This window comes from Electrona antarctica (assembly GCF_951216825.1).
Source record: "Electrona antarctica genome assembly, chromosome: 14".
NCBI lineage: Eukaryota > Metazoa > Chordata > Actinopteri > Myctophiformes > Myctophidae > Electrona > Electrona antarctica.
Window position 1 is genome coordinate 23,882,117 of NC_136795.1, and position 72,089 is coordinate 23,954,205.

General features: G+C 41.2%; 6 protein-coding genes across 9 annotated transcripts; 3 read left to right on the forward strand and 3 right to left on the reverse strand.

Moving 5' to 3' along the window:
- Positions 1-5,960: 5,960 nt before the first annotated feature.
- Positions 5,961-13,833, forward strand: LOC306936364 (uncharacterized protein). 2 transcript variants are annotated; one of them, XM_079519856.1, is made up of 5 exons: positions 5,961-5,995; positions 7,243-7,275; positions 11,052-11,354; positions 12,286-12,555; positions 13,469-13,833. In XM_079519856.1, exons 1-5 carry the CDS (start codon positions 5,965-5,967, stop codon positions 13,786-13,788), a joined length of 957 nt encoding a protein of 318 aa, XP_079375982.1. In that variant the 5' UTR covers positions 5,961-5,964; the 3' UTR covers positions 13,789-13,833. The 2 variants fall into 2 exon arrangements, with proteins under 2 accessions (XP_079375982.1, XP_079375983.1); XM_079519857.1 differs by lacking the exon at positions 12,286-12,555.
- A 3,736-nt stretch (positions 13,834-17,569) lies between these two features.
- LOC306936686 (uncharacterized protein) lies at positions 17,570-33,244 on the forward strand. 3 transcript variants are annotated; one of them, XM_079520288.1, is made up of 22 exons: positions 17,570-18,047; positions 18,811-19,053; positions 19,424-19,546; positions 19,773-19,788; positions 19,891-19,991; positions 20,490-20,543; positions 22,476-22,491; positions 22,593-22,690; positions 22,837-22,890; positions 25,117-25,132; positions 25,234-25,331; positions 25,478-25,531; positions 25,921-25,936; positions 26,038-26,135; positions 26,282-26,335; positions 27,882-27,897; positions 27,999-28,096; positions 28,231-28,284; positions 29,754-29,769; positions 29,863-29,960; positions 30,111-30,155; positions 31,977-33,244. In XM_079520288.1, the coding sequence occupies exons 1-22, from the start codon at positions 17,885-17,887 to the stop codon at positions 32,015-32,017; spliced, it is 1,572 nt and encodes a 523-aa protein (XP_079376414.1). In that variant the 5' UTR covers positions 17,570-17,884; the 3' UTR covers positions 32,018-33,244. The 3 variants fall into 3 exon arrangements, with proteins under 3 accessions (XP_079376414.1, XP_079376415.1, XP_079376416.1); XM_079520289.1 differs by having other exon boundaries at positions 26,291-26,335; XM_079520290.1 differs by having other exon boundaries at positions 19,469-19,546.
- A 3,428-nt stretch (positions 33,245-36,672) lies between these two features.
- On the reverse strand, positions 36,673-38,301 carry LOC306937097 (E3 ubiquitin-protein ligase arih1-like; the record flags this gene model as incomplete). Its single annotated transcript, XM_079520765.1, has 1 exon — positions 36,673-38,301. One exon carries the CDS (start codon positions 38,299-38,301, stop codon positions 36,673-36,675), a length of 1,629 nt encoding a protein of 542 aa, XP_079376891.1.
- Positions 38,302-44,441: 6,140 nt separating this feature from the next.
- On the reverse strand, positions 44,442-46,049 carry LOC306937098 (E3 ubiquitin-protein ligase arih1-like; the record flags this gene model as incomplete). The annotated part of the gene is made up of 1 exon (XM_079520766.1): positions 44,442-46,049. The coding sequence occupies one exon, from the start codon at positions 46,047-46,049 to the stop codon at positions 44,442-44,444; it is 1,608 nt and encodes a 535-aa protein (XP_079376892.1).
- A 658-nt stretch (positions 46,050-46,707) lies between these two features.
- On the forward strand, positions 46,708-48,026 carry LOC306937099 (surfeit locus protein 1-like; the record flags this gene model as incomplete). Its single annotated transcript, XM_079520767.1, has 2 exons — positions 46,708-47,254; positions 47,641-48,026. The coding sequence occupies 2 exons, from the start codon at positions 46,708-46,710 to the stop codon at positions 48,024-48,026; spliced, it is 933 nt and encodes a 310-aa protein (XP_079376893.1).
- Positions 48,027-50,410: 2,384 nt separating this feature from the next.
- sgf29 (SAGA complex associated factor 29) lies at positions 50,411-65,434 on the reverse strand. Its single transcript, XM_079521713.1, has 10 exons — positions 65,294-65,434; positions 64,473-64,540; positions 63,610-63,685; positions 62,035-62,107; positions 60,153-60,217; positions 58,472-58,601; positions 57,749-57,895; positions 56,182-56,217; positions 55,197-55,359; positions 50,411-54,038 (listed from the first exon to the last, which is right to left on the reverse strand). Exons 2-10 carry the CDS (start codon positions 64,536-64,538, stop codon positions 53,922-53,924), a joined length of 873 nt encoding a protein of 290 aa, XP_079377839.1. The 5' UTR covers positions 64,539-64,540; positions 65,294-65,434; the 3' UTR covers positions 50,411-53,921.
- Positions 65,435-72,089: the final 6,655 nt, after the last annotated feature.

The window sequence follows — 72,089 nt, forward strand, 5'->3', positions numbered from 1 at the left end:
TGGTCAATTTGGTTCCATTTGTACCCTATTAGAGTTACAGACCTGTAAGGGTCATTTCACTCTTAAGCCCAAACCACACCAAAGTGTCGGGTCGGGGTAAAACCGTTTTTAAGGTCAACCACACCAATTCAACTCCTTGCAAGTTGCAACTCAATGAGTTGCATTGATGTTTTTTTCCTTAAAAACCGACCGTTTGGTCGGTCAAACCTACCCTTTGGTGTGGTTTGGGCTTAGAGTTACACACCTGTAGGTGTTCATTTGGACCCCGCCCTGGTGAGCCCTAAAAGCGTAATTTCAGTTTGTATTAATTAACCCTCTTGTGGCCAAGCCTAATTAACAGTGGATTGATTCTTCAGCCAGCATTTTTCAAATGTTTAATTTGTCTTTTTAATGCCAATAGAAAAATCCGCGATATACACACTATATCTCATTCTGACGGGGCAAGACCATAGTATTGGGACAATCAGTCCTGATGGTGGCGGTAACGTCACCATTTTGCCGATTCTGACCAAAAGGAGCGAGTGAACGATGACCACATCCGGTTAGGATCAAAATATCCGGCAGTAGCTTTGCTAGTGTGCCACAATGAAAGATGTCCGGAATGCTAAGCTATCATCGTAATTTTCATAACTAAGTCAAATTAAGCTCTAATCAAGCCCAAAACATCACATTTTACGCAGCGATGCATGCGCGATCACGCGCGTGCGCGATCGACCGTGCACACGCGGATTTTCGGCCGGTTTTAGGAAGATTACATCGGCCGTTAGCCAAATTAGCTAAAAAATGCTAAATTTTGCGACAATAAGCTCCCGATTATTGGGAATCAATCGATTACGTCAATTACGTCAGTGGCCATACTGCTGTGCTGCCTCTGGGCAGAGTCGCCATCCATCTGTCTGTCACTATACCCTGATCCATCTGTACTATACCCTGATCCATCCATCCATCCATCTTCAACCGCTTATCCGTAGTCGGGTCGCGGGGGCAACAGCTCCACCAGAGTGCTCCAGACTTCCCTCTCCAGAGCAACATTAGTGACCTCCTCCTGGGGGATTCCGAGACGTTCCAAGGCCAGTGAGTCGATGTGTTTCTTCCAACTGCGCCTCGGTCTGCCCCGGGGTCTCCTCCCAGTGGGACGTGCGTCGAGGACCTCCCTAGGGAGACGCCCGAGAGGCATCCTAACCAGATGCCCTAACTATACTATGAGTTATTGCCGTCAAGTAGGAGATATGGTCCCTGTGTGGAGCTACCATAGTTCAAGTAATCATTTGTCCCCGATCGCACTCCTCAATGGACTCCTTATGGAGGGCAGCAGATAGCATGTACCTTGCTGTCTGGCAGAAGGTTCTGAGGTGGTGCTAAGGTGTTGCTCTTGCTGCACTAGGTATGATGGTTGGGGTGATTTATTATGCTGGAGGGTGATGATGTATAGAAGATGACTGTTAGGGTGGTACTGTACGTGTCACTGTGTGCCTCATTATTATCATTATTCTGTACTGTACTGTACTGTACTGTACTGTACTGTACTGTACTGTACTGTACTGTACTGTACTGTACTGTACTGTACTGTACTGTATTGTACTGCTGGTCCGTGTCTCCAAGACAAATTTATCCTATAAGGGTAAAGTAACCTTGAACCTTGATTGAACCGGGTCTACTGACTCATACAGTCCATCCTGTAATTGTCTGGTCTTTTGACATTTCCTGTGACACTGTGAAAACACATACAAGCTAACGTACAGAATACACGCCCAAGCACTGTACTTTCCTAATCACTTACAACATTACTTAACCACTTCTGCTTTTTTTTTTTACTTATTTGGTCAAATGGCTGTTTGATTCAGTAATCTCTTTCACCGTAACATCTTGCCTCACACCCTGGCATTTCAACAGCAAAAAGGAACTTTACAGGGAAAGAGTGGAGAAGTGTGAAGAGGTCAGATGTCAAGTCTTAATATTTATCTTTACGCTTTTTTTTTTTTTTTAAGATATTCTTTGCGGCTTACGCCTTTTATTGATTTTTGAAGGGACAGACAGTAGGCTGACAGGAAACGGGAGAGAGATGGGGGAAGACATGCAGTAAAAGCCGTGTCGGGCTCGGGAGTCGAACCCGCGTCACACTGCGACTGGATTACCAGTCGGGTGCCCAGACGGTTACGCCACCGCCTGGGCACGTTCTATACTTACTATTGTTGATAATCAATTTGTTATTGTTGATATTGCTGCTACAATGTTGAGGAATCACAACCTAACCACAACCCAAACCCGAACCCCACAAATACTAGCTCTAACTCTAACCTTAAAGGGATAGTTCAGATTTGTTTAACTTAAGCTGTATGAAATACTTGCCATTAATATAGTGGTTGCAACTGTATTAATTGATTAGTCCCGTGGTGGGAGTTCTGCTCTGGTTTTGATGAAATATTAAGTAGTTCCGGTCATTTTGTGGGGGGCACAGGGGGCCACGCATTAAAAGTAAATTAATCCACAAAACTAACTTAATTTGTATTGTTGCCCTATTTCTAAAATATTAGTGCAACTTTCGTTCATTTTTTACCCCTCTATCACACGGAAGACGGAACTATTCTTTTTGTGTCCATATAAATAAACATGTATTATTATATCACCACGCCCAAAAAATTGTTCCATGCGATAGAGGGGTCAATGTTGAACGAAAGTTGTGCTAATATTTTAGAAATAGGTCAACAATACAAATTACGTTAGTTTTGTGAATTAATTTACTTTTACTGCGTGGCCCCAGTGCCCCCCACAAAATTACCAGAACTACTTAATATTGACCAAAACCAGAGCAGAACTCCCACCACGGGACTCGGGCAATCAATGAATACAGTTGCAACCACTATATTAATGGCAAGTAAAAAAATCTGAACTATCCCTTTAACCTGACAAACCCTAACTCTAACATCATATATGACTAACCCTAACTCATTCTGGCTCAGCCGCTCAGCCGAAGTGCTCATGTTTCCCCTTCTCCTTTATTTCACTTTTATTTTACCAGGAATAGTCCCATTGAGATTAAACATCCTGGCCAAAACAGCAGCACACAAGGTTTCACATATAATAACACAAAATCAACATCCAAAAAACAGAACAGATGAATGATGTTCAAATGCCAGCTCATGTGCAGACAGTGGTCCTTAATTATTTTATTTATATGACCATGCTGACCAGAGAACCCAGTTTGAGATGGCTTTGTAGCTCACACCAAGATGATGCTGCAAACATATTAAAATAGCCTAAGTAAGAGGTGCAGTTTGGCAAACACAGCCTTATAAATAAAATACCTCCTCCTGTAGTCCGGCAGACGCTGAGGTGTGGTGGGAAATTTGTTATAGGCCTATCGCTTTTATTATTATTTTATTTTTTGCCTAAAATATTGTTTATATAACATACATTCATGAATCCACCTGCTGACCGTCTGTCACTGTCAGCATTGAGCACATTTTTTATAGGGGGTTATTATGTGACTTAGGGCTTAGAAATGTTGTTTTCTATAACTTGTATTATTGAAATGTAATCCATAGGCCTAGTGTAAGACATAGTCACCTATCAGCTATGTAACATAAGAGGATTACATGGAATTAAATTTGATGAAACGGCCTGAGTTAGGCCAATTTACCTAACTTACTCCTGAATTAGACAATTATTTGGTTGGCCTTAAAGTCACAAAGCCCAAAAAATTGCCTATTTTGGCCTAAGTCACACTCTTTAGATATGCCATTTTGCTAAAAGGGGCGGGACATTCATCAGGACTGAGTGGGGTATGCAATTGTTGCGGGGTATTTTGTTTTTGTAATGATTTGGCGATTTAATTTACATATTTAAAAAAAAAATCCTTTACTGTCCAAAACGTATCAACATATCAAATATACGATGTCGTAAAGTATAAATGTCTGTCTGTCTGTCTGTCTGTCTGTCTGTCTGTCTGTCTGTCTGTCTGTCTGTCTGTCTGTCTGTCTGTCAGTCAGTGACCAAAGAGATTATCAACTTCTGGGTGTCAAAGGTGAAAGTGTCAAGATAAAGGTCAATATCAAGTACAAATGTGTAGATTAATGCATGTAAACAAATGATGTTGGTTGGTTGGTTGGTTGGTTGGTTGGTTGGTTGGTTGGTTGGTTGGTTGGTTGGCTGGTTGCATGGTTGGTTGGTTGGTTGGTTAGCACGTTATGTAATCAGTAGGACTGAGAACCAATGCGTTTCATAGCACCACCCCCTCAGCTCAGCATATGAGGTAGCTGGCCAGGCATAGGGGATAGGCGGTGTTTCACCCAGGTTGTTTCCTGTTCCAGTCAGGCTTTTGGGTGGCGTTTTATTTGTGCTCGTAGCATCGAGATAAGCTCTTGGTTTTATTAATATAGGGTTACCTGTCTCTAAGTTGATTAATGTAGACAACCTCCAGTTTATTTACGTTTTATTCTCTTTCCTTGTTAGAGTCTTTATTTTATTAATGAAAAGTGAGTCCTCATGATACGTTTGTATTACAGACAGTGTGTCGACTAAGCAAACACACTGACAAGAGCCTGCATGGCTAGTGTGTGTGTGTGTAGGCCTGCACACACAGAGTATAATGGTTTGGCTACGTCAGCGTTGTATTCAAAATCTGATTCTGAGTACAACCATGACAAGCACTTTAGCTATTATGGTAAATTGTGAAGCTAATTTAAGGTTTGTGTTCCATTACAGATTGGGCCTCATACTGTGAACCGCTGTTCTATTTATCTTTTTGTTTTGGATTTCTAAGTCTATGCTGCTATAGTTTTTATTCCTTTTTTTGTTGTTGTACTATAGCCCAATTGGCATTTTAAAAGGGTCCTCACTTTTGCTGCTTTAACCAAAGGGTTAACTAAGTAACCGCCAAAGACAGATACATAATGGTTATATTGCAGATCTGCACTCAAGGATTACTGTCCCTTTTTCAGTGTGGTGTTTTTGGCTTTTAGCCTTTAGTATTAATTTGTAGTGATCTATTGCAGTGTTAATGCCAACTATACTTGGCTCAGAGTTATATTGTACTTATTTGCAGTGGAGCAGGAATGTTTGTGAGCCATGTTAATTCCTAGCCTCCATTAGCCATTGCTGTGTGCATTATTAGCCAATCCTGTGTCAGTTGGTAGTTGATTGGTCCAAGCTGTGATCTATGTTTATGCTGATTGTATATTGATATTGAATGTTATTTCTGTCTCTATTTGTGTACTGTGATTGATGTTGATATTAGTATTATCTTCTGTTTTAGACCACACACATCCAATGTTATGCCCATGTATCTGTGTTACCATGATTTCAAGTCCTGTGTCCGTGTTCTGATCAACACCCCATGCTGCCCTCTATGTTACGATTGGTTCCCAAACCGTGACGGAAGAGGTCTTGAGGACGGTTTTAGTTGAAGTTGAGGGGGTATTGAATTCCAAGCCCCTAGGCTATGTGTCTACTGACCTTGCGGACATAGACCCTGTCACGCCCAACTATTTGCTCATGGGGCGGCCAGATCCTATACACTTCCTCAGGTTGTATCCCGAGTCTGAAGTGAACGCCTTGGATTCAAAGTCAGGTTTTGGCAGACCAATTTTGGACCTAGTGACCTACTTCCTACGACCCTATACTGGTGAAATTATCCAAACCACCCACCATACTCCACTACACTTACCCTTTCAATACACAATTGGGACTAGTGGTGTAGTTACTGTGACATTAAGAGTACTTGGTGACTCCTTATGGTTACAGTTAGTTAGCTAGTTAGTTAGTTAGTTAGTTAGTTAGTTAGTTAGTATTTATCTCTCTTACAAAAAAGGGAATTAAGGAACAGCTGAATTGAATGAAGTTATATGACGATAAGAAGTGTAACATCTTTCTCAACCCCTCTCTCTCTCTCTCTCTCTCTCTCTCTCTCTCTCTCTGTGCAAAGAGGAAACTAAGGTTGTTCAGAGTAGGTCATCTCAGGACAGGATGAGTCTCGCTCTGCCCTGCGTTCTCCTCTGTGAGTATGAAACTAATACTAATAAATATTATCAATACTAGCTCTGTTATATCATTATTATTATTATTACTACTACTATTATTATTTTATTTTATTTTATTTTATTGTTGTATTATTATTTCTTTATCTCTAATATTAGTAGTAGTTGTAATATTTTAATATTCAAATATAGAAATGTATCTAGGGAACGTAGAACTCAGGGAACATAATGACCATCTTATACATCAACATTTTGTTACAGTATGCTGCTGAGTTTGAATACAGTGAAAACCATGTTAATGGAATCAATGTTGTAGTTGGTTTGAGATCTTCACCAGTGTTTTCACCTTGCTGTTAAATGTATCATTTCAACAATAATGATGTAAAGCATGTAGGCCTTTTTGATGTTGCTGTATGTGAATGTCTATTCCTGTTTAATATTGTGTTCTGTATCTCGGCTACATTGAAAATGACTCAAATGAGTGCCTTCATGCCCCTCAACTGTCCTACACTGAGCTGAAAGTATGAACGCCTACAGTATTATCCATTGTTGATTTTTACAGAAAATGATTTAGTTTTAGTCATAGTCTTTGGACTAAAAAATCATTTAGTTTTAGTCACCTGAAATGTTGTAGTGTTAGTCTAGTTTTAGTCGACTAAATATCACAAGATTTTAGTCAACTAAATCTACTGTTGATTTAGTCGACTAAAATGTATTTTGGCAGTCCTTGATGGCGTCGTAAATTCGTAATGGCTACTTTTAGACTGCATGCTGAAAATAGCCGATCTACAAGCTCACAACTTGTCTCAGCGCCGTAAAGCGTCTCGGCTATTTTAAGCATGCAATCAAGCGTGAAATGTCTTCTACTTCTACTGGATCTCTTCCCCAGAATCTCCACTATACGAAATTGTCTTTGTCTTTGAAATTGTCTTAATTTGAGTCATCGTAGCTTCGTTTTTATTTAGTTTTCCTTAGTGGAAAAAAGGTAGTTGACGAACATTTTTCGTCATAGTTTTAGTCGACGAACAGCCAAGGGGCTGTGTGAGACTAGCCAGTGTGAGTATGTTGGCTTTCCGTATGGAAGAGAAGACCTGCAGGTTTGAGTCCCGGGCGTTACATAGAAACATTCTCTAGTATTGGCTCCGGTAGTATAACACCAGGGATCTGCAGCTGCGCTCAAAGGAGTACACTTTTTCTTTGATGATTGTTGTTCTTGAAAATGCAAATATTTATGTTATGTTGATATTGTCTCATCAATATTTTTCAGTGCTGGGTATCATCTCCTGTGGACACAGTCAAGGTGAAGATTAATATTTCTTTATTTTTTTATTCACCCATAATTTCAGTCATTAAACATATTTATCAGTTTATCAGTTTATTAGTATGTGTATTAAAGGCAGTGGTGTAAAGTAACTGTATTTCAAATATATATCATATATATATATATATATATCTACATCTCAAAAGCAAATATTGTACTCAATTATGTGAAAATGTTAGTCAGCCTATAGTTATACTTATACTGTGTGTGTGTGTGTGTGTGTGTGTGTGTGTGTGTGTGTGTGTGTGTGTGTGTGTGTGTGTGTGTGTGTGTGTGTGTGTGTGTACAGTATATATATATATATTGGCCATTTGAAAATAACAAAACAATTTTCATACTTTTGCTCAAGTAGATTTTGAATACAGGATTTTTACGTGTAACAAAGTAGTATTCTACTTTACTTAACTAAAACATGTGAGTACTTCTTCCATCACTGATTAAAGGAGCACTACTTCCACCCATTTTCAACCTCATCTTTGTAAAATGTAGTGTTTCTCAACAGGGGTGGCTGTATGAGTCACAAGTGAATATCTCTTTAATTGTTTTGTTTCCTACATTTTGTTTTGAATTGTTATCATTTCAAAACAACTTTTCTCATGAATTAAAAACAAATTCAATGATGTTTCAAAAGAATTTCATGAATAATGATAACAAAAAAACATAAATTAGAAAACAAATGTTAAAGAGGTAGGGAAAATAGCTGATCTACAAGCTCACAACGCGTTGCATTCTGTACAAGCTTATGAAACTATATAATATTTATAAACAGTATTGTACTGTAACTGCTCATGAAAATATGTCATATTGCATGGATTGTGTCACTATACGTATATGGGAGGAAACTGATTACAAAAAGATTATGAAGTATGATGTCAATTTCACCACTTCCGTATAAATTTCAACACATTAAATGTGTTATCCAGCAGATTATATCAGGTACACAAAACAAATGGGGCTAAAAGTGTTTTTTGGTTAAGCATATAGACTCTGTTGGTGCTATGCAGTAGCAGTGGTTCCCAAACTTTTTTGCTCAAGACCCAAAAGAGAAAATAGACGTTTGCCCGGGACCCAAACGGGAAAATGGCAGATCTACAAGCTCACAAAGTAACGCCATAAGTGAGCTTGTAGATTTGCTATTGTCAGTACTTCTTAAATGTTTTTATTCTTTTATTTATAGAAATGTGTGTGTATTATTTTTTTTAATGTAGGAAACAAAAATGGAGATATTTACTCACAACCCGGAAACAGTGCTATATAGCACCTGTTTTTGCGACCACAGGTCGCATTTACTATGAAAGCGTGCATTTCCCATCAGTTAGTTAGTTAGTTAGTTAGTTAGTTATAGTTAGTCCATTATATGGTCATGCCTAGTGACATCACGTGACATCATCAGGGATGGAGATCCCATATATGGGAATGCCCATATGGAGATCCCTGATGTCATCAATTTTGGGCAGCAACTCTACATCTGACCTCAAACCCTTAGATCTCCATATATGGAGCTGACCTGTTCTGACATTCCATATGTTGATACTTCCCCATCCATCCTTTCTCTTCAATGTCTCCCTTTTGACTGATACCTGTCCATTTAAACTCTAGACGGGCCTGCCCCAAAGTTATTAGTGCAGCCACGGCCAGCAGCAGGCGAGACTGGAGTTCCCAACAGGCCCGAAAATTAAGTTCCAGTCCTACCTGGGCCCTCATCAAACCCTGTACAGTGTACACTCAAGACACTGCCCCCGCTGTCACCTTTAGATCTCCATATGGAGCTTACGTGTTCTGACATTCCATATGTTGATCTGACCTCATCAAACCCTGTACACTCAAGACATGCTCCATGGGGGCACGGTGGCACAGTTGGTAGTGCTGTCGCCTCACAGCTAGAAGGTGCTGGGTTCAATTCCCGCTTGGGAAGCTGTGGGTGCTGGTGGTGTGGAGAGAGAGAGAGAGAGAGAGAGAGAGAGAGAGAGAGAGAGATCAGCTATTCAAAATATATCCAATCAAATAGAGCGCAGAAGTCCCGCTAGAGGGCAGCATCGCCCTGGGTCACAGCGTTATGTTTTGTGTTGGATTTAGGGGAAATTTAGATTCTTAAATCAGCTGGGAGATTGTAGGCTACTCATCAGGATATGAAGCATCAACTAACGGTAAAAATGTAATTTATCCACACAAAAAAACAGTTACACAGCTATCAAATGTAACTCAATATCATACACGACAGTCACAAACCTGACAAAATCACCAAAGTGGTCAGTTTATTTTTGGAACGCAGTTCTTATACGACGTAAAAGATTTCCCTAGATAGGCTAATCTCTGTTTTTGCTGTTTCAGACAGACAGACTGTGATTGATATCCGATCTCCCATTATTTGCAGGGTCATACTCATATCTGCCGATACCGACACTGACAGATTCCGATATTATACAGAGACCACAATGGAAACAAGCCTAGGCCCTAGTGGTTAATTTGGCCCAAAGCCTGTTAAACTGTTTAAGTGCCAGGGACATTAAGATGAGCTGAATCTAATTATGCACTGATTGCCAGGGGTTAAGACGAGTTAAAAAAAAAAACCCCACAAAACTGGTGTCCACCAGGTGGCGCTGAAAGAGTTTTTAATAAAGTATTCAATCAATACACTCTTTTCCAAGTGTCTGTTTTCACAACTGAATGACTACTGAATGAGACGAGTAGGCCTACTCAAATTAAATGTAGATTTTTATACCGATTCAATAATCAGTATTATTTTGAGACCATTCCGATATGGCATTTTATGGCCGATATGGCCAATTCAGATGCCACCGATTAATCGTACATCCCATACTTGAAATCTATTGTATTGTATGCTTATTGATTGTGGTCAGTAACATGAGACATGGCGTGCTGAGGATTGGGTGCTGTAACACAGACAGAAGCTGACTAGATAGATAAGTCTGTGTATTTTAACAGATTAAACTGTCAAAGAGAGAAGCCGTCTGGAACTGCATTATTCCACACCACAGATCAAACGTTACACATCTATCACTACAGGCAAAAAAATACCTTAAAAAAGGTAGTAAATGACTATGCCACCTTGATTTATCAAGAAAATGAATGCATATTAAGTAAATCGGGTTCCCCACACAGACACAAGTTCGATACAAGGGCTTGAGACAAGTTCCCCCAAACACAGGGAGATGTTTTATTAAACTTATGTCAGTCCTTTCAACTATGTCACAATATATTCAGTGTTGGGGAGGAAACTATACAATAAAAAAACACAACAGAAGAATTAATGGCTCAAACAATAAAAATCAAACAATAAAACTCAGGCTAAACAAAACAGCAGTGGTGAAATAACCAAGGAATGGAGGACAACATTGTTTAGTCACTTTACACAAAGATACACCATTAATTGACAATAAATAGATTGATTTAGGCTATACCTTGGAGTAGCTGTGTTCTCTCACACCATCTCCCTCTCGGTACAGCTCGTCGCTTCTGGACTCAAGACACATGCCCTTAGCCTGGATAGGAACAAAATGATTAAAATACTACTCAAATAAAATGATAACAATATCTGTGCACCATGTTACTCACTCAGTCAGGGAAAAGCTAAAAACACAAAACCAATAAGACACAGGTCAGAAGACCCACAGCCAGGCCAGCATCAATCAGCAGCCATGTTTGCAGGCATTGTATGGTGGCCACTGAGGCTCAACTCTGCCTGGCTACATCTAGTTAAATGATAAACAATGACAAATGTGCTTTCCAAACAGGTCGACCCAAGGCTGTTCTGAATGTGTCTACTACATGGTTGAGTCCTGGAGATCCAGTGACTCTGAGCTGTGAAGTTAAAGAATCGCCTGCAGACTGGAGGTTTTACTGGTACAGAGCTGTTCTTGGGCCAGAAGGCTACATCAACGTCACAGAGCTTTTACCTGGTAGCCTCAATGGGACCGTAGAAGGTTCCTACGTCATCTATGGTCCTACAGGCACAGCTGTCTATGTGTGTAGAGCTGGGAGAGGAGACCCAGTTTATTACACTGACTTCAGTGACAATAAGTTTGTGTTTTCTGGTGGTGAGTATGACTCATAATTCATCATTCTTCTGGATTGTTTTCTATTTGTAAATAAAAAATCACACCCGTGTGAACTGAGTGGTGTAATATAGCCTGTCTGACGTAATGAAATCATGTCTGACGTAATGAAATCACACCCGGGTGAACAGGGTGAACATAGCAACCATGCTCATTTTTTCTGCACAGACTAGCAAAGCCACCCGGGTGAACAGGGTGAACATAGCAACCATGCTCATTTTTTCTGCACAGACTAGCAAAGCCACCCGGGTGAACAGGGTGAACATAGCAACCATGCTCATTTTTTCTGCACAAAAAAGCCAGTTGTAGGAGTGGTTTACACCACTCAAAAAAGACTTGAGTATTATCATTTTTGTATACTCATCATGACCTTAACCCCATTATATCTCAAAGGCAAATGTTGTACTTTTTAGACTCCACTACATTTCAAATATATCAATATTGCCACTTAGATGTTTTATTTATATATTTTAATACCGGTATTTAAACCTCAATGCATTGACGTTAAAATGAAAATGTACTTTTTAATATGTACTTTTTAATTGATAAGTATTTTAGTAATTTAGGACGGGAACCACTTTGGGGGGTTTTACCCTTCAAGACGGGAACCCATTTGGGGTTCTTGTTGCTCTGCAGTATACAGCAACATTACAACATTTTTATAATATGTTTTCTTCAAAAAAGAGTAGGGTATCAGTGTATATGGGTATCTTCACATTTCTAAAGTTACAATTTAATGACTTACAACTATGTCAGTACTCATATCTGTACTGAGTACAAATTCGGAAAACATGCAGTTGAATAACATTTGTCCAGGAGAATCTATGCTCTGACTCAAGTACTTAGTCCGCCACTGCCACTGTCATTTTAACAGTGCTCTTTGTTTGACCTCTGACCCCATGTTGTGTTTTAGATCGTCATTCTTCAGCTTCTCTCACAGTGAGTCCAGACAGAAGTCAACACTTCATCAATGAGTCTTTCTCACTGATCTGTAAGGGAAACTCTACTGTTTGGACAGTGATGTATTTCACTGAGTACGGAGTCTGGGGCATAACTTGTTCATATACCACGTCAATGACCACATGCAAGGTCAGCAGCACCTATACGATCAGCAGTGTGTTCTGGTGTCAGTCTGCATTTGGACTGAGAGAGTACAGCAATGCTGTCAACATCACAGTAGACAGTGAGTCCAGTTCATTCACTACATAAAAATACTGCAGCATTCTATCAACTCATTAAAAACCACACTGTTTAAAGGTATTGCAAGTGATTTTCTTTGGTTAAAATAAGTGTTAAATAGCTCTATATTCTGATAGTACTCATTGCATTATTCCACACCACAGATCAAACGTTACACATCTATCACTACAGGCAAAAAAGTACCTTAAAAAAGGTAGTAAATGACTATGCCACCTTGATTTATCAAGAAAATGAATGCATATTAAGTAAATCGGGTTCCCCACACAGACACAAGTTCGATACAAGGGCTTGAGACAAGTTCCCCCAAACACAGGGAGATGTTTTATTAAACTTATGTCAGTCCTTTCAACTATGTCACAATATATTCAGTGTTGGGGAGGAAACTATACAATAAAAAAACACAACAGAAGAATTAATGGCTCAAACAATAAAAATCAAACAATAAAACTCAGGCTAAACAAAACAGCAGTGGTGAAATAACCAAGGAATGGAGGACAACATTGTTTAGTCACTTTACACAAAGATACACCATTAATTGACAATAAATAGATTGATTTAGGCTATACCTTGGAGTAGCTGTGTTCTCTCACACCATCTCCCTCTCGGTACAGCTCGTCGCTTCTGGACTCAAGACACATGCCCTTAGCCTGGATAGGAACAAAATGATTAAAATACTACTCAAATAAAATGATAATATCTGTGCACCATGTTACTCACTCAGTCAGGGAAAAGCTAAAAACACAAAACCAATAAGACACAGGTCAGAAGACCCACAGCCAGGCCAGCATCAATCAGCAGCCATGTTTGCAGGCATTGTATGGTGGCCACTGAGGCTCAACTCTGCCTGGCTACATCTAGTTAAATGATAAACAATGACAAATGTGCTTTCCAAACAGGTCGACCCAAGGCTGTTCTGAATGTGTCTACTACATGGTTGAGTCCTGGAGATCCAGTGACTCTGAGCTGTGAAGTTAAAGAATCGCCTGCAGACTGGAGGTTTTACTGGTACAGAGCTGTTCTTGGGCCAGAAGGCTACATCAACGTCACAGAGCTTTTACCTGGTAGCCTCAATGGGACCGTAGAAGGTTCCTACGTCATCTATGGTCCTACAGGCACAGCTGTCTATGTGTGTAGAGCTGGGAGAGGAGACCCAGTTTATTACACTGACTTCAGTGACAATAAGTTTGTGTTTTCTGGTGGTGAGTATGACTCATAATTCATCATTCTTCTGGATTGTTTTCTATTTGTAAATAAAAAATCACACCCGTGTGAACTGAGTGGTGTAATATAGCCTGTCTGACGTAATGAAATCATGTCTGACGTAATGAAATCACACCCGGGTGAACAGGGTGAACATAGCAACCATGCTAATTTTTTCTGCACAGACTAGCAAAGCCACCCGGGTGAACAGGGTGAACATAGCAACCATGCTCATTTTTTCTGCACAAAAAAGCCAGTTGTAGGAGTGGTTTACACCACTCAAAAAAGACTTGAGTATTATCATTTTTGTATACTCATCATGACCTTAACCCCATTATATCTCAAAGGCAAATGTTGTACTTTTTAGACTCCACTACATTTCAAATATATCAATATTGCCACTTAGATGTTTTATTTATATATTTTAATACCGGTATGTAAACCTCAATGCATTTAGTGCGGCGGATAACCAAACCAATTGTGCATTTTATGACTAAAGCATGAAACTTTCAGAATATCATCTACACACCCCAAGGTTTGATTTCAGACGTGGAACCACTTTCTGACAGACATCTGGTGACCTTGAGGGGTCATTGACCTCAAAATTGCATTTTTGCACGTTTTGCTCCATTATTTTCCACTATAATAATGATTTATTTTTGTTAAATGGAAGTTTTGTTCTAATGAATGACAACTTAAACCCCAATAGTCTACAGAGATGGTGAATCATGTCAACTTTTATGATATAAATGTTATGACATTGTTATAACATTAAAAACATCTAGGAGAGAGAGAGTGCGGAGAGAGAGAGAGTGCGGCGGTTAAGCTCATATATGGAAGGTATTGTGCATGTTATGACTAAAGCATGACACTTTCTACAGTGTTTCTATATATCATGAAGTTTGTTTTTAGACATGGAAACACTTCTGAATTTACATCTGGAACTTGTCAGAGGCTGTACACAGTCAAACCATGCTGTAAACCGCCATAGGGCCCATGTTAAACCCATAAATGTTGTTTCCTTTTATGATTAAAATGTCATCTATAGGCTGGCAGATGATGATTGTTTGCAAAAAGTTATATGTTGGACAATTTGAGTAATTAGCATAATGAGCAAATCAATTGCTTAATGAGCAAATTAACTGGAAATGGCTATCATTTTGCATCCATTTAACTTTGAAAGGTGACTTAAGAGTCAAAGTCTATGTTTGTGATATCCAGAAATTCATCTGTTATTATGGTGAAGTCATACACCCTTTCTTCATTAGCATAATTGGCATAAATTATGTAAAACATAGGTACAAATTAGGAATTAGCTATACAGTGTTATTGCTTTTAGTCAACATATCAAGGTTGTTTTAGAGTCTACATCTATATTATGTTACATAAATTAATCTCTTGCCATAACTAAATTATGAAATTGTTCCTCATTTGCATAATTTGCATAAAGTATATAATAATTCGTCTTTCGGCCTATTTTATGACATGTCTAATCCAGTGGAGTGACGGGGCAGCAGTGGCTCATGAGGTAGATCGGACGTCTTGGAATCTGAAAGCAAGGCATGATGCACACTCTGATGTCATGCATTGGCTGCGTTGGAACATTGATGAACATGTCTGTGATAAAAGCAGGCATCGAGTGTTATCAGATGCTTGTGCTTGTCCTCCTTCCTGTTAGGATGTCAATGTGATACTGTCTCCTTACTCTCCTACCCCGTGAGAAAGTACCATGCCTACCTAGTCTCTCAATACAGTTCCTGTTGGAACTTCTACAACCCATTCACAAGAAGGATGGCCATAGCTGAATGAGCCACCTGGGAAACAGAAGGTCCCAGGTTCAATTCCAGGCCCGGCAATGTGTCGAGGTATACATAAGCAAGACCCTTAATCCCCAACTACCCCCTGACCTCAAAGGTCTTGAGCAGCAATAACCTAATTGAAGCAGAAAACAGAATTTTCCAATATGATTAATATAAGGTCTAATACACAAAGATAAAGACAAAGAAGATGTAGAGTCTGAAGGAAATAAGGAGAGAGATGATGAAGATAGTGGTAAAAGACCATTGAGTGTGGTTCTAAGTGAACTCACAAGTGCTCATTATGGTACAATTTTTGTCCACTCAGTCTGTGTCTCAGAGTAGGGCTGTGGACAGTTCAGAGACTTGCCTACCGGTGACATTGTCGGTAGGCAGATTTGTTCATTTCGAACATTTAAATGTTATAATTTGATTTTGTATTAATGTGAGAACAATGACTTCTAGAATAGCTAACTTTCCAAAAATATAAAGTCTTCAGTTTATATTAGCTTGGATTGTGTTATGACAGAAATGGTATCATATTATCTCCCAACATCTCCTTACATTCCTGCCACCTAGTAGGAGGTTTAAGAGTATCCAACAGTTACTTCCCCCAAAACGTATGAACCCTGAACGCTCGCCATATACTGCCCCCAGAACCAAAATCATGAGATGAATAGGGCATACAGTAGCATTGGCAGCCATTTTCGGGTTCCATCGTTCCAGACCCCATTGTTTTTTTAGAATCAAGCCATCCAGGACCCTACTGAATCATGACGATAAAACATTTGATTCTGTGATTTATTTTTAAATATTTAATTATATAATATACTATTAGCATTTGTTTTGAGGTTTTTTCATTTGTTTTTATTTATGGTCATTAATTACCAGGATCCTGGATGGCTTGATTACATAGGCTTAGAATGATTGATATTGTTTGGAAATCTCTATATGTGAAATGAAATGAAATGAAATGAATGGGGTCTGGATGGATGGAACCAGAAAATGAATGGAGTCTGGATTACAATTTACAATTTAGGCATTTAGCAGACGCTCTTAATCCAGAGCGATGGAACCAGAAAATGGCCACCACTGCTATGCCCTATAGCACCTTTGAATATACTGTAACGATATTCATTGGATATAAAAACCAAACAAACTCATCAATCAAGTCTTTCTGTATTTTTTTCTTCCATAACTTAAAGAAATTAAGACCAATACAATAATGTTAAAATAACGACAACTATCTCTTCTGTGGTTCTTGTCATGTTTTACTCTTCGCTGCCACAAGCTCCTGTGCAGCTTTCTTGGCTTTGACCATCTCCACCAATTCCTTATACCTCTTCATACAGTCCTTTTTGTAGCTGTGTGAAGAGCTGCATCTTTATTTTATTGGGCTTTCACTGTAGAAAGTGTCATGCTTTAGTCGTAAAATGCACAATACCTTCCATATGAGCTTAACTGCTCTCCTAGATGTTTTTAATGTTATATGATTGAAGTTGACATGATTCACCATCTCTGTAGACTATTGGGGTTTAAGTTGTCATTCATTAGAACAAAACTTCCATTTAACAAACATAAATAATTATTATAGTGGAAAATAATGGAGCAAAACGTGCAAAAATGCAATTCTGAGGTCAATGACCCCTCAAGGTCACCAGAGGTCAGTCAGAAAGTGGTTCCACGTCTGAAATCAAACCTTGGGGTGTGTAGATGATATTCTGAAAGTTTCATGCTTTAGTCATAAAATGCACAATACCTTCCATATATGAGCTTAACCGCCGCACTAATTGACGTTAAAATGAAAATGTACTTTTTAATATGTACTTTTTAATTGATAAGTATTTTAGTAATTTAGGACGGGAACCACTTTGGGGGGTTTTACCCTTCAAGACGGGAACCCATTTGGGGTTCTTGTTGCTCTGCAGTATACAGCAACATTACAATGTACATTTTTATAATATGTTTTCTTCAAAAAAGAGTAGGGTATCAGTGTATATGGGTATCTTCACATTTCTAAAGTTACAATTTAATGACTTACAACTATGTCAGTACTCATATCTGTACTGAGTACAAATTCGGAAAACATGCAGTTGAATAACATTTGTCCAGGAGAATCTATGCTCTGACTCAAGTACTTAGTCCGCCACTGCCACTGTCATTTTAACAGTGCTCTTTGTTTGACCTCTGACCCCATGTTGTGTTTTAGATCGTCATTCTTCAGCTTCTCTCACAGTGAGTCCAGACAGAAGTCAACACTTCATCAATGAGTCTTTCTCACTGATCTGTAAGGGAAACTCTACTGTTTGGACAGTGATGTATTTCACTGAGTACGGAGTCTGGGGCATAACTTGTTCATATACCACGTCAATGACCACATGCAAGGTCAGCAGCACCTATAAGATCAGCAGTGTGTTCTGGTGTCAGTCTGCATTTGGACTGAGAGAGTACAGCAATGCTGTCAACATCACAGTAGACAGTGAGTCCAGTTCATTCACTACATAAAAATACTGCAGCATTCTATCAACTCATTAAAAACCACACTGTTTAAAGGTATTGCAAGTGATTTTCTTTGGTTAAAATAAGTGTTAAATAGCTCTATATTCTGATAGTACTCATTGCTATAGCAAAGTCCTATATTTGTCACATACATTTCTGTTTGTTCTCCGCATTTGACCCATATCTTTGAGCGGAGAGCCGTAGCCATGCTCTGGAATCATTTGTAGTTGATCTAACCCCCCAATCCAACCCTTGATGCTGAGTGCCAAGCAGGGAGGCATTGGGTCCCATTTTTACAGTCTTTGGTATGACCCAACCGGAGATTAATCCCCGACCTCTCAGTTTCAGGGCGAACGCTCTTAACCACTAGGCCACTGAGCTGTAAAGTGTTTGTTCAGGAGTTGCCGTGTCGCTCCAGCTCTTTAGTAAACAGAAAATGTGTCCAATCAAGATAGAGAAAGTGATGACACAAATAAACAACAAATTTGGAACTGGAACACTATATAAAAATGAAACTGTAAATGGGTACTCTCACCTGATTTGCTGACAATTTGCAACCCACCTGAAAATATGTTTTCTGTATATTGAAGAGAGGGAGTGACTGAAGAAACATTCTAGATCAATGATTACTATCAGAAAAATTGTGCTTCTAAAAAAGGTTTTTGTTTAACAAAAATATATAATTTACTCTACCTTTTAAATGAGTTAATGCTGTGAATGCTAACATGTGGACTGCTTTACAGCTAGTTCTGTCATCCTGGTGAGTCCTGTTCAACCTGTGACTGAGGGACGTTCTGTCACTCTTCAGTGCAAACACAGAACAGTCTCGTCACTGTCCAACGTGGACTTTTATAGAAATGAAGAACTGGTCCAAACTAAAACCAACGGACAGATGATCATTCCTGCTGTATCTACATGTGACGAGGGATTCTACAAGTGTGTATATTATGGAGAAGAATCAGCACAGAGCTGGATGGCAGTAACATGTTAGTATACTACTGACAACTTTTTTCATATATTTACACAATATGCAAATTGTACGCAACACATTTACTTATTATTTTCTTTGTCGTAATTATATCTTACACATAGTGTAGGAATGTTGTCATACACTTGTTGACACAATTGCTACTCTAAAGGAGGAAGGGTTCAAACTAAAGCATATAACCATAAATGTTTTTCACTGAATTACTTCAATAATGTACTTTTAAACTTTGTTTGTAAACTATTACACAGTCGGCCAGTGGTCTCCCAAGCTCATGTAGTTGAATCACCTCAGGCATACACAACAGCCTGTCATGGATGTTAAAACTTAAAACAAGTTGTTCTAATACTAATCTATTTAAAAATCTATAGATCCTGAATCTCCTCCTACTGTGGAAAATGGTTCTCCACTTGCAGTGTTTCTGATTTCAGGATTTCTGGTTGTGATTCTGCTGTCAATCGTGCTGCTCCTGCTGTGTAGACACAAATCTCAAGGTGAGTAGCTAAGTACTAATACATTAGTGATATTTGGTTAAAATAGTGTTGATTTGTGTAACGATTTCGTTAACTTTCTAACAATAAACTTTTTGTTTTAATCAAAAAATAATAATCATTTACACCCCATTTAAAACCGAACAGCAACAATATTACAATAATATACTAATTATTATAGTAATGGTGCAAAGCTTTATGGTACAACTTTTTTTTCTTTTATTTACAGATCAACGTTTAGACAGGTAAGTGCTACTACATATTAGTCATCACCATGACAGCAGTTTACATCTTAATTGTTTATACATGTGACATGTCTGATCAATATTTTTGTCTTTTCACTTCAGACCGATTCAGTCTAAGGGAACCAATGAGGGCTCAGCTGCAGACCAAAGAACCAATCCAGGCTCAGTTTCAGACCAGAAGACCAATCCGAGTGGGGCCCCTGGTGATGTGTACACAAAGTTCTGACAAAAAATTAAAACTGAAACTTGAGTTTAATAAATCATCTAATAAATATAATGTAACCACTTAAACCCCATATGGTTTACCATAGTCCCTCTGGGTTCTATACTGTACTAGTGACTTTTCTGTTTTCTGTTATTGTGAGGAGGGCATTCACAGAAAATAACCGATCGAAAATAGTCAATGTGCTATTTTCTGCTAAAGCCTTCCCCGCAATAAGGAAGCTGGGGTTTAAGGGGTTAATAAATGTAAATGTAAAAGAAATCTCCTTAGTTGCTGACAACTGGTTCTAATTTTAACATAAATTAATGTCTAAGTTCAAATAAAAAAGAACTATTGAGACTTTATACATTTAATGTCCTTTTTCGAAGTTCAGTTGTGTTCGCTTTTCCTCATTAGCAGAATAATCTACTAAATCCAAATATTATTGAATTAGCAAAAAACAAGCACCATAATTAATGCTCATTTTGTTTACCTTTAGGTGAAAGAAGTGTCTATGAAGCAATCAAACACCCTTATGAAAATTATGAAAATGGTACCGTATATACATTTTTTTCAAACATCCAAACAAATGATTTTAATCTAGTTTCATTTGGTGTCATGGTGGAATAATTCATTTTTAGGAGAGTCATTTATTTGCAGGTTCTAATTAAATGGATTTGTAAGAAATGTTTTAGCAACCCCTGCTGAGCACAGTAACATTTCAGTGGGTTGAGTTGAATTCATAGGACAGTTTTTGAGCGGTGCACACCGTCTCCAATGAATAGATTTGTGTGTCCCTTTGTCTGTATGTGAGTTTGGAGTAGTACCTTTGACCCCTGGGGTCAGGAAGGGTCATTACAACCCTCAGGAACAGCTGTGCTTGACTCCGGATTGGGACACACACACACACACACACACACACACACACACACACACACACACACACACACACACACACACACACACACACACACACACACACACACACACACAGTTGCACCACTCAGTTTTTCAGACGGGGCAGTGATGTAAATAGGTTTTCAATGTAATGAGTCCCGGGATGCAGGGATAGTCTTTTAGATCAGTCCCAGGGACATTTTATGACGTTAGGAGTCATATTTTGCCATTTTTTACAAATTGCAGCATTTAACTCCCATTTCATTTTATATGGTTATAATGTGGTTATATTCATGTAGAAAACAGAAGAAGACATGATTATTATAACTAAAGCTAGCAAAATAAACTAGAATAAAAAACAGTAGTACAGTAGTGCATCCCGTGGATGCAGAGGTCGTTTTATTGCATTTTGGGATGCAAAATGCACCATATATTAATCTCTGAACGGCTCTGATTTTGTTTATTGTGTGACAGTGACATCACCTCGTTTACTTGCTTTAAAGCACAAGGACACTTTGGTAGAGGTCGGGGGTATACGTTGTTTACTATTATACCTTCTCCTGATGTAACTATAGTACAAATAGTCAGATACAATGTATTGCTCAGTTGCAAAATGTTTAATTCATAGTCCAAAAATATTATATACCATTGTATGATGAAACAGTCCTCAAAAACCACTTTTGTGGCATATAAATGAACACAAACAAAGCTTATTCTGACAATGATATATAATATCTGTCACGGTGTGTGTCAGGTGAGGACCCAGAAGCAGAACACGGCAGGCAGGCAGGCAGATCAAGTCCAGTATTTATTAACGACTAACAGGACATACAAAGGCAGGGACACAACATAACAAGAACTATAATCTGGCAAGGGAACACTGAACACTGGGATAGGTTTAAATACACAAGACTAACTAGACACAGGTGCAACAAAACTACAATCAACACATCATTGGCTGAGACTAAACAGGACACAGGGGAAATACAATTGCAGTTACAGACTGGTGAGACAAGGCAGGCAACAACAAATAGAGCAGACAGGAAACACTAGGAACATAACTACACAATAAAGGTACACAGTTCATGTCAATATCACAAAACCCAGTAAGGTTTGTTTGTTAAATTTGTTTTAAAGAAATATGAAGTCCTGTTGAGTTTACTATTTGAAGATTCGGATCCACAGATCCAGTCCGGGTTTTTTACATCCTTCTTCCACAGAAAATTCCTAAATTAACAAGTTGATATTGTTATTCAAAACAAACAGTTTGGCACATATTGTCAGAATACGCTTTGTTTGTGTTCAGACAAGAACCGTTCGACCAACTGACTACAAATGTGTCGCAGGCAACCCGAGGGAGCTTATTTGTCCAATTTAAATCGTTATGCTAGTTAATTCCTAACTCATTAATATTGGACTATTGTTTCATCATCATGACAAGTTAGCTAAACCACTAAACCAAACAAACCTCTACTAGTGTTAACTGTTGTTTTAACATGAAGAAAAATAAACTGACAAATAACTTCTACCGTGCCTGTATGTTTTTATTTGATTCAAATATTTATATCTAATTGTTTTTAATTTACAGAACCATTGTATATCACGTAAGTATACATCGATCTCTGTCTATTCATTAACATGACAGCAGTATATTATATCTTGTTCATGTCCTTTACGATAAATATTTATTGTATTTCAATTACAGGCCCATTGAGTATGATGGCACCAATCAGGGCTCAGCTGCAGAGCAGAGGACCAATCAAAGTGGGGGTACTGATCATGTGTACTGCCCACTGCAGCAAGGTCAGTCTTTAAACCAATCATGTTGGTTAAGGACGCTTCTGACAACTGGTTCTAATTTTAATATAAATTATTGTGATTAAATAAATAGAAAGCATTATTGAAATAACAATAAGCACCACATTAATACGTTTAATATTTACATTTAGGCAACACAGGTGTCAATGAAGCAATCAAACGCCCTAATGAAAATGATGAAAATGGTACCGTATATCCTTTTTTTCAAACATCCAAACAAATGATTTTAATCTAGTTTCATTTGATGTCATGGTGGAATAATTCATGTTAGGAGAGTCATTTATTTGCAGGTTCTAATTAAATGGATTTGTAGAAATGTTTTAGCAACCCCTGCTGAGCACAATTTACAATTTACAATTTAGGCATTTAGCAGACGCTCTTAATCCAGAGCGACTTACAATAGGCAAGAACAAAAAGCATGGGAATACATCACATATGTAAAAAAATGCATTTATCGCGAAACATGCGTAAGCTAAGACCGTGACTAGAACATATCTATATAATGACACTATACATATAAACTATAACTAGAACATATCTATATAATGACACTATACATATAAACTACACATATATGCTATACTATGCTGTACAGATATACTATGAAGTGCTATGACTACATACAATGCACTTATTGTGCTGTCTACATGACATGCTATAAGTCTGTTTCAAATGCTATATAAGTCTAAGAAGTGCTGTCTAAGGGGGTAGGGTAAGTGCTATGGGCCATGATGGAGTCTGAAAAGGTGGGTTTTCAGACTACGGCGGAAGATCGGGAGTGATGCTGCAGTTCTGATTGCAACGGGAAGTGCATTCCACAGTTTTGGGGCCAGAAGGGAGAAGAGTTTGGGACGTGTGGAGCGTTGTCCCGGCGTTTTTAGTGAGGGTACTTCCAGCTTCCCTGCGTTGGCTGATCTGAGTGCGCGGGAGGGTTTGTAGGGTTCAATCATGCTGGCAAGATATGGGGGAGCCATACCTTTGGTTGCTTTAAATGCCAACATCAGAGTTTTGTATTCTGTGCGGGCAGCGACCGGGAGCCAGTGCAGGGAGCGGAGCAGGGGGGAGACATGTGAGAATTTTGGCTGGTTGAAGACCAAGCGAGCTGCGGCATTTTGGATCAGTTGGAGAGGCTTCAGTGCACATGCTGGTAGGCCAGTAAGGAGAGAGTTACAGTAGTCAAGTTTTGACAGGACTGTTGTCTGGATTAGGAGCTGGGATGATTCCTGGGTGAGGAACGGTCTAATTCGTCGTATGTTATAGAGTGTGAACCTACAGGATCGAGTGACAGCTGTGATGTGAGTTTTGAACGAGAGCTGACTGTCCAGGACAACACCAAGGTTCCTGGCTGTTGGGACAGACGTTACCAGGGCGTTGTCTACGGAAATAGTTAGCTCCCGCATCGGGCAGGACTTAGCTGGGAAGAAGAGAAGCTCAGTCTTGTCTGGGTTCAGCTTGAGGTGGTTGGAGGACATCCACTGTGAGATGTCAGCCAGGCAAGCAGTGATGCGCTCTTCCACCTGGGTGGCAGAGGGGGGGAAGGATAGAAACAGTTGTGTGTCATCGGCATAACAGTGATAGGATATATTGTGAGCAGAGATGATAGTGCCAAGGGATTTAGTGTACAGTGAGAAAAGGAGGGGACCAAGTACAGATCCCTGTGGGACCCCAGTTTGGAGGGTTCGGGGGGATGATAACAGACCTTTCCAGGAGACCTGGTAGGTCCGGTCGGTGAGGTAAGAGGAGAACCACTTTAGTGCCGTCCCGCCGATGCCTAGATCCGCTAGGGTGTCTAGGAGCAGCTGGTGGTTCACTGTGTCAAATGCTGCTGATAGGTCTAGGAGAATCAGGACTGCAGAGTGGGAAGCAGCCTGGGCAGCATGTAGTGCTTCTGTGACTGCCAGCAGGGCAGTTTCTGTGGAGTGGGCTTTTTTGAATCCGGACTGGTTGGGATCTAGCAGGTTGTTATGTGAGAGATGGAGAGAGCTGGTTGGAGACAACACGTTCAATGCTTTTTGATAGAAATGAAAGGAGTGATACCGGTCTGTAGTTCTTGACATCTGAGGGGTCAAGGGTTGGTTTCTTGAGGAGTGGTGTTACTCTGGCTGACTTGAGGGCAGATGGGACGCAGCCTGAGGTTACTGAGGTGTTGATGATGGAGGTGATGAAGGGGAGCAGATCAGTAACATTTCAGTGGGTTGAGTTGAATCTCTGTTCATAGGACAGTTTTTGAGCGGTGCAGACTATTGTTTCATCATCATGACAAGTTAGCTAAACCACTAAACCAAACAAACCTCTACTAGTGTTAACTGTTGTTTTAACATGAAGAAAAATAAACTGACAAATAACTTCTACCGTGCCTGTATGTTTTTATTTGATTCAAATATTTATATCTAATTGTTTTTAATTTACAGAACCATTGTATATCACGTAAGTATACATCGATCTCTGTCTATTCATCAACATGACAGCAGTATATTATATCTTGTTCATGTCCTTTATGATAAATATTTATTGTATTTCAATTACAGGCCCATTGAGTATGATGGCACCAATCAGGGCTCAGCTGCAGAGCAGAGGACCAATCAAAGTGGGGGTACTGATCATGTGTACTGCCCACTGCAGCAAGGTCAGTCTTTAAACCAATCATGTTGGTTAAGGACGCTTCTGACAACTGGTTCTAATTTTAATATAAATTATTGTGATTAAATAAATAGAAAGCATTATTGAAATAACAATAAGCACCACATTAATACGTTTAATATTTACATTTAGGCAACACAGGTGTCAATGAAGCAATCAAACGCCCTAATGAAAATGATGAAAATGGTACCGTATATCCTTTTTTTCAAACATCCAAACAAATGATTTTAATCTAGTTTCATTTGATGTCATGGTGGAATAATTCATGTTAGGAGAGTCATTTATTTGCAGGTTCTAATTAAATGGATTTGTAGAAATGTTTTAGCAACCCCTGCTGAGCACAGTAACATTTCAGTGGGTTGAGTTGAATCTCTGTTCATAGGACAGTTTTTGAGCGGTGCAGACTATTGTTTCATCATCATGACAAGTTAGCTAAACCACTAAACCAAACAAACCTCTACTAGTGTTAACTGTTGTTTTAACATGAAGAAAAATAAACTGACAAATAACTTCTACCGTGCCTGTATGTTTTTATTTGATTCAAATATTTATATCTAATTGTTTTTAATTTACAGAACCATTGTATATCACGTAAGTATACATCGATCTCTGTCTATTCATCAACATGACAGCAGTATATTATATCTTGTTCATGTCCTTTATGATAAATATTTATTGTATTTCAATTACAGGCCCATTGAGTATGATGGCACCAATCAGGGCTCAGCTGCAGAGCAGAGGACCAATCAAAGTGGGGGTACTGATCATGTGTACTGCCCACTGCAGCAAGGTCAGTCTTTAAACCAATCATGTTGGTTAAGGACGCTTCTGACAACTGGTTCTAATTTTAATATAAATTATTGTGATTAAATAAATAGAAAGCATTATTGAAATAACAATAAGCACCACATTAATACGTTTAATATTTACATTTAGGCAACACAGGTGTCAATGAAGCAATCAAACGCCCTAATGAAAATGATGAAAATGGTACCGTATATCCTTTTTTTCAAACATCCAAACAAATGATTTTAATCTAGTTTCATTTGATGTCATGGTTGAATAATTCATGTTAGGAGAGTCATTTATTTGCAGGTTCTAATTAAATGGATTTGTAGAAATGTTTTAGCAACCCCTGCTGAGCACAGTAACATTTCAGTGGGTTGAGTTGAATCTCTGTTCATAGGACAGTTTTTGAGCGGTGCACACCGTCTCCAATGAATAGCTTTGTGTGTCCCTTTGTCCGTATGTGAGTTTGGAGTAGGACCTTTGACCCCTGCATGCAGGGGTCAAAGGAAGAGTCAGGAAGAGTCATTACAACCCTCAGGAACAGCTGTGCTTGACTCCAGATTGGGACACACACACACACAGCAGGGGCACACTTGAACTTCCATGCGCGGACAGAAGAAGCTGTGTTTTACGCCATTTCCGAGTTTTTAGACAGCTGGTGGATGGAAATGAAGCTCCACCTACGCGGCAGAATGCCACTGGGGCAAGCTTTTCCGGGAATCTGGCCGACGCGGCAATCTGCCGCGTGGGTGGAGCTTCATTTCCATCCACCAGCTGTCTAAAAACTCGGAAATGACGCAAAACACAGCTTCTTCTGTCCGCGCATGGAATCTAAAGTGTGCTCAGACCCCCCCCCCCCCCCCACACACACACACACACACACACACACACACACACACACATAGTTGCACCGCTCGGTTTTTTGTTTATTGTGTGACAGTGACATCACCTCGTTTACTTGCTTTAAAGCACAAGGACACTTTGGTAGAGGTCGGGGGTACGTTGTTTACTATTATACCTTCTCCTGATGTAACTATAGTGCAAATAGTCAGATACAATGTATTGCTCAGTTGCAACATTTTTTATTAATAATCCAAAAATAGAATTACATAGACTTCCAATGTATGATGAAACAGTCCTCAAAAACCACTCTTGTGGCACATAAATGAACACAAACAAAGCTGATTCTGACAATGATATAGAATATCACAAAACCCAGTAAGGTTTGTTTGTTAAATTTGTTTTAAAGAAATATGTAGTCCTGTTGAGTTTACTATTTGAAGATCCGGATCCACAGATCCAGTCCGTGTTTTCTTACATCCTTCTTCCACAGAAAATTCCTAAGATATTGTTATTCAAAACAAACGGTTTGGTACATATTGTCAGAATGCGCTTTGTTTGTGTTCAGTTATGTGCGATTTTTTTGTACGTACATGCGTCTGTAATCCACGTATCTCCAGAACCGTTCGACCAACTGACCAGTGACTACAAATTTGTCGCAGGCGACCCGAGGGACCGCAGTGCTTATTTGTCTAATTTAAATCGTTCCCAAGTATGCTAGTTAATTCCTAATTCACTAATATTGGACTATTGTTTCATCATCATGACAAGTTAGCTAAACCACTAAACCAAACAAACCTCTACTATTAGTGTCCTGTTATTTTAACACGAAGAAAAATAAACTTGTACTGGCCTGTATGTTTTTATTTGATTCAAATATTTATATCTAATTGTTATTCATTTACAGAACCATATTATATCACGTAAGTATACATGGATCTCTGTCTATTCATCAACATGACAGCAGTATATTACATCTTGTTCATGTCCTTTACGATAAATATTCATTGTATTTCAATTACAGGCCCATTGAGTATGATGGCACCAATCAGGGCTCAACTGCAGAGCAGAGGACCAATCAAAGTGGGGGTACTGATCATGTGTACTGCCCACTGCAGCAAGGTCAGTCTTTAAACCAATCAATCACGTTGGTAACTGGTTCTAATTTTAATATAAATTATTGTGATTAACTAAATAGAAACCATTATTGAAATAACAATAAGCACCACATTAATATGTTTAATATTTACCTTTAGGCAACACAGGTGTCTATGAAGCAATCAAACACCCTAATGAAAATGATGAAAATGGTACCGTATATACTTTTTTTCAAAGATCCAAACAAATGCAAGTTCTAATTAAATGGATTTGTAAGAAATGTTTTAGCAACCCCTGCTGAGCACAGTAACTTTTCAGTGGGTTGAGTTGAATCTCTGTTCATAGGACAGTTTTTGAGCGGTGCACACCGTCTCCAATGAATAGCTTTGTGTGTCCCTTTGTCCGTATGTGAGTTTGGAGTAGGACCTTTGACCCCTGCACTGCATGCAGGGGTCAGGAAGAGTCATTACAACCCTCAGGAACAGCTGTGCTTGACTCCAGATTGGGACACACACACACAGCCTGGGCACACTTGAACTTCCATGCGCGGACAGAAGAAGCTATGTTTTGCGTCATTTCCGAGTTTTTAGACAGCTGGTGGATGGAAATGAAGCTCCACCCACGCGGCAGAATGCCACTTGGGCAAGCTTTTCCGGGAATCTGGCCGACGCGGCAACCTGCCGCGTGGGTGGAGCTTAATTTCCATCCACCAGCTGTCTAAAAACTCGGAAATGACGCAAAACATAGCTTCTTCTGTCCGTGCATGGAATCTAAAGTGTGCTCAGACACACACACACACACACACACACACACACACACACACACACACACACACACACACACACACACACACACACACACACACACACACACACACATAGTTGCACCGCTCCGTTTTTTGTTTATTGTGTGACAGTGACATCACCTCGTTTACTTGCTTTAAAGCACAAGGACACTTTGGTAGAGGTTGGGGGTACGTTGTTTACTATTATACCTTCTCCTGATGTAACTATAGTACAAATAGTCAGATACAATGTATTGCTCAGTTGCAACATTTTTAATTAATAATCCAAAAATAGAATTACATAGACTTCCAATGTATGATGAAACAGTCCTCAAAAACCACTCTTGTGGCACATAAATGAACACAAACAAAGCTGATTCTGACAATGATATAGAATATCACAACCCAGTAAGGTTTGTTTGTTGAGTTTACTATTTGAAGATCCGGATCCACAGATCCAGTCCGGGTTTTCTTACATCCTTCTTCCACAGAAAATTCCTTGTTATTCAAAACAAACGGTTTGGTACATATTGTCAGAATGCGCTTTGTTTGTGTTCAGTTATGTGCGATTTTTTGTACGTACATGCGTCTGTAATCCACGTATCTCCAGAACCGTTCGACCAACTGACCAGTGACTACAAATTTGTCGCAGGCGACCCGAGGGACCGCAGTGCTTATTTGTCTAATTGAAATCGTTCCCAAGTATGCTAGTTAATTCCTAACTCACTAATATTGGACTATTGTTTCATCATCATGACAAGTTAGCTAAACCACTAAACCAAACAAACCTCTACTATTAGTGTCCTGTTGTTTTAACACGAAGAAAAATAAACTTGTACTGGCCTGTATGTTTTTATTTGATTCAAATATTTATATCTAATTGTTATTAATTTACAGAACCATATTATATCACGTAAGTATACATAGATATTCATCAACATGACAGCAGTATATTACATCTTGTTCATGTCCTTTACGATAAATATTTATTGTATTTCAATTACAGGCCCATTGAGTATGATGGCACCAATCAGGGCTCAGCTGCAGAGCAGATGACCAATCAAAGTGGGGGTACTGATCATGTGTACTGCCCACTGCAGCAAGGTCAGTCTTTAAACCAATCAATCACGTTGGTGAAGTACACTTCTGACAACTGGTTCTAATTTTAATATAAATTATTGTGATTAACTAAATAGAAAGCATTATTGAAATAACAATAAGCACCACATTAATACGTTTAATATTTACCTTTAGGCAACACAGGTGTCTATGAAGTAATCAACCCCCCTGATGATGATGGTACAGTATACTTTTTAAATGAAACATTACTGCGCATGCGAACGGGGGATGACTGGACATTTTTTTTATTTAAGCCTGATTGTTTGATGCCTATACGTTACAATGTTACGTGCCTATGTTACGTTTATCAACTGTATCTTGGTTCTGATACCTTTACTTTTTGAAATAAATACTGCGAAAGGGGTTGAATCCACTACTTGTTGACGGGCTCGACCCAGCTAGACTCCCATTTCTACCAGTGCACGGATAGCTTTCCTCGGAACCTCATCTCGGAGCTAAAGCGTAGCAGCGTAGATATAGCTAGAGGTTCCAAACGGAGCTAGGAATATATCAAACTATACTTGTCAGACTAAAACTTACTATATTTCTCTCTTCCCTATCCTTATCCTATATGTTCAGCAGTGCTTAGTAATTTAATATTCAGTAACAGTGTAACAGATATCAATAAAGCTACAGCATCCATTCAACAAAACAACAGATATGGTGAAAATTCTTTAATTCGGTCGGAATTTAAATTGTCTTTTTTCCAGAAGCATTTTTTTTTAATCTGAAACTATTTATGCTTATAACCAGCGTCATTTCAGAAATAAAAATTGGGAGTGACAAAAATAAGTTGCCCCGTTTTGATATAGCTAAAATAGTGGATCTACAAGCTCAAAGTGCGTTGTAGATCGCTATTGTGAGGACTTTTCCTGATTTCTGGATCAAAGTATATCCCTTTACCCGAACTACATGCTTTTACCCATTCTGGGCGGGAACCCCTTTTGGTGTTTTAAGCATTATTTTATACTTTAGCTATTGAAAAATAGCAGATCTACAAGCTTATAGCACGGCACCAAGCGCCACGCTACGATCTGCAGATCTAGATCTGCTATTTTGGAAAAATCGTGAAAATGTGGCGCAAATCTTTAAATATATTCTTTCAGAGCAAACATTTTTTACTTCTGGGGGGGGGGGGTTATAGTGCATTTAGTGCATTTGCAAGGATTAAAATGCACCTACGTATTGCGGCACAACTGCCTGCCATATGAGGTATAGGCCTATCCACCCGATGCCAAGAATGAACGATAACCCACCTTTTGAAACATTATTAATAAGAAAAGGAGTTGAAGACCATCCTGAGCACATTTACTTTAAACTGTCCAGTTTTCCACTTTATCGCATATACCCCCTGATGTACCTCTGCATACCTGAATTTGAGGTTAAATATGAATTATTACCATTTACCATCCCCTGAAACCCCAAATGACACCCATGTTTACAACGAGGAAAGGGATAGGTCACGCCCTGCGGCCCTAATGACTTTTTTTCTATCGATTACTCACCCCATAGAGACTTGAATTCATGGATATTTTTTTCCCTTTTGACGCATTCAGTGGTTCCGTATGGAGACACACATTGTCTCCTTTGTGTCTCATATAGGGAACCACTGCTATCATCAAATTATTGGCCTAGGAATGTGAAAAAAACTACAAAAATATCCATGAATTCAAGTGAGTAATCCATATTTTTGGGGGGTGAACTAGCGTAATCAAACTATGTAAAATAGAAACTTTTCAACCAGTATTCTTATGTCATATACTGTTTGTACAAATTACAACACTGATTCCACAATCAATTATATTTTGAGTGCTTGTTGAGAGAATTACAACTGAACAGATTTATTTGTGATGTGTTGAGTTGGAATGAAAATGGAACTTAATGTGTGAATACACTTCCACACTTACAGAAATACACTACATTTTATATATTGCATGATTAATAACACAGCAGGCTATCCTGTTTTAAATTATTTACTGTAACTCTGTTTGATTTCTTTAGATGTAGCCGTGGAGGAATACCCAACACCACACGGGCCCTAAAAACAAGGCTCCCAACATGGTTGGGCCACTGCTTGGCCTTACTCCTACAACTCACCTTACCCCTCCTCATTTTGATAGGTTGGGGTGGCTCTCAGGGTAGAGTACAGCAACTTGCAACGGTCACAAGACACTCTATACACCACAAAGACACCCGTGTACCTGTCAAACCTACTTCCAAAATGTCAACGCTGTCCACAATCACAACACCAAAGGGAGGTTCACTAATCACGTTCAACCCAGATTTGGCTCAAACAAAGGGTGACATTTGTTCTCCCCCTATGCCACAAAAATGAGGAATGCCCTACCAGCAGTCGTAAAGGAATGAATCCCTACTGTTGTTCAAAACAGCTCACAAAGAGGACTTACATGTCTCTGCAATTCGAAACTGGCCCGGTAAAAAAGCAAAGCCTTTTGATTAATATTGAGTGATTGAATACTGTATTAGTCAGAGATGTCTTGGTACAGTAAGATGTTCAGTGGTGGATTGAAGCAAGGCCTTTAAGTGATGCAGTGTAGGCCTTTTGGGCACCAACCACAGGGGGGCACCATGTTGCATGTTTTATTTTTCTATTTTTATTATTATTTGTTTTTACTTGTTAGTTGCACTTTGTCAATGGTGTGTGTGTGTGTGTGTGTGTGTGTGTGTGTGTGTGTGTGTGTGTGTGTGTGTGTGTGTGTGTGTGTGTGTGTGTGTGTGTGTGTGTGTGTGTGTGTGTGTGTGTGTGTGTGCTTGTAATGCATTTATGACCGTTATTTTTTACCAGATGTCCAGGGGAAAACTGTATAATTATGGATATTGTGAGACCGTTTAAAATCCTAGTGCTCTGCTTAGAGCGGCTCTATCTAACCTCTGCTTTCTGACCATGTTGATCTTGACAGCACCTTTTGATTTAGTTTTAGCCATAGTCCTTTGAATAAAATCTTTGTCATCTGCCAAAAGTGCATGCCTACATGCACTTACTTTCTCTGAGCATAGGACATATAGGCCTACTGTATGTGTACTAAATGTATGTGAATTTCGGCGTGCTGCATTAAAATGTATTTGATAAAAACATGTTATGATATGTATGCATGCCATGATGTTGGATAAAGGATTGTTGGTGCCCGGGTCCAAGCACCGGGCACCATGGAAAAAGTACCTGCTCTAGCTGTTAATCTAAATTAATGCACATTTCAGATGTGTGACTAAAAATGTATTAATAGAAAATTAAAGCTAATTTTCATTCATTCCATTCATTCATTCATTCATTCCATTCATTCATTCGTTGGCTCGTTTAAAGAAGAAGCACAGCCAGTAAGGACAAGCAATAATTGCACAGCAAAATCCTTAGTGATAATTGAACCATTACTAGAAGGGTCCATTTGGTTCCATTTCTACCGAGCGTATAGTTGTGATTATAGTGACAGGTGTGTACCCAGGGTGGGTCATCTGTCATTCCAGCAGAGTGTACGGCAGGTATGGCAGCCATCTTGAGCGTGTGCGTGCATGAACAAAAATCAGAAACAAAAGTCCATTCCATAAGAAAAACATTACCTCATTATCTTATTTTCTAGGCAAAGAAGCATTTTGGAGCTATAGTTTTACAGTTAGTAATTAGAATCAGGTTGTGGTCAGTGGTCAGGATTTGTCATTTAGGCATTAGGTTTAGGGTTACTTTCAAGTGCATGGAGGTATTGTAAAGGTGATCGTCACAGTACGGTATGTGGCACCTACCCCGGTAACAATGACAGAGATTAACACTGCTTTCCATTCTTGTCATGTTTGGAATGACTCACTTTACTACTACTACATCCCAGACACACCTTAACCAGGCCGGCCCCACCTCTGTGGAGAATGCAGTCTATGGACATGACAAAAGGTGTGAAGGCATTCTCTTTTCACGTCTGCCCTCCCATCCCCTAATTAGACTTATATATACAGTACAGTAATATAGAAACGAGTCGCCATGCTTAATCATTCGGGTCGTGGCCCCGAGCTGTTGTTGCAAACGTCTCTGTTTTAACCTTTTCCTTTCCATTGTGATGTTGTGTGAAGGGTTGAACCTTGCAGAAACTCCCATAACCCAAAACCTTCCAGAACCATTGGAGTTCTCTGATATTTATGTTTTGTTTTTGTTTAATTTCACTTTTCAAATATGAATGAATGAATGAATGAATGAAGCAAAGTTCTTTGTTTACCCAGGGTAAGTGGACTAAGCTCGAGATGCTTGTTTACAGCCACGCCCTGCTCATAGAACATTTCATGGTTGGGGTTCAATGCCTTGCTCAAGGGCACTTCAGCGGTGGTAATTTTAACGTGCCGGTCCGGGGATTCGAACTGGCGACCTTCCGGTATCAAGACCGCTCCGCAAACCGTTCGGCCACCGCTGCCTTAATCAATGAATCAATGAATACCGGTACATAAATAAATGTAATTTTCCAAAAGTATCTGATCAACAAGCTGCTGAGCAGTGCCCAAATTACCCTCATCTGAACCAGATTTGATTTGTATGGAAACAAATCAAATAGCCGTTAGGTACGTTTCCACGGCACACGGTTCTCTAAGTTCTTTAGTGGAAATGAGCACCAAAGTATATCCTGCATTACATATATGATTGAGCCAACATACAGTATAAGTGTATACAGGGTATACACACATACAGTAGTGTATACAGGGTATACCTGCACATTTTTGAAGTATCAATTTAACGACTTTAGGACCTTTTTAATATGAAATCGACCTGAAATGTTTGGGAACCTTTGATCTACTGATGAGTATATAACTACAACTATAACTACACCAATCTTTGTACAGCTTTGTATGCACAAAGGAAAAACCTTTGCCTTGCATTTTTCACATATGCCTGTCATAGCTGACTGGCAGATCTTTGCAAAACACATTTCTTTATTACTCGTACAGATTTTATCCATACATCATGCAAATTGGTGTAACTATCTCTATAGTCATGTGATCATCACAGATCTGTTTAATATGATTAAGGATTACTGTGATTATGGTAAACATATCACACATACCATAATTCACTGGCAAAAAAAAAAACCTTTAAAAAGAAAAAAGCAAATCTGAATTATTTCACGGACCCCCTGGCTATGCGTCTTTGGGAACCACTGACCTATAATCAACACTAGTTAGACTTTAATATATTAGCGCCCCTCACTTCACACAGGTGTGATTTTTGAGTGGTGCAAACCACTCCAACAACTGGCTTTGTACCCGTGTACCCGTGTTTGTTCGTACCAAAAAAACGAGCATGGTTGCTATGGTTAGCAACCAAAAAAACGAGTATGGTTGCTATGGTTAGTATGTGACGTAAATGTGTAGTTGCACCACTCAGTTCACACGGGTGTGATTTTATTATATTATCCTTTATCTTCTATAATAAGAATGTATCTTTACTTTAAATGTGCAAAATGTTTGCGTATGTGTGTGCATGTGCGAGAGTAATGCTATCCTTCACACAGATCTATAGTTGTCTTAAACTTTGCTTGCGTATCGCAAAGGACTAGTGAAGATGTGGTGCCTGGCGTGAAGCCGGTTAGATCGGTGGTTGTCCAGAACTGCCAATCTGATCAACATGCCAAAATATGCATATGGGCATCTCCATAATATGGGAATAAAAGGGACAAGGTTAGACAGATACAGAGATCTCAATGTATTGGCATAAATGGGACGCAGTCAGACAGATGGGTACAAAGGGTACTCTGACAACAGCTACAATGGGTACAAACCAGGGACGTGCCGAGAATGTTAGCGAGGCAGGGGCTGAAATTCCATAAAAGGGCACTTTTGGCAATACATAGCGGATCTACAAGCTCTCAACGAATAGCCTTTCGACGCATTGAGAGCTTGTAGATCAGCAATTCTCAGGGAACACTCTTTAGCTACTGGAAATGCGGCATACAACATGGATTTCTACACAGAGGACAAATTCTTTCAATGTAAAATGCTGTATTCAAGTTCAGGAGAGTTCGGAAAAAGGCAATTCTCCTGAATGCTGCCTTCGGTATATGGCTGGGATTTCATTTCTTTGACCATAGTAAAAGCATGGTTTGGAGAGAGCTGCTTCTTTACAGACAGGTTGTCCAGAGCTGCGTTCTGACTGATGTAGCCATATATGGGCATTATCTCTATGACATCAGGGACATATGGGTTTAAGAAACAGATAGAGATCTCCGTATATGGGCATGAAAGGGACACAGACAGTTGGGTACAACAGATATTGCATAACCAGATGGATTTCTTATTCCCAACCTGTAATGTCTGTGTGTGTCTGGTTTTTGAGGAGCGTTAGCCCCTCCTATGTCCAGCTTTGAGGGTCTGTGTAAACACAAACATTGAAGACAAAAGTGAGGACGCAAATTGTGATTGGCCAGAATGAGATGATGTATGATAATGTATGATGATAAGAGCACCCTTCACTTCACACGGGTGTGATTTTTATGCATACCCATTACCCACACCCCAAATGGATTTGGGCTGAACCTTTCCTTAGTGGTGATGATCTGGGGGAATGGGCCATGGCCTTGGGGAATGTTTTGAAATGTGTGTTATAATACGTCAATGATGACCACTTTTTAGCACATTCTAAATTGCATTAGCTCAAACTTTTATAGAGAAACTCTAGTCTGTTTGCAAGGGGTCGGGGGACATGTACTCAGTCTACAATGTAATCCCACAGATTCTTATCATAGCCTTCGTGCACATGCTGTATCAGTGCTCTTCGCCTGCTCTCACAGTAACGGCCCTTATCTTGTACTTTCTGCCTGATGTCCTGCAGGGAATCCTCAGAGATTTTCCGCTCCAGGTAGCCAGACAGCACATCGGTGGCGTTTTCCAGATCCGCCTGGTTGTTCTCGAATATAATGGACTGGTTGTTCTTCCTGAGATAGAAGGCAAAGGCGTAGGTGTACATGAGTGTGGAGCGGCACTTTCCCAGCACGTCCACAGCCGTCTTCAGGAACCTAACGTTGATCCAGGAGGTGTTTTGCTTCATGTTTAACTCCATCTTCTGCTTGATGTCAGCATAGAGATTGTGCTCAAAGCGCAGGCCCTGCATGTGGTTCATGTAACGGTTAAAATAGAACAGGTACCTCTCCAAGGCTGCCTTGGATTGACCTACTCTGGCAGCCTTGCTGCCATCATCATCATCATAACGATTGCACTTATGGATACCTACTGCACTGTGTGCCATTTGACGCAGGCAGACCCAACAGAACTCAAAACTGCAGCTTCGCTTCCCACACTGTATCCAATTGCAGCCACCGTTTTTTTCGAACGGCGTCTGGCATTTTGGACAGTCCTTGGTATTTGCTTCAATCCAGTTTGCAGTTTCACTGTCATCGTTACACTTCTTGCTCCATTTCTTCAGCAGCTTGCAACTGATAGGATCGTGGCACTTTTCTCCACAGCTGAAGCAGAACTCATGGCCACATTTGCACTGCACAGGCCTGTCATCTGGATGTTGGACTTTGATGACATGATGGCAGCCAGGTGCAGGACACCACTTTAACAGTCGGTTACACTCTACAAAACTATTTGTGATTAAATGCTGGTACTTCAACTTCACCTTTGAATCTGTTATGAGACGCATGACTGTGTTGTCATCGACCAATATGTCACATTTGTGAGAAGGACAAGAAATGGTCTGTCCCTTTCCTTCTTTCGTGATTTTGTCGGTCAAGTAATATCCCCAGCACTCCATACAGAAGTTGTGTCCACACTCCAGGCCTGTGAAGTAAGTGTTGGGGTAGTCCAGATAGCAGATCTGACATGGGACATCCTGTCCAGTTGATGTCATGTTGATCGGAGGACGGGTCTGCAAGTTCTTACTGGGATTGACCACATGACACTCGGAGAACAGCTTCTCCAGGTTTCCATCAAAGTACCTTTCCATCAGCTTCTCTTTATCCCAGTTGAAGTGACTGAGAAAGATGCGCGTGATTGTCACAGGGTTCTGGATGACCTCGTTGACCTCCTGGATACACTCCACCATGTGCTGGACGAGCTGCTCAGTGGTCAACACTTCATGGTGGTAGTCGTCCTCGTGCCGCGGTCTGTGTTCACTTCCACAAGCATCGTCACTCTCGTCGTCCCATTCCCTTCCGTCCACCATGGTGCCAATGAGATCCGACTCTTCGAGGTCTTCATCATCCATCTCTGCCTCCTCTTCCTGAATCAGTTGACTTGTCTCATCCCATTTGTTCCTCATCTCACTCCTGTCTCCGCTGAGGGCTGCAATCAACCGGTAGTTTGTTGTGTTCTCTAATTCCTCCAAAGTTTCCATTGTCAGGATTGCTGTCCGTGGCTAGGGGACCCAGCTCCAAATATTTTATTGACTCTTCTTGAGAAAGAAGATTTTATGATTAAATAAGTGCTGACACGTTTATTTATATCTGTGAACTCTCTGCATTTGGTGCATCACAGCTACAGTAGCCTACATGCTCAGTGGAGAGTATTTTGATGCCATTATGATTGCCATATGGTAGCAAACGAATCAGACTACGTCACACTCATGTCACCATGACTCAGTCACAACCATATAAGGAGTTCATAGTAAAGATATAACTAAATATGTGTGAGCATGAGTGTGTTGTCTAACTAACATGTGTGTCATCATGGCATCGGGCACCAATCATTCAGCTCCTTATATGGGCACAAAAGGGGGCATGCCCATATATGGACATACTGATGTCAGGGATCTCCATATATGGGCGTAAAAGGGACGACTGACAGATACAGAGATCTCCATATATGGGCATATCAGGCCCATATGAGATGTTTTATACCAAGCCTATCTCCCATACATACTGTAATAGAACACAATCACTTCTGTATTTAACCCTGCGTTGCTGTATCATTTGAAACGGCATTAATACAGAAAAAAATCACACCTGTGTGAAGTGAGGGCCACTCTTATCATCGTACATTATCATACCTCATACCTCACAATTTTCGTCTCACCTTCGTCATCAATGTTTGTGTTGCGCAATGTTTGTGTTTACACTATGACTAAAATTTTCCATTCATTGGAATTTAATGTTTGTGGACACACACTAAAAGCTGGACATAGGACGCTGGGGCTCCACCGAACGCATGCGTGTGTGTGTGCGTGCGTGCGTGCGTGCGTTCAAAAAACGAACCGGGGCAATTTTAAAGCAGTCACGCAACGCAACGCAACGCAGGCAGTGGAGCCACCCTTCATTGATTAAAAAGGGAACATTCCCTGACGGTGACGGTCGGAGACGCAACGCTGACGCGTCCAGTGGAGCCCCGGCGGGAGGGGCTGGAGCCCCGGCGGGAGGGGCCCTCAAAAAAATCATAGTTTACATTATATTTCTAAGCTAGTGGGGTTCAAATGAATATAGTTCAATTGCCGTGGGTTACTTTTTGCAGCCCTGTGTTGCTTATTACAGCTGTGGGTTACTTATTGCAGCCCTGTGTTGCTTATTACGGCCGTAGGTTGCTTATTACAGTCGTGGGTTGCGTATTGCAGCCCTGTGTTGCTTATTACAGCCGTGGGTTGTGTATTACAGCCCTGTGTTGCTTATTACAGCCGTAGGTTGCTTATTACAGCCGTAGGTTGCTTATTGCAGCCGTAGGTTGCTTATCACAGCCGTGGGTTGCTTATCACAGCCGTGGGTTGCTTATTACAGCCGTGGGGTGCTTATCACAGCCGTGGGTTACTTATTGCAGCCCTGTGTTGCTTATTACATCCGTAGGTTGCTAATTACAGCCGTAGGTTGCTTATTGCAGTTGTGGGTTGCTTATTACAGTCGCTTGTTGCTTATTGTAGGTTGTTTATTACAGCCGTAGGTTTATATGATTTTTTATGTGATCACTATATATATATATATATATATATATATATATATATATTAAAATATAAAATATATTAAAAAATTATATAAATCATATAAAAATATTTTTATATGATTTTGTATGTTGCTTATTTTTATTGATGAAAAAAAGCGATAAAGAAAAGCGATTAAGTAAAGCGATGAAAAAAAGCGATGAAAAAAAGCGATGAAAAAAAGCGATAAAGAAAAGCGATGAAAAAAAGCGATGAAAAAAGCGATAAAGAAAAGCGATGAAAAAAAGCGATGAAAAAAAGCGATGAAAAAAAGCGATAAAGAAAAGCGATAAAAAAGTTGTGGGTTGCTTATTACAGCCACGCGTTTCTTATTGCAATCGTAGGTTGTTTATTGCAGCCGTGGGTTGATTATTACAGCAGTAGGTTGCTTATCACAGCCGTGGGTTACTTATTACAGCCCTGTGTTGCTTATTACATCCGTAGGTTACTTATTGCAGCCCTGTGTTGCTTATTACAGCCGTGGGTTACTTATTGCAGCCCTGTGTTGCTTATTACATCCGTAGGTTACTTATTGCAGCCCTGTGTTGCTTATTACAGCCGTGGGTTACTTATTGCAGCCCTGTGTTGCTTATTACGGCCGTAGGTTGCTTATTACAGTCGTGGGTTGCGTATTACAGCCCTGTGTTGCTGATTACAGCCGTGGGTTGCTTAAAAAGCGATGAAAAAAAGCAGTTGTGGGTTGCTTATTACAGCCGTGCGTTGCTTATTGCAGCCGTGGGTTGATTATTACAGCAGTAGGTTGCTTATCACAGCCGTCAATTGGAATGTATATGGTTGAAGGTGTACCCTGGCCTAGACTGAAACAATAGTAAAATGTGGAGTGATACTGTAAATAATATCATTGAGGTAGTGGATGATATAGTCAAGTCATTGCAGGTCAATAGCCTACTATTTTAAAAGGTTTAAAAACAGGTGGCTAGCGCACATCCAGTCCCTGACTGGTGCTGGACAAAAGGTTTATGCATAGAGAAGAAAGAAGTCTCCACAGTGTTTTTCTATCTATAAATGCACCATGTCTCTGTCTGTCTGTCTGTCTGTCTGTCTGTACAGCTGTACAGCTGTAATGCACGTAACTGGAGAATCGGTCGCCCCATCGACTTCAAATTTGACACGCATGTGCCCGGTGTCGAGTCGGTCGGACCCACGGTTGTCCAGAACCGCCACAAAAGGCCTCTGCCCAAGCTCTGCAGAGGGCCCCTGCCCAGGGTCCATATATGGAGCTGGCCTGTTCTGACATCACAACACTCCATATTTGGGCATGCCTGACACATAACTCCATATTGGAATAAAGGGACACAAAGAGACAGATACAGAAATCTCCATATATGGGCATAAAAGGGACACAGACAGATGGGTACTCTCCAACTTCCATCGTTACTGACTCGCTACAGCCGGGCACCGGTCTAGTCTTCTATATCTACAAATACGTCAAGTCTGCGTACTGTAATTCATGTAACTCGAGAACCGTTCGCCCCACTGACTTCAAATTCGACACACGCGTTCCACACCCCCATGGAGTGCAGTGCCCGGTGTTGAGTCCGTCGGACCCACGGTTGTCCAGAACCGCCAAAAGGCCTCTGTCTGGACAGGCCCCTGCCCAGGCTCCATATATGGAGCTGGCCTGTTCTGACATCACAAATATGTTCTGACATTTGATTCCACATATAGACTCCATATTTGGGCATGCCTGACAAAGAACTTCACATATGGGAAAAGGGACACATACATAATAACTGGGTGGGGCATGCATTTCCAACTTGCATCGTTCCATGTAGGCCAGTGTCCAATGGGCACCACTCGAGTTATATTAAAACACCGACATTCAATGAGACACAACGTTTCGGCCGTAGCTGGCCTTCATCAGGTGACAATCACTGACAATGACAACCTCCCTTATATTGCCTCGCATGACTGACACTGAGACAGGGCAGGTAATTGTTACAAATAAACACCCAAAGTGAAATGATTATGAAACAACCACCACAACAAACACGTTCCAGAAAAAACTTGCTGGTATTGAGCCTATTACATTATGTTTTTAAGAGTTATTTTTTTTATATATTTTTAAATATTCTAAAGATTTTACAATTATTATAATTTTTTAAAAGAAAACCTTTAAAACTTTTGGTACCAAAAGTGCTTAGAGTTTGGGCAGTCTGCTCCAAGTAATGGTTAAAAATCAATCAGAACGTTTTTGGCTGGGGACCCCCGGAAATGCTTTGACCATGTCTCGCCTGACTTAAGGTACTTACAAGAGCACATTCAATGGCAATGAAAGCAACACAATATTTCACAATATTTCACATAAATTGCATGCTGCGTTCATGATTTGATGGCCAGTAAAGCCATCATCACAGGGGAAGCGGTTTATTGCTTCCTCACGCATCGCAACGTGACGTGCTTTGTAAATCTGCTATTTTCAAATAGCCAGAGTATATTTTTGCTGTGGACTCTCTGGAACTCCCTCAAGGACCTGTGGGGGTCCCCAGACCCCAGTTTGACAACCACTGCTGTAGAGCATTTTGTAAACAACTGGGAAGAGCCATGGACAGTCCTATCATGAGGATGAGAAGGGACTAGGACAGGTGGGTGGTCTTGTAGTAGGATGCGAAGGGACTGGTTCAGCGTGGTGCTAAGGTGAAAACCAGACCTTAACTAGAAAAAGTGCCCCTCTGGGCACAGGTCTCCACCAGGCCAGGTCAGGTTGTGGCCTCCTGGTGGTGCTAATGTGATAAGGGTACCATTTTATTTTCTTCTTACGCCTTTGATGGCAATTGGATGATTTGAGGCATTTTGTTCCAAAAATGTGTTTTGCAAAAATCCACCGGTTGGTGGTGCTATAACAGGCCAATGTGAAAAGGGTGGGATATATTCCTCAGCCTAGGAGGAAAGTGTGTGAAAGATTTCACATAAATTGCATGGTGCGTTCATGATTTGAGGCTTTTTGTTCAAAACGGGCCAATCCTGCAAACTTGCCAATGTTAGGGCCGATTCATACTCCTATTTTAGAGCCGAATAAAAGTCGGTTCGGTGCTGTAGAGCCTACAATGTGGCGTCATTTGAGACTATGACTATAGAGATACTGTGTAACGATTTGCAGGATCTTTGGACAGAATCTGGAGTAGTAATGTCCTTGGCCTCTAGGGAGTGTGCATGCAACGTTTCACGCAGATCGGTGCAGTTATAGGTAAAGATGTGAAAGGCTGCCTCATGGTGGCGCTATAACAGGCCGTTCTGGAAAATTTGGGGCTAGAGGTTCATCATTGGCATCCAGGGAGTGTGTGTGCAAAGTGTGGCATTGACCGGGTTAACGGTGCCGGAGATTAGCTGTACACAGACGGACGGATGGAGTGCAAAACATACTCGCCCCAATTCGTCGGCTGGTGGAGACAATGAACTGGTGGGTGTGTGTCCACATAAAAACATCATTGTAACACATTCAGTAGGCTACACTTTTTGGAGAAGAAAAACAATATTCCAGTGATTATGTTTTAGGGGGAAAAGTATATTTTGAAACATAGTAGTAGCTAATCAAATGTAGAACACTAAATCCAACTTTTGTAATATATACCACCGTGCATCTGTGACAAATCTCCCAACGTGCGTTGGGAGAGATGCGTGGGTTAAAACAAAAATAGTTGTTCCACCTCTGGCTGTCCAGCCTCAGATTCATTGAGCCATATGGGCAGATTATTGAGTGGGCCCCCGGGTGTAGCGTGAGACAATATTTAAACACTTTCATCCACTCCAAGCTAGGAGCTTAGGGAGAGATAAGGGTGATTTTGTGCTAATTCGTCTAAAAGCGCCAAATGCTCTAATGATTTAGGGCACCCGAGCCGGCGACATTCGGGGTTGCCACAACGGCCAAATCAATATGGCCACCATTGACAACTAGACATAAGGCAAAAATGTCAACATTTTATTATGCTTTAAGTAGCATGTGACAAACTAGGGCTTTTTCATGATTCTCAAACACATTTGTGATAACGGCTATGGCCGCTTTGACTATGGTTGGACTATGTAGTAACCATTATTGTTTTTGCTCCTATGCTATAAGACTGCAGTCACATCCAGTAAAATCCGATTTATTTCTCAAATCTGATCTTTTGGCCCGACCGTTCACACTGCATTTGCAAGTGACAAGATGTGTTCAGACTGCATGGCAGGCAAATCCAGCCTGAATCAGATCTGTGCCACATCCAAATTGGAATCAGATTATTATAATGTTTTAATAAGTCTAAACACATGGAACTTAGATTTAGAATCAGGTTACTGTGTTCGGACTGAGACGCATTGAATCAAACACAGATCTGTGACAGAACCGATCTGGTCACTTGCAAACGCAGTGTGAACGGTCGGGCCGAAAGATCCCAGAATCAGATTTGACTGGATGCACGCGCATATATATATAGACTCCAATCAGCATGGGTGTCCTGTCGACATTATTGCTTTGAAGATTTAATCATTATTGTATTACTTCGGATGAAGGTATTGATGATGTACGATGATAAGAGCGCCCCTCACACGGGTGTGATTTTTTTTTGTCCAAATAATCATGAATGCAGACCCACAATGTATTCCCAGAGGTCATTCTCATAGCCTTCGTGCACATGTTTTAGCAGCGTTCTTCGTCTGCTATCACAGTATCTGACGTTATCTTGTACTTTCTGCTTGATGTTCTGCAGGGAATCCTGGGAGATGTTCCTCTCTAGGTAGCCAGACAGCACATCGGTGGCGTTTTCCAAATCCGCCTGGTTGTTCTCGAATATGACGGCCTGGTTGTTCTTCTTGAGGTAGAAGGCAAAGGCGTAGGTGTACATGAGTGTGGAGCGGCACTGTCCCAGAACATCCACTGCCGTCTTCAGGAATTGCACTTCAATCCAGGACATGTTCAGCATCACCTCTTTCATCTTCTTCTTGATGTTAGGGTAGAGACGTTGCTCGAGTCGCATGCCCTGCATGTGGTTCATGTAGCGTTTGAAATAGAACAGGTACCTGTATCTCTGCATGGCTGTCCTGGAGCGCTCTTTGGCTGCGTCAGCATCATCTTTGAAATCATTGCATTTATGGGCACCATAGTGTGACATTGGACACTGGCAGACCCAACAGAACTCAAAGAGGCAGCTCTTCTTCCCACACTGCATCCAATTGCAGCCACCATTCTTCTGGATTGGGGTGTGGCATTTTGGACAGTCCTTGGTATTTGCTTCAATCCACTTAGCGCTTTCACCTTCTTCGTTGCATAGTTTGATCCATGCCTTCAGCTGCTTGCACCTGATAGGATCGTGGCACTTTTCTCCACAGCTGAAGCAGAACTCATGGCCACACTTGCATCGCACAGGCCTGGCATCTGAATGTTGGACTTTGATGACATGATGGCAGCCAGGTGCAGGACACCACTTTAACAGTCGGCTACACTCTACAAAACTATTTGTGATTAAATGCTGGTACTTCAACTTCACCTTTGAATCTGTTATGAGACGCATGACCGTGTTGTCATCGACCAATATGTCACATTTGTGAGAAGGACAAGAAATGGTCTGTCCCTTTCCTTCTTTCACGATTTTGTCGGTCAAGTAATATCCCCAGCACTCCATACAGAAGTTGTGTCCACACTCCAGGCCTGTGAAGTAAGTGTTGGGGTAGTCCAGATAGCAGATCTGACATGGGACATCCTGTGCAGTTGATGTCATGTTGATCGGAGGACGGGTCTGCAAGTTCTTACTGGGATCGACCACATGACACTCGGAGAACAGCTTCTCCAGGTTTCCATCAAAGTACCTTTCCATCAGCTTCTCTTTATCCCAGTTGAAGTGACTGAGAAAAATGCGCGTGATTGTCACAGGGTTCTGGATGACCTCGTTGACCTCCTGGATACACTCCACCATGTGCTGGACGAGCTGCTCAGTGGTCAACACTTCATGGTGGTAGTCGTCCTCGTGTCCCGGTCCGTGTCCATTTCCATGAGAATCGCCACTCTCGTCCTCCCATTCCCGTCCGTCCACCATGGTGCCAATGGCATCCGACTCCCCAGGATAAAGAGGCACATGATCGTCATCATCCTGCAGCTGCGCCAAAACGTCTTTTTCCAATATGGGTTGGATTGCATCCTCACAGTCTTCATCGCTCTCATCCTCCCTCTCGTCCTCGAGGGCTGCCATCAGCCTTCAGTTTCAGAATAATAATTTTCTCTATTCGTACTCACGTCCCCCACGTCTGTAAACCTTCAGGCGTTGGATGAAGAGAGCAGTCTTTATGATTTGGGATGTGGGACGTGTGCCATATACTTATACTCTCCCAAGCTGGGGGCGTCACAGCTACGCACTGATTGGACGAAACATTTGATAACATCATGGTTGCTAACACGTAACAGAGATCAAAACAGACTTGTGTCTTGTTTAAAGACGTGATACCAGTGGTGATAAAAAAAGGTCAGCTCAACTCCAGAGGTCATTGAGGGGGTACCAGGAAGTCCACAGCCAGATTTGTTAACGGTGCCGGAGATTAGCTGGTAACAGACGGACGGACCGACAGACACACACACACACGGACTCAAACAAACACGGATGCAGTGCAAAACATACTCTCTCCCCATGCCTTCGGCAATGACTGGAACTCCGTATTTGGGCACAGATGATTCATCGTGAGCTGATATGATGACAAGAGAAAATACTGCAAACTATATTAAAGCAGTGTATTCTCATCCCCTAAATGGATTGATTTTGCAGACCCATAATCAAGAATCTCCATCTATCCTTTAAATCTCCAAAAATGTAGTTTTCCGGCTCTCATTTTTTGGCGCTTTGATTATTAATCAATATGACCTCCTTCTCTTTGAAGTCTATGCTGGCGCATACCATCAAAACATTAGAGATCTTAAAAAAGAACCCACATGTAGTTGACATCAAGAGGACACTTCTCTTGCCTCCCGGGCAATGCATCTTCAAACATACAGAGGGCAGGCATATTTCCCTTAGGCGTCAGTCGCGGTCCACAGCCACCAGCGGTAGGGCAGCAAAAGGAGAGGCCTCACTTCTCAAATGGTCGCTGCTTCTAATTCCCGCCACAGCATTTGGCCTCGGAACGTGGCAGGTCAGACGACGGCAGTGGAAAACGCGGCTCATCGCCCAACTGGAAAGTCTTGTGGCCGCAGAGCCCGTTCCTCTTCCCGCCGACCGTCTTGAGCTGAACGACCTGGAATACAGACGGGTGAAGGTTCGAGGACGCTACGACCACTCGCGGGAGCTGTACCTACTGCCCCGCTCGCCGATCAACCCGGAGAAGGAGGCCAGGGAGGCCGGCAGACTGTCCTCCAGCGGAGACACGGGAGCAAACGTCATCACTCCATTCCACTGTACCGACAGTGGTGGAAAAAGTAAGTCAATGAAACTTAAGTTTCAATATTGCGATGTACAGGTAGATGATATACTATGTTGCAAGTATATGTCTTAAAGTACCAAAAGTAAAAGTAGTCATTATGCAGATTAAGTTTTCAAAAACACATTTTGAAAATAGCAGATCTACAAGCTCACAACGTGTCGCACGATGCATTGTGAGCTTGTAGATCGGCTATTTTGTAGGGCTGAAGCGGTTACTCTATGTTTTGTGAGAATAAACAACTAGTACTAGTAGTTTTCAAATAATGTGTAGGGCAGTAAAAGTACAATATTTGCCTCTGAGATTAAGTAAAGGTACTGAATAAGTAAAAAAGTACTCAAGTAACTGTAGGCACCACTGTGCACCGACCTACAGGCATCACCATCTTGGTGAACAGAGGATATGTCCCCATGCAGAAGGTGAGACCAGAGACGAGGGTCGAGGGACAGGCGGACGGAAAGATGGACGTGGTAGGCGTGGTGAGGCTGACAGAAGTCCGCAAGCCTTTTGTGCCTCGTAACGACGCCGAGAGAAACCGCTGGCACTACCGCGACCTGGAGGCCATGGCGGCAGTCGTCGGGGTGGAGGCCATCTTCATCGACACGGACGTTGCCAGCAGCGTTCCCGGGGGACCGGTCGGCGGACAGACCAGAGTCACCCTGAGGAATGAACACGCGCAGTACATGATGACGTGGTACGGCCTGTGCGCCGCGACCTCTTACATGTGGTACGCAAAGTTCGTCAAGAAGATTAGAGTATGAGCTCAAACTGCTCGTCTGAATGAGGACGGTTGACTTGCAATTATGAACTTATGAAAGACTAGGTAAATGTGTAGTGTGTATTTTATTCATGTTTTGTAAGAGTTTTTGAGTTGTATTTATTAGCACATGAAGAGTTAAAAACAGAAGAAAATGTGCAGAATCCCTAGACTCAAAACCGCTCTCAAATAGCACTTAAGAGTGGCTTTTTGCCTTCTACCGCTATTCCGTCATATCTGTGGCTCTGGACAACCTGATCTCCATGTAGCCTATGGGTGTACGTGTACTCGATATCTAACTGGGTGATAAGTGTTTCATTACATTCCATGTTGTTACACACATGCAAAGTACATTTGCAATACGTGGTGAATTTAGAGGTGGAGTGGCCATCAGAGAATCACATTCCCATTGATAATGAATGGAGAATGTATGTCATGTGTCTGTGAGCAAATCCACATGTTACGTCATGATGACATATGATGATAAGAGAGCCCCTCACTTCACACAGGTGATTTTTACCTTCATTTTGTTTATTTCAATTTATTTAATAATCTAATTTAATATTATATAATCATAATCACATGCTGTAAACTACTGTACAACTACTATTTTTGAGGGGCGCTAGCCCCTCCTATGCCCAGCTTTGTGGGTCTGTGTGAACACAAACATTGGCTGATGATTGGCTGATCACCCCATAGCGATGATTTGATTGGCTGATTAAAGTACACTAGAGTGGTGCCCGTGGGGCCTCTATACAGCCGGCCTACTTGGAACGATGCAAGTTGGAAATGTATGCCCCACCCAGATATTTTGTCTGTGTCTCTTATATGCCCATATATGGGGTTATTTTTCAGGCATGCCCAAATATGGAGTCTATGAAGACGTCAGAATGATGTCAGAACAGGCCAGCTCCATATATGGACACTGGGCAAGTGGGCAGGGGCCCTGTACAGACCCAGGCAGTGGCCTTTTTGGGGCGGCTATGGACAACCGTGGGTCCGACCGACTCGACACCGGGCACTGCACCCCCTGTGGTGTGAAACGTGTGTGTAGAATTTGAAGTCGTTGGGGGCGAACGGTTCTCGAGTTACGTGGATTACAAACGTACGTACAGACAGACAGAGACATGGTGCATTTACAGACAGATCACTTTTTTGAAATGTTGACAGTGACTTAATCCTCACAAGCAAGGGACTAAATTAATTTCCATCCTGTGAGATTGTTTGTTGTGACATAAATGTGGTTTTGTTTTGCATGTGTTACTTTACTTGTTAGCCATCGTGACTCGTGAGCTTGTAGATCGGCTACTAATACTTTGAAGACCCTAACAGGAGCCCTCATACAAGGTTTCTTCGACTAGGCATGCACCTCATGGTACCACAGCACCTCAAAGGCCCTAAAAACAAGGCTCCAGACATCCCAAAATAAACTGGCCAGGCTACTACTTGGCCTTACTACCAGAACCCACCTCACCCCTGCTCATTTTGATAGGTTGCAATGGCTTAGGGTTGACAACAGTGTACAGCAACTTGCAATGGTCTACAAGATGACTACACCACTAAGATACCCTGTAAAAAAAAGAGTCAAAAAACCATTGAGTCTACAGCTGCGAAACCTGGACAACCTACTCTCGTCACATCCAGCAGCTGGACCGATTTCACCAAAGGTGCCTCCGCTCAGTATGCAACATCAAGGTGTCAAATCTTGCGGCCCTGCAAAAGTGTGGTCTACCCAGCGTTGAAAGCCTGATCATCAATGCCCAGCTCTGAATGCCTGAAAGCCACATACCAAAGATGCTGCTCTACAGTCATCTGAAGGAGGGACAGCGTGGCCTGGGATGACCCCTTCACACCCCTTCCCTTCTATCTTCAGACACAAAGACAAACCTCAGAAGCTGCAACATTGATGCCGCAACCTGGGAGGATACAGCTGCCAACAGGGAAAGGTGTATGCACCAGGTTACCCAAGGCATCGAGACCTTCGAACAAGCAAGAGCGGAATCCATCCAAGACAAGAGAGACCCGAGTCCCAGGGATAGGTTAGGTGCTACACTCCCACATGAGGAGACATACTAAAAGGAAATAACTGTCTACTCACCTGTCGGATCTACGGGAGACTCCACCAGTCTCTCTCAAAAAGAGGGCGCTGTTTTTCCTTTGTTCTGCCAATGGGTTCCCAGATTGTTTGTCTTTAAATGTTTGGATGAATTGAAAATGGAGGACCCTGATGTAAACAAGTCTTAATGCTTTTTCTGGTTTTATCCTCTTAGCAGATTTTGTATTGACCGTCACCTTGGACTGTGCCCATGCTGTAATCTGTTAGTGATGAAATGTATTATACATGTATTAAGAAAAGCTCAACTCATGAAAAACAAACTGTAAAACTCATTACAAAGTCATTTTGGTTTATTATTTTCGCTATGTTAAAAAGACATGATTTGGCATTACATGCAATACTCATCAACCGCTGTAAAAAAAAAAGAGAAAAACTAAAACAAAAACAAAAGAACAACCAAAGAACATGAGCGGGTACAATGCACAGCTGTACATACTGTCTAATGTGAGATATCGTCAATGATAGGTGGAAAACTTCTATGTCCAAAACTGTTACTTTTCAGGAAATTAGCGTTCCAATGTAGTTATTATTTAGTCACAAGCTGTTGTTGACACTTTTCATTGGTTAAATATTTTTTTTAAAGACACACGTAACCACTTTGTTTTTCAAGATGAAAGGTTTCAAAAATAGCAGATCTACAAGCTCACAACGCGTCGCATGTGGCTATTTTTGCTACTCGTGTGTGACACTACTTATTAGTATGACGATGAAATGGGGCATTATGGGGGAAAAAAAGAATAGTTGAAATACGGAGAGGTTAGAGCAGAGACTAACCTCAAAGTGGCGTCCTGGGACCCCCAGGGCCCGGAGACAAACCACTTTAGCCATGGGACCCCCAGGGCCCGGAGACAAACCACTTTAGCCATGGGACCCCCAGGGCCCGGAGACAAACCACTTTAGCCATTTTTTTGTATTACACAGTGTATTCTCTCTTCTGAGGGCCCCTGGCACAAAACATTTTCAAATATGAGCCCACAGGCTAATATGTATCAATTTGGGGGTCCTTGACATGAAAAAGTTTGAGAACCATTGGAATAGATAGTTTGATTATGCATCCGATGTATAACCTTTCAACCTGGCGTCTCCATTTAGGACGTATGTGAAAATATACAAAACTAAGTTACATTTATTTTCAAAAATAGCAGATCTACAGGCTCACAAACTATTTTAAACAGGGGGTAAGTGGCTAACTGAAATAATGATGTTTATTTATTTGTTGGGCAAATAAGTTAAAAGTTCTCATATAGAAACGTTTGAGTCTAAGGATTTCATATTGAATAGAAAACGTAGCATGTTTTGACATAAAACATTGGCAATCGGTGGTTCTCAAAGTGGGGCTCAGGGACCCCCAGGGGTCCTTGAGGGGGTTACAGGGGTCCCGAGACAAATGTCTTAATAGCATCAAAATCGGCTGTCTGAAAATAGCAGAAATGTATTTTTGGAAACATTTTAACAACACATCTTGTATGGAGCTCCCTGGCAGAACATATTTTCAGATTGAGGATCCACAGCCATTTGAGTCGTTGATATGAAAATGTTTGAGAACCAATACTCTAGGACAGTGGTTTTCAACCAGTGGTCCTTGAGCTAAATGATGGACAGTTGGTAACCAAATGGACCCAAATAGATCTTCAACTCTTGAGCGCGTAAAATAAACTAAATGGACCGTTATAGATCTTGAACAATTGAGAGCGTAAAATGAAACGAATGGACCATATTCTAAGTCTTGGATCTGAGAGGCTAAATCTCATCAAATGGTGGTCTGTGGCTCAAATGTGGAATATGGACCGTGATATGAAAAGGGTTGAAAACCTCTGGTCTAGGACTCTTCAAAATTGGGTTCGGCATTGGAGCAAACTATGTGGCATGAGTCTGGTCACAGAATAACTCCAGAACAGATGAATTACCTGGCCAGTGCGTCTACATCTGTATAAGCATTGCCTGTTAGGCTTAACCCATAAGAACGAGGCAGATTCTACAAATGCCTTCTGAATCTGTAGTTCTCACACACACAAAACGATGCTTTCCCGGTTTTGATGGGTTAAAGGGGGCGTGAGTGATCATTTCTGTTAAAAGTCATTGTTATAGCTCTATATTGTGGAAATAATCATTGCTATGCAGTGTTTTTCAGTAACGGGGGTCTCCCTGTCTCTCCAGATCTTCAGTAAACGTTAATCTAACCAGGAGAAATAACTCATACACGATAAAGAATAGACAAGTGACATTGAATTGGACGAAACAAACCAAACCAAACAAATAGAATCAGCAGACACAAGTGGAACTGGAACACAAGCTTAGCTGATCAATGAGCTTTGTAGTGTTCTTTCTCCTGATTGGATGTAATTAGTATCCTATGTTTTTGTTTAGCGCTGGAAAGACAGGGAGACCCCGTTCCTGTGAGCCCCCAAATCATTGTCGAAAGGATTGTAATAATATATCGTTGCTGTCGGGCAGAAACCTCTTATCTCGATTTTCAAACTTTTTGTTTTCCCTAAATTAACGCCCAAGGTGATCACACTAGTGTCACACAAAATGATCTAGGTAGCAGCTCTGCTACTTTTGCTACTTTCAAAATTTGAATGGTGAAAAGTAACAGTTTTGGACATAGGCCTACTGTATGAGTCTCCTCAAGATGATATGAAAAAGTAATGCCATGGTTTTTATCATTGTGATACCGATAAATATGAACATAAAAGTATAATACTGGTTCTGTTGATACAAGCCAGAACCTTTGTGTCTATCAAAAGCTAATTAGATTTGAGAACGCACTGATTGGCTGCTATGTTGAGCGGTCAGATGGGTGGTCCACAAAGCAGAAACGGTTGACAACCACTGACTGTTCTCTAGCAATTAGAATATTAGAGCTCTGGGCTTTTTAACAAATAACATTATTCAATCAAAATAGATTACACACACACCCCTTTAATTTATACCCTGGTATTGTGTGCCGAAAATAGCCACGTTGTGTGAGCTTATAGATCAGCTATGTTCGGCACGCAACGCTACCAGATTCTGTACATATAAATACATATAAATCAAAGTTCGGCGAACCTCTTGCGATAGGCGCTATGCACAGCAGCCATGTTGGAAAGAAATTGGGCCTCTTCCTTACTTCCTCCCTAGGTGTTACCAATTATACACTAATGAAGGCTCTGTTCCATTAGTGGTTCTCGGACGTTTCAATTTCAAGGACCCCCATAACTCTGTTTGACCACGAATGGAACACAGCCTTCTTAGTATCATTGGTAACACCTGTGAAGGAAGTAGGGATGCACCGATGTATCGCCACAGATTGGTATCGGCCAATATTTGCCATTATCGGTCAATATCGCTATCGATACTGATGGCAGTAGCCGAAATGTATCTGTTGTTGATAAGCATACATTTTGCGTTGTCTCTGCTGGTGTGTTGATTATCTGCAGCCTACCAAGCTGTAGAACATTAATTTATTGTATTGAAGATGTATTTCTTTCCCTGGCACAAAAGGAGGAAATAAAAACAACAAAAACTAAATAAACATAATCAGTAATAGTATCGGCTATCGGCTAAAGTGTTATTGTAAACATTGGTATCGGCCAAGAATTTTCATATCGGAGCATCCCTAGAAGGAAGTATACGGTAGAGGCCCAATTCAATGGCTGCTGTGCATACCAGGCCAGCCTATTCCCAACAACTTTGTTCACACGTAAATGCAGGTTAGTGTTATTCTGTGCAGTCTCGCCACTGCCCTACGGGTCTCGTCCAGGTCTTCAACACGGTCTTCTCCTCCTCTTCCGCCTCGCTTCATTTCTTCTTGTTCTCCTTGCAGGCCACCACATAGCGCTGGGCCACGTTGAGCGGAGGCGAGTAGCCGTCGGCGTACGACGTGTCTTCAAACAGCACCGAGTAGTCGTCCTGGGGCTGCAAAGCACAACACACTGCTCAGATGTGTAGTGCCTACAGCACTGCTTACCAAACAGTGGGTCGTGGAAGCAGTCTTGTTCTCCAAACGAAATAGAACGAGAGTCTATGGTGGCAATAGCCAACAGCGCCCGGGGGTTTTAGTGGCAGGTTATGAGTCAAATCAAATCACTCAAGTGAGCCAGTAGGATACTACAGCAGTGACAACAACACACAAATATGTGTGGGGAGGAATCAACTGGCATAACTAGTAAAAAAGAAAAGAAATATACGAGACCATTAGGATTTTATGAAGATGCTTTTTTTTACTCAAATCTTTGGTTCTGGGTGACTCTGGAACTAAATATTTTGAGATGGGGGGGTGGCCAAATACATATAATGTTGAGGGTCGTCCTTGACATGAAAAGGTTTGAGCACCACTGAACAACATAGGTTTTTAAGAAAACTGTTTTCGTGTGTGTGTGTGTGCGCATGCGTGCATGCGTGCGTGCGTGCGTGCGTGCGTGCGTGCGTGCATGCGTGCGTGCTACCAGATTACGGTTTTGTTATGCTTGTGATGTCTTTGCTAACATCCCAATGTTGTCTTTGTTTCACAACCCACAAAGAGGTCTAGATTAAGCCAAACAACGTGCAAAATATTGCTCTGTTTCAGCTGTTATAAGCAGTTTGTGTGGAGGAGAAGGTGCTATATGTACCCTTAGCTGCCCATGAACTGTTTAACACTGTTACCTTTGATTCCCTGTCCTTATTTGAGATACTCACAATTATTTTTGCATAATCTCGTTTCCATGTTGAAAAATGTTCATATATTTTCAAACAAGTCACTTTGTGATGTGTTCTAAGCCTGTAGATCAACTATTTCTGCTATTTTGGAATGTTTTAGGAAATTATTATTATTATTAAATTATTTAAAAAATATATTAAATGTGTCAGTGATTTATTTGTATATTCAAGTTATTTGTCAAATCGGCTCTAATTTGTGATTATGAAGCCTAAAAGGCAAAAAAAATACAAATTGTAACGTTCCAATGTTCAATGCAAAAAAAAAGACGCCACACAATTAAATTAATTACAATTATTTGTGTGACAATTAATCTTCGACATAAATGTGTAATGGTGACAGCCCTAGAATCAAAAAAAGAATGAAAGTGTACCCACCCTGTGTGGAGGGGTGTGTATGAGGGCCCGGTAGAAGCAGGTGGTCTGCGGGTAGAGGGCCAGCACCAGCTGGTCTTTACTGAACAGAGCCTCGGGGTCCGTCTCCGGGTTGGCTTTCCACTGGGGCAGCGGGATGATGCGCCGCCGACTCAGCATGTGCCTCCTGCTCAGAACACCATGCACACAGACAGATATGGGTCCAATTGGTTTTTCTATTCGTACAAGTACTACTACACTCACTTCTCAAGCTTTTTACATTTCAAGGACCCCCATTTTGATATGCATGAGACCAAGGAGTCAAGGACCCCCTGTGTAATACCATTTTCTATCTCTGGGATCTTAATAATCTACACTACTGTTTCCCACACAGTGGGTCTGGACACAATTGTGTGTCGCGGACCCATTGTTATGGGTCGCGAGTATTTCCTACATAAGAATTATAATCAAAAGATTGTCAAAAAAGTCAAAAAAAACAAAAAACATTTCCAAAAATGACAAAAAATAAAAAAGGAAAAAAGTAGTGAAAATAGCAATCATCTACACGTCGCATCACTGCGTGTAGATCTGCTATTTTCACTTGAGTCCCGGGGAGATCAAATTACTCATTTTCTCCATTGGGAACCATTGATCTACATAAATCCTAACTGAGAGTGTAAAAATGGATTCCATTTGTACACTCTCAGAGTTACAGACCTGTAACTCCTCAAAGACCTCTGGTTTGTAGAACCACCGAATTAATATATCCATATTTAACAGTCGATTGAAGCGGCGTGAGCGGCGCTCTTATCATCATACATCACATTCCGTGATCAGCCAATCAGCTGAGCACAGTCCCTGCTCATACAGACACACAAAGCTGTGCATTGGAGAATAGGAGCGCACAACACAACGAAAGACGTAGATGACAAAAGAGAACAAAAGAAAATGGAGGAGATTTCAAAAGAAAGGCGGTAGAGATTAGCGACAGCAGAAGGAGGTAACTCACTCTTTGCCCTCTTCATCAATATCATCCACTTCATACCTGGGGGAAAGAGAAGAGGGTCATTAGGGTTTGTACTCAAATGTGGTCTCCTGAACGGGAGGCCACATTTATACCGCTAATCCAAGAGGCAATCCCTGTTTAACCTAACTGAGACCAGATTCTACAAATGTCTTCTAAATCATGACAGTTTTCTGAAAAACCTATGTTTCTAGGGTCAGTGGTTCTCAAACTATTACATGTCAAGGACCCCCAGAATTATATGTATTTGGCCGCCAACCCACATCTGAAAATATGTTGTTTCCAGGGACCCTCCAGAAGCGAAGATTTGATTTAAAAATGTTCGCTCTGAAAGTAGCAGAAAAAAATAGCAGATCTACAAGCTTGTAGCGCGGCACCTTGGCGAATGTTTCCCCCAGAATAGGGATGCTGATGTTCAAGCGGTTAAACGGCAAGTAAAAAGGTTGTGTCCTAATGGTAACGGATATTGTTTTCCTCATGACGTAGAGGGAAGGCTTCACATATTTACATAAAAATAATATAACATAATATGATATTTTTTTACCAATGAATTTCCAGAATATTTAACCCAATTTCCAGACCTAACAATCATTCATCGCAATAGTCTCTAACAACTATGTGCAATGCCCAAAGACAGGCAGTGTAGCAAAAATAAAGCATTATATAGAATGATATTACAAATTACATTACAAATTTCCAGGACCCTTGATTTCAGAATATTTCCAGGAACTTCATGACCGTGGGAACCTGAGTACCTGACCTGAGCCAAAAAGGTTTGAGAAACACTGCTGTATACAAATATTGTTGTACTTTGATTTGTCTTCTACATTTATAACTAGATATAATAGGCCAATGTGAAAAGGGTGACATTTCTTCTTACACCTTGGATAGCAATTGGATGATTTGAGGCATTGTGTTCCAAAAATGTGTTTTGCAAAAATCCACCTGTTGGTGGCGCTATAACAGGCCAATGTGAAAAGGGTGGGATATATTCCTCAGCCTAGTAGGAAAGTCTGTGAAAGATTTCACGTAAATTGCACACTGCGTTCATGATTTGAGGCTTTTTGTTCAAAACGGGCCAATCCTGCAAATTTTGAAAGCCAATGTTAGCCAATTAGGATGGAATCTGAAATATCGGACAGATCTGTCTTGAACACATGTGTCTATAGATTTTAACACAGGATCTAGTAATAGTAATATCAAAAAACGTGTTTTTCAAAAGTCGGTCTCCTGGTGGCGTTATAACAGGCCGTTCTGGACAATTTGGGGCAGAGGTTCATCATTGGCATCCAGGGAGTGTGTGTGCAAAATTTGGCATCGACCAGGTTAACGGTGCCGGAGATTAGCTGGTAACAGACGGACGGACGGACACACACACACACACGGCCGGAGTGCAAAACATACTCTCTCCCCATGCCTTCGGCCTGGTGGAGACAACAATAATATTATAGGGACCTTCCTGTGTCTTGGGACCTCATTTAACTCTAACAAGTATTGATAAGATTCAACTATGCAATAGTTGTGCAACACATTGTTAATTTGATGTTCATACTTGTTGGTGGAGTGACTGTAGCTGACCACCTCGGCCAGAATCCACTGCTCGTCTCCGTCCACACCCTTCACCCTGGCTGCCACCTTGTCCCCCTGCTTGGCCACGTAGTCACTGCTGGCTGGGGTGGCTCCGCACAGCGGGGGAGGACTGCAGGGGCACAGAGACAAGACACGTTCACAGTTGGAGAGTCGACATTTCAAACTCTTGTGTTATCTACTAAACCAGTGGTTGTCAACCTTCAAAGTACTTTATTTTCCTTTCGGGGACTTCGTTTGACTCGGTTCTACAGATAAATATTGTGAATATAGCAGTAAAGGATGGTATTTTGTCTTTTCCTAGGGTGCCTTGACGCAAGTCCAGGGGTGTCTCAGAATACATTGATATTTGGAATTTATGAATTATATCACTTCAGTTTATTATTATTATTATTATCATCCTTATTATTATTATTATTATTATCAGCTGCACAAACGTCCTTGATATGAAGTAGCTGGTAACATGTCTATGGTGGATTTTTATGAAACAAAAACAGAGAATACTTCAAGCTTTCCGTACAGCTGCAATGTTGAGGAGTTTAACGTTGTTTAATACAATCAGATAGGACTTTTCTGTTTGGATGTATGGGATGTCGAAGCCAGAAAGTATTTGTTTTGCCAATCAGTTTTCACAAGAAAACACACGCCACCGTCGTGTGATGCTGTGTAAATGAGGTTTGACCGCTACCTGTCCCCTGGCTTGCCGATCCACAGAGGCAGCGTCATGGCCGATTGCTGGAGCAGAGTCATCAACACGCCTCGCCTCATGGTCTTCCTGGGCGGGTCGCTGTCACTGTACACGCCTGCTATCTTGGCAGCTGGGGGCAGAAAACAATAATGAGACATCCTTCATAACAGCACTGCACGAGTCGCAACATGTCATCGCAAACCCACTGTTTCCCAAACCCATTTGTGGGTCGCGGAACCATTTTTATGAGTCCCCTTTATATTTTTGTTTCATGCATTTTGTTTTTAATTATTATTACTTCAAAACATTTAAAAAATAAGTAAGAAAATAAAGAAGAAATAAAAGAAAAATCTAATAAATTCCATAAATTAGAAAACAAATGTTTGCGACACATTGTGCACTTGTTGCACTTACCCCGGTCAACTAAGAATATAGGATTTTTAAAGACCAAAATGTGGATATGCAACAATGTTGATATTGTCATGTTACACAATTCAAACAGTGTGTTTTGACTTTACTACTGAAATCAAGACATCCGAATAACAAAAGGAGGAAGCAACCGACAGAGTTTCAGAGAGAGATTACAGAATGTTTTCGATATCTTCATAAGGGGATGTGTGTTTACAGAAAACATTTCATGTGCGGTGGAGTGCTGCACGATGCTTGGTCAAATGTGAATCTCGATTTTCCTCCACAAGAATTGAGATCACAATTCTCATTTTGTCCATGAAAATATTTATTGTCCTTAGTCTGCAGTTGCTGAAGGTGCTGGCATCTTTAAAATTAAATACTTTATGTTAATATGTTGAGATGGCCCCTTAAAATATTGATTGAAACCTTCATTTAATCTCGAAAAAAGCATTGAGGTTCACCCTCATTTAGAATGCTGCAGAGATCACTTACACAAAATCAATAATTAAGACATACCATATATCTTATGTTAGAGAATTTGACATATTGCCCAGTACTGTACTAGTAGACACATTCTTTTTTGTTTTTGTTTTTTATTTTTATCCCACGATTTTGTAACCCATTTTTTCACCCCTGTGTCAATTATCTAAGCGCGTGGAAGGAACACGTTATTCCAACCAGTTCCTTTCCCCTCCGTCAGGCGCCCTGGCTGGCCAGGGGGAGGCAGTTTAGAGACCAGGATTACTGCATATTTTTTGTGAGGGTACCTACCCTAGGGGACACGGGGAGAACATGCAAACTCCACACAGAAAGGCCCTTTCGCCAACCCCGCCTCGGGTATGGGCACCGATGACGCAGAGGAGAGGACACGCCGCCGTGCCACCGTGCCTGTGCCTATTATGACCACTTCATTATAATAGGCAACGCGTTTAAAAAATCTTCAAAACAAATTGCAGAAATAGCCAATCTACAAGCTCACAAGCGAGCGTGTACTGTAGGTTGGCCATTTTCTCTATTCTTTAAATGACAAAGTATATACAGTAGAGCTTAAGTGGTTAAACACTTAAACCCCAGCATCCGTATACAATATAAGCTACAGCTGAAAAAAAGCAGAATTGCTATTTTCAGCGAAAGCTTTCCCCATAACCGAAAACAGAAAGACTATTATAGAGCTCTGAGGGACTCCGCTCAACCATATGGGGTTTTTAAGTAAAGTAGTATGATGTATCATCACTCACACACACACACACACACACCATACAATGCCTACCTATTCTCCTCTCCTCCAGTAAAGATTTGATCTCTGCAATTTTGTCCAGAGCTCGGCGAAGAATGCTGTGGAACATGTAAACAAGAACAAATAAACAACCAGAGTCCAGAAGGAAACAGTAGGCTGTAAAAAAGCAGCAACAGCGACGGACCTCTGGATCTCCCCCAGCGTGGTGGTTGTGGTGAGCGGGGCTGCTGTGATTGTGTGAAAATAAGTTTGCCCTGGACGTTTTTTCTTTCTCCGGTGGTAGCCTGTTGTCTCTGCTGTCTCAAGAATGAGTGTGAAAAGACTAAACACCCTCCACTCCAGACACACAGGACACAGATAGAATATATGTGTATTTTTCTGTCTAATACACTGTCTGTCAGCCTTGAGTAGCATAGGCTAGGCGGCGGATAACCGGTTGTCGAAGGGGAGGCACAAACGTAGCCAAGTAAGTGCCTTACTTTGCCAGTTTGCCTACAGTAAATCCGCCCCTGGTATGATGATTTTTAACTTCCATGCTATCTGTGTGTTGGTGCTCTGCAACTTGACACAGCATGCCACAAGGTGGCAGCAGTGAACCTGTTTTATATTCATCATCATCATCATCATCATCATCATCATCATCATCATCATCATCAAAGTGTTTGCTCGGTAACAGCCTGGGGTCTCCATGTCTCTCCAGCTCTTTAATAAACAGAAAATACATGTACTTATGTGTTGCCAATTTTAGCCAATGAGGAGTCATTTATCAGCCTCAATTATACAGTATACTGATACAGTTCCAATTTTGTCAGCTCGTTTCTTTGTGTCATCACTTCCAATTGCACTTGTTTGTTCTATATTCTGTAGGAGTCATTTATCTTGATTGGATAACATTGGTATCCCAACCTGAAAATGCATTTCTGTTTACTAAAGAGCCAGAGAGGCAGGGAGACCCTTGTTACTGAACAAACAATCAAACAAAGCAATGAGTACTATCAGAATTTAGAGCTATTTATCACTTATTTGAACAAATGAAAATCCCTTATGGTTCCTCTCTGGAACAATGTGCAATGTAGGCATTTAGCAGGTGCTCCTATTCAGAGTGACTTACAAAGTGCAAAATCTGATTGTTTACTTCGAGACCTGTTTCACTGTGCAATGTAAGTCTATGACTATGAGGAAAATCTTTTGGTATATCAATTTCTAATTAATGGAGCAACTATTGAAGATATCTCACCACCAATACCATTTGGAGTTACATTGCGGCAAGGTAATTACACAACCCAGTCCACTACTGAAGCGCTTTAAGTGGAACTTATGTTATGCTCTGTTTCCATGTCTGCCTGTTTTTTTGTGGGGACTGCTGATGTAAATTAGCATCTTTGCTAAATCTGGTGTATTTACATTGCATTGTTATGTGGTGTCCCGTCTAAATAAACGAATAAAGTCAAGTTACGGGTAAGTTTAATGTGATTCTACTGCCTCGATGTTTCTACAGTGATCCAACACAGTGGTTCTCAACCTTTTCTGGATCAAGGCCCACATCTTGAAGCTGTTCGTGGAACAGCCACATTTTCAGAGCATGTTTATTGCCTCTTTTTTTACATTCATTATTTTTCAAATATTGAAAAAGTAAGCCTTGTGTGGCCATAGGTCAGGAGCCTACACCCCCTGGACGCTAGTATGTCACAGGGACTTACCCCCAATCCAACTCTTAATGCCAAGCAGGGTCACATTTTCATACTCTTTGGTATACTATGACCCAATCTCGGGGCGGACACGCTGCACACTATTATAGCTTGTGTGCTTATAAATCTAAATGTTGTATATGGCCCACAGGTTGAGAATGATCTAATGGTAAAGGTGGCATTGACTCACCCACAATGATCTAATGGTAAAGGTGACATTGACTCACCCACATTCCGCCTCAGCGTCTGCTTTGGCCGTCGTATACAACCCTCTCAGCTTGGTCCTGTAGTACGGAGACGCTGGAACAGACAAGAGAACACAACTATACAACAACGTCTTTATGAGTGGGTGAGGAGGGTTTTGCGTCTATGATGATGAATGATGCACTAGTCTGTGACACGTCATGGGCTTGTAAATCGGCTATTGTTGTCAACTAACTATGGTAGTGTTCAGGTAATGAATTGTCATTACCACCTGGAGCGATCCTTTGATATCTGCTATTGAATCTAAAACCATCCAAGCATCTCAACCAGTGACATTTTAGTTACTGGTGGCTTTGAGTGAAGTACAGTTGAAGTGTTTTGCCAACTAGGGGCAAAACAGCAAAAGAGCAGTGGTTGTCAAACCGTTTCATGTCAAGGACCCTCAAACTAATACCGTAAAAAAAAAAAAGGATACCAGGGACTCCCATAAGAGAAGATGTTTGTAGTTAGTTTAGATTTAAAACAGCATTCAACTGGATAGTACTGTAGGTGTTGAGAGTGCAACCTATGACCTGAACCTGAATATTAATACATTCTCTCACTGGGATAATAATAACTTCTAGCTGGTGATAATAATTATATTAATAATATAATCAAGAAGTCATCACACCTCAAATGTTGAATTTTAGGCCGTCTCGATTAGTGCTGTAACAACTGTGTTTTAGTTTTAAAATCCATTACATCGAAGGCCACGTTTACACGGCAACAGACTCTAGAGAAAACGGCAAAATATAATGTCAGATGTGCCTTCCGTTAAGACGGCAACGGTGTTATCGGGAGTTGAACATGTAACAAAGTGAAAACTATTTCAGAGTTGAAAACGCTGCGCCTGGCGTCTCCATGTAAACAGACAAAACGGTGAATCCACCAAATCATGGCTCTTGAATCACTTCGCATATGTTTATTACATTGCTGCAGAGCCGTAGGCGATATTTGAGTTCCTAGGATGAGCAAGCGCTACTTTGTCCCGCTCATCCTACGAATACAAATTTAGCGAGCCGTAGAACCATGCTGCATTGATGAATGTAAACATACAGATGAATTCTGATGAATTGAAAATGGTGGACCCTGTTGTAAACAAGTGTAATGCTTTATCATGGTGTCGTCCACAGTAACAGTTTTTTGTATTGAGTTGTACTTTCGTTTGAAATGTACCTATTCGGCTATTCTGCATACTCTTAATCAATCAATCAATCAATCAATTAAACAACCATGTGATAGGAAGTAGAACGGAATTGGTTTGACACATGCATGCCTGGTCTATTTGGCAGTGCGTCACCGCAACCTAGCCACCTGGCATGTACACTACAGTGTTTTGAATCCGTCTAAAACGCAGAATAAGTTGAGAACTTTGCCGTTTTCTCTACAGACCATTGTCGTCTAAACATGGCCTAAATGTTAAGGGTGCGAGTGTGTGTAAGAGAGACAGACAGACAGACAGACAGACAGACAGACAGACAGACAGACAGACAGACAGACAGACAAAAATAAGTCAAACATGTCTTTCTCCATCACATAACGGAGGGAGGACTACATACTTTTGTTCTCTGTTTGCATTCTTTCGTGCGTCTTCTGGATGTTGAGCAGGTTGTGTTCGCTGCGCGAGCGCTCCTCCTGAAACAGAGACATCATCTGGCTTAAATACAACTGTAAACTCAATACTGCAGCATCTGAGCATAAATCATGGCTCCAAACAAGCAAACAAATATATTTTCAAACTGTGTCGCAGCGCGACACGTTGCAAGCTTATGCTATTTTCAGAGAGAAACACCTGAGCGCAACCAAACATAAAAGGACTTGTCTTTCAGTTCTACTGGATCACTTCTCCACTAGTCCCACCTAATGTTTTAGTCTAGTCTGGTAAATGGTGCATTTATATAGCACCTTTATCCAAGGCAAGGCGCTTTACATTCACCCATTCACACACACATTCATACACCAATGGCTGCGGAAACCATGCAAGGCACCAACCAGCACATCAGGAGCAATTAGGGGTTCAGTGTCTTGCTCAAGGACACTTCGACACTAACTCTGTGGGAGCCCGGGATCGAACTGGCAACCTTGTGGTTACCATCCGACCACTCTAGCCCTGAGCCACTGCCGCTCAGTTATATTGCCTAGTTTGTATTTGTTGACGAAATTGTCAATATATTTAGTCTTAGTCATCATAGCTTCGTTTTTATTAGTAGTCGACATACATTTTTGTCATAGTTTTAGTCAATGAAATCAACACTGATGTGTAGTGGGCTGTGGGGGTACCTGCTTCGTCTCTCTCTCAGCTAAGAGGTCCTTGGCCTGAGAAACCGTTGAAGACCCCCTGGTCTAGCCCTTATCCAGTCCTTCTGTTATAGGTATAATAATACTTCCACCACAGTGTGGAGCCCACCATGCCGACACCCACCTGGGTCTGTTTGATGAGCTGATGCAGTTCTGTCAGAAGCTCTGCGATCTTCGTATCGGCCGACATGTCTGCACCGCAGCGTGGAGAGATGCAAATTAACCCCAGTCAGAATGTTTGTAAACAAATGGGTAGGATGGGATTTCCAGAATTCCAGGTGAAGTGTCTGTGGTTATCTATTCTATACTGTACAATATTACATACACTGTAATCACACTATCACACTATTTTGTCAAGCTGTGGAACAATATATAACACTTGTTTTTGTTTTCTCATATATATATATATATATATATATATATATATATATAGAGAGAGAGAGAGAGAGAGAGAGAGAGAGAGAGAGAGAGAGAGAGAGAGAGAGTGAGAGTGAGATGCTTCAGGCTGGTTTCCATTCCTTTTGTGGCCAGTGCCAGCCGGTCTAAAGCCCGCCTACTCATAAACCCTATCCGGTCATTTCCCACGCACACAAAATGCATGAGAGAGTTCCGTTTCCGTATCCGCTCTAGAACCGGATAATGAAGACTGCCCGGCGAAGTGTTCCAGTCTCGTATAACGCCGAGATTTATGCCCCGTCGTACGCGGGTATCACGCGCTGAAAACAGCCGAGCTGCAAGCCCACAGCGGGTTGCGACTGCAATACGAAGTGGGCTTTTAGATCGGCTATTTTTGGTGCGACCAAGTAGGCTTAAGCTAGGTAGCTACGCTAAGTGGACCAGTCATATGGTATGTCTTATAAATACACATGCACTGTTGTATTAAATGTATATGTATATGACTGTTATTGCCATTAGAGACGTAAGTGTGCGTTTAATAATGCTTACCTGTTTTTTAAATGTGAGTAATTGTACGAAATGCGCTAGCTTAGCTTAGCTTCTGCACGGAAGAAATGTAAACACAGTGCTGGCTGCAAAATACTACGTCACTTCCGCCCACTGGCGCCCAGTCGAGCTGCGACCAGAGACTGCGGTTCACAATTTGTCCCAAGTTGCATAATAATAATAATAATAATAATAATAATAATAATAATAATAGTAGTATATATTAGCACGCTGCATGCTTTGGCAATGTAAAAAAGTATTGCTTCTCATGCCAACGCTCTTGAAATAATTGAATGAAATTGAGTTGTTTTTAATACCCATATAATTTCAATTGCCTGGTATTGGCAAAATAAGAATAATTTCTATTTTATTTGAGAGTGTACAAATGGAACTGGTTTACAGGTTTTAAGCTCATAAGCTCATTTATTTATGTATTTATTTATTCTAGAAAAGATGGATAATAAAAATGAGGGGAAGGGGAAAGCAAACAAATATTTAAAAAATATAGATAACTAGGCTACACTACAGTCATAGGCTATGAGGTTAGTGTAAGGTGAAAAAGGGTAACACATGGAGAAGATCATCTAGGTCCACATAGGCTAGCGGCATATGCATATGATTAGACATGAAGTGCAAAAAAAACAAAAACTGGGCAGAAACTTTCCAGATAAAAAGAACAATCCACATGGCAGCTGAGAAAGTAAGTCCTCATGGAGGAACATATCGTCTCTGTCTGGTGGAAACATCATATGTACAAAACAGTACATATGAAAACCTGGGCCTGGTGAGAGCAGGACTGGACCTGGTAAGACGTAGGAGGGGCCCGGACAGGAGTCAACCCAGCCAGAATCTGGTTCTCCCAGTCCCGGCAGAGTAGTTCCGGAGCAACGGATTGTGTGGCCTTGCTCATTCCCTGATGGACTGATCGAGGGTAGCTACTGGGACGTAAATTGGGATTTGATCAACCCCGGCTGGGTCGCCTGAGTGAGGGGTATGATGTTGGTAGACCCGAAACGCCGTTGACCTCAGGATACATCACTGAGGATACGTCCCAGGTGCATCCATGTAATGTATTATTTTTAGTTAGGCCTATAGCTTTTACAGGATTAAAATTCAAACGTAGCAGATCTGACAAGATGATACTTTTGATGCAAGCTGTGTTACGAGCTGTAGTGTGATCAAGTGTGATCAAAACACAAAAAGTTTGAATGTGTTGAGTGTGTTTTACTTAAGTAATCAATACTACAATGTCAATATTCTCTGTTAATTGTCCCCGCAGGGATATTTGTCTTCACTCAAAACAACAACAACAACAAACAACACATAGGCCTACTGTTAACCATATAGCACAAAACAACATATCACACCGACAATACATGTGGTCCACACAGAAAACCATGGCTGTGTTCTGCACTCCTCCCCCTCACGGAGCAGAGCTGCTCTGTGAAACCCAGTGACTCTCATTGAAAATGAATTGCGAGCTGCTCTGCCCCCCCTCTCCCCCGGAACAGAGAGAGCGATTTCGTTTCAATAGTGTGTACGGCGCCTAACACCAAGGAGGTGGAGACGACACCCCACAGTAGTCCTAACACCAAGAAGTTGGAGACGACACCCAGGGCCGGATTTACCCTCGCTGTAATTTTGGGGTACCCAGCCTCCCCAAAAGAGAAAGTCAGGCAGGCAGACAGACAGACTAGTCGCTGAATGCAGGCTGCCATGCACAGCGACATTGGCAGGGGTTTCCACAGCTACCCCACAACACAACGTCACTGTCTGCAGTGCAGACAGCAGAGGAGAAGCTCTCAATGTAACCATAATACTAAATGTACAATAACTAAACATAAATCTCACTTGAATTGGATTGCAATACTTTTTTTTTTTAGGGCCTCCCCCTGTCGGGGGCCCCCGGCTGTAGCCCACCCTAGCCCAATGGTAAGTCCGCCTCACAGTATAGAACTAACACCAAGGAGGTGGAGACGACACCCCACAGTAGTCCTGGCACTATGCGCAAAACATCAGCCCTCTGGAACAACAAAGTACAACAGAGTAGAGTCAGAGTGTGCCAAGCTTGGCCTCCGGCATGGAGTAACAAGCACAATATGCATATAATAATATTATGCTATACAGTAGTACATGTATACTTTACACTGTCAGCAGTCTGATGGTAGCCGGGAGATTATGAGAAATTAAAACGTGTGTTTGTGTTTGTGTGTGTGTGTGCGTGTGCGTATGTGCGTCACGGTGCGTGCGTGCGTGCGTATGGGCAGGCGTGTGTGAGGGTGTGTGTGTGCGTGGGCGGGTGTGTGTGAGTGGGTTGTGTCTGAGTGTTTACAGCCCTGTGTGAAAGTTAATATGCAACAAAGGAGTGACACGCTGATACGTTTATCTGTGTGTTCCGATCTAAAAACACTAAACCGTGTGTGTGTGTGTGTGTGTGTGTGTGTGTGTGTGAGAGGGGGGGGGGTTACAGGCCTAAACGAGGACACAGAGCAGTTTATATGCGGGCAGCAGCCTCACATTTCAGCAAATATTGACCGACTGTCTCCACATGTGACTGCTGGGTGGAGAGAGAGAGGCAGGCAGACAGACAGACAGACGGGGAGCAAGAAAAAACAACAAATACAAATAAATACAGATAACTACATACAACAGGTGTTTGTGGTGAATCAGAACAGAGTGTATAGACCTAGTACAGAGTGTTCTGGTCTTGTTTTGTTTCTAAACTCCTCAATGTTCATGTACTGTAACTCTGAGAGTGATTTGGTTCTGTGTATGTATCACTCTCAGAGTTGTTTTGGTAGTAGGCCTACGATATGTTTATGTCCAGAACTGTGTGTGTGTGTGTGTGTGTGTGTGTGTGTGTGTGTGTGTGTGTGTGTGTGTGTGTGTGTGTGTGTGTGTGTGTGTGTGTGTGTGTGTGTGTGTGTGTGTGTGTGTGTCTCTCTCTCTCTCTCTCTCTCTCTCTCTCTCTCTCTCTCTCTCTCTCTCTCTCTCTCTCTCTCCGCCTTGGCAAGCAGGAATATAATTCCACACTTCAGCGAGAAGTAACTTTTGGAGGGACTAGCTCCCACATTTAACCACTTAAACCCTGTATTTTATTAACAGTTTGCAGAATTACAGTACATTTCAAGCACAAACTCAATACAAAGGCTGTTAACTGTGAGTGGACGACCCAATTAAGCATTACACTTGTTTACAACAGGGTCCACCATGTTCAATTCATCAAAACATTTAGAGACGTACAAATAGACACTTCTATATAGACAAAGAACAGTACAGGAATTCATCATAATGGAGGTAAAAAGGGAAAAGAAACATAGACAGTGAGGGGAAAAGGGGGGGGTCGGTGGGGGGGGATTCAGATTTTACGGGGGCCAGTTTCGAATTGCAGCCATCCGTAGGTGCCCTTTGAGAGCGGTTTTGAAGGAGTCAAGGGATTCGCATGTCTTAATGACTGTTGGTAGGGCGTTCCACATTTTGGTGGCATAGGAGCGAAAAGAATTTAGTCCCTTGTTTGTGCCGAATCTGGGTTGAACATGATTCGTTGCACTCCCTCTGGTGTTGTGGGTGTGGACTTCGTTAACATTAAGGAAGTATCTACACAGGTACATGGGTATCTTGGTGGAGTATCGAATCTTGTGGACCAGACCCATTGCAAGATGCTGTACTCTGTCGCCGACCCTAAGCCATGCCAGTCTGTCAAAGTGGGCAGGGGTGAGGTGGGTTCGGGGGGTGAGGCCAAGTAGGAGCCTGACCAGTTTGTTTTGGGAGGTCTGGAGCCTAGTTTTAAGGGCCTTTGAGGTGCTGTGGTACCAGGAGGTGCATGCATAGTCAAAGAAGCCTTGTACAAGGGCTCCTGTTAAGGTCTTCAAGGTGTTTTTGTCGACCAGTGAGGAGATCCTGTAAAGGAATCTTGTTCTTTGGTTGACTTTTTTGATTACGTTGGTGGCCATTTTATCACCGGAAAGATTAGCCTCCAGGATGGAACCTAGGTAGGTAATTTCATCTTTACGTGTGATAACATTGTCACCCACTCTAACCAAGAAGCCATTTGCCTTGCTGAGATTACTATTAGATCCAAAGAGAATGGATTCAGTTTTTCCCAGGTGTAAAGATAGTTTGTTATCAGCGAGCCAGGTGCAGATTCTACCGAGTTCAGAGCTGAGGGCATTTTCAACCTGCAGTTTGTCCCTGTGCCTTTGAAGACCACCTAACATGACAGTGGTGGAAAGTAAGCTAATTTCATTTACTCAAGTGCCTAACTTCACTACAATTTTGAGGTTCTTTTACTTTACTTGAGTATGTCCTTTTTACTTCATTACATCTCACTCAGAGGCATATATTGTGCAATTATTTGTCAGCTAGTTACTTTTACAATGGTATATCAAAGTATATTTCGATACCAATGCTTTTGTACTTTTACTATAGGATTTTGAATACAGGCCTTTTACTCGCAACATAGGCTACTTCTTCACTGTATGGATTTGAATGGCAGGGGGTTTTAAATGTCATGTGCTCCACTCATGTTCAGCCGCTCACAAAGAGCACGTTCTGCAGTTTCTTGTTGTTCAACTAGTTGCTATGTCAAGAGTATCCATCCCACTGTTTCTACAGGGTGTGGAACATCACTATACACGCCTCACGCTGGGATGGGGGTTCTCACTGAAACTGACTAAATCCTATACATTTACAGTGGTGGAAAGCAACTAAGTACATTTACTCAAGTATTGAGTACACCTTAATTAATTAATAATTAGTTGGCCATGGTCCTCTACAGGGCAATACACTTTTCCCCTCCTTTTTATTTCCTCTACACAAAATCTCTTCAGTACAAGCTATGAATAGCCAAACAGGAGCTGGTGTATGATCTGCATGCCTATCCTATGCTAGGATAGGGATGCTAGGGTACTTCGCACACTTACTTTACTTGAGTATTTCCATTTTGTTTAATACTTAAACAATCATTGTACTTTTCAGATGACTACAATTATTTGATAGCTTTAGTTACTAATTGCTTTTCAGAATAGGCTCTGCACAGCAGCCATATTGGAAATAAATTAGGCTTCTTCGTGCATGTTGGCTCACTGGCAACACTGCTACACTGGTGTGTCTCAAAGTCAGTCCAGGGACCCTTGTGGGTCCTTGAGGGGGTTCCAAATGTCCCATTAAGGGTCTGTAACTCAAAGAGTGTAGAAATAGTACCAACTCTGAGTTATGAAATTCATTAGAATCATTTATTCATTGGTAACAGTGTCCTGTGTGAAGGAAGTAAGGACCTGCTGTGCATAGAGCCTATTACACCATCATTACAAAACAAACATACCCCCCAAAAATAAAGATAAAGCAGTTATTTAGGATGGTGGAGGTGTTACAGTATCACCACTGTTTAGCTCCTGTATGGTTCATTCATGGTTCTCTACAGAGTGCAGACTGCAGAAGGTTCCCCAAATTGATATGTTTTTGGCCGCGGACCACCGGACCCCCATCTGAAAATATTTAGTGCCAGTGCCCCATAAGAGAAGATTTTAGTATACATTTTCAAAATCATTCCAAATTCAAGTTTGAGGTTTGAGCTTGTAGATCGACTATTTTCAAATATTAGGCATATGTAAAGTTGTTGAGCTGATTTTGATGCTATATTGACCAATTCAGCTGCATGGGGACCACCTGGAACCCCCTCAAGGACCCTTGAGGGTTCCCCAGACCTTATTGTGGTATTGCTACCTTTAGCCTACTCATCTGGGTATACTTCTGTCCACCACTGCAATGTGACCATTGTGGAGGACTCACAGCACATGAATGTTATGGTAACATGTTCATCCTTAAAGGCTGGAGGGAAGGCCTGTAATTAAAGTGTGACGCTATGATGACTAAAGCAGTGACCACAGTAAAAAGAAAACTTTAGTGTACATTTAACTCTGAGCATATTTGCATGTGTAAACTCTCAGAGGTACTTGAGGAAGACTGAGGATTTCACTGTGTTGGGGTGTGTTTAAATGCAGAGCCTTAATTGGCATGTTTTCAGTGTTTGTGTGATTACTCTATGCTGTTGCTGGGGCCTCTTACTGCACTTCTGTGTCATGAAATCATGAGACTCACAAAACGACAAGTGAATCTTTGGTTTGTCATGTGTTATGACTACCATGTAATCTGTGTACTAAAATTATATTCAAACAACTTTAATTAAACACTGTGTGTTTCCATTTCCAAATGTCATGTGCTCAAATCACACACCACACGACACTCAATGAAAACAAAATGTCATCTATCTTACCCCACCAACAAGTGCACATGCACACACGATATAGGCCTAACAAATACCCTTTATTTAGCGTTTTTCATGTTTCTTTCTTCACAGAATCAAAGGTGTTATGGAAGAATGGCTATAATCTGTACATTGAAACTATACACACTATAAACCTATAGTTTGTATAGTGCCACCACGAGATCGATAAAGATAAAGACCCTCACTGTTTTGTAATACTTTGCTTGAAAATGAACAAAAATTTTATGAAATACATGAAAAAACACATTAGAAGGACAATGTCAGTCACCAGAACCAGGGCTGTGTGTTTTCAGTGAATTGCACAAGGTTAAAATGGAGTTTGTAGATCAATGGGTTCATATACAGTAGAAGGGGGCATGTGTGATTGAATGAATAGCAAATATCTGAATATTGAATCAAGCAATTTAAAGCCTGTCTGGGGTGTCACAAAAGCCAGAGATGTTAAAATGAGCCCCAGACATATCTATTTGAAAATAGAGGTTTTTTTAATATACATTTGGAAGTTGTGAAATG

Bases quoted from the DNA above. Each gene is read 5' to 3' on its own strand.
- LOC306936364 (XM_079519856.1), top strand. From the start codon at position 5,965: ATGAGTCTCGCTCTGCCCTGCGTTCTCCTCT. The intron at 7,276-11,051 runs GTGAAGATTAAT...CTTTCCAAACAG, and splicing joins CTCCTGTGGACACAGTCAAG to GTCGACCCAAGGCTGTTCTG. The intron at 12,556-13,468 runs GTGAGTCCAGTT...CTTTCCAAACAG, and splicing joins TGTCAACATCACAGTAGACA to GTCGACCCAAGGCTGTTCTG.
- LOC306936686 (XM_079520288.1), top strand. From the start codon at position 17,885: ATGTATTTCACTGAGTACGGAGTCTGGGGCATAACTTGTTCATATACC. The intron at 19,054-19,423 runs GTTAGTATACTA...AAAAATCTATAG, and splicing joins GAGCTGGATGGCAGTAACAT to ATCCTGAATCTCCTCCTACT. The intron at 25,332-25,477 runs GTCAGTCTTTAA...ATTTACATTTAG, and splicing joins GTACTGCCCACTGCAGCAAG to GCAACACAGGTGTCAATGAA.
- sgf29 (XM_079521713.1), bottom strand. From the start codon at position 64,538: ATGTCGGCCGATACGAAGATCGCAGAGCTTCTGACAGAACTGCATCAG. The intron at 58,602-60,152 runs GTAGGCATTGTA...TTCTGCCCCCAG, and splicing joins ACTGGAGGAGAGGAGAATAG to CTGCCAAGATAGCAGGCGTG. The intron at 57,896-58,471 runs GTAGCGGTCAAA...GTGCCCCTGCAG, and splicing joins ATCGGCAAGCCAGGGGACAG to TCCTCCCCCGCTGTGCGGAG.